This window comes from Danio aesculapii, chromosome 25 (assembly GCF_903798145.1).
Source record: "Danio aesculapii chromosome 25, fDanAes4.1, whole genome shotgun sequence".
Taxonomy (NCBI): Eukaryota; Metazoa; Chordata; class Actinopteri; order Cypriniformes; family Danionidae; genus Danio; species Danio aesculapii.
In genome coordinates, this window is record NC_079459.1 from 23,554,703 (window position 1) to 23,626,791 (window position 72,089).

At 34.8% G+C, this 72,089-nt stretch overlaps 3 protein-coding genes across 4 annotated transcripts in view; 2 read left to right on the forward strand and 1 right to left on the reverse strand.

Moving 5' to 3' along the window:
- Window positions 1-3,789: 3,789 nt before the first annotated feature.
- On the forward strand, window positions 3,790-45,473 carry mapk8ip1a (mitogen-activated protein kinase 8 interacting protein 1a). The gene is made up of 12 exons (XM_056452273.1): window positions 3,790-4,001; window positions 6,543-6,648; window positions 14,545-14,847; window positions 28,951-29,032; window positions 32,774-33,778; window positions 34,353-34,425; window positions 34,605-34,774; window positions 36,434-36,537; window positions 36,661-36,777; window positions 38,769-38,839; window positions 39,771-39,869; window positions 42,313-45,473. The coding sequence occupies exons 1-12, from the start codon at window positions 3,931-3,933 to the stop codon at window positions 42,383-42,385; spliced, it is 2,274 nt and encodes a 757-aa protein (XP_056308248.1). The 5' UTR covers window positions 3,790-3,930; the 3' UTR covers window positions 42,386-45,473.
- A 3,930-nt stretch (window positions 45,474-49,403) lies between these two features.
- On the reverse strand, window positions 49,404-57,871 carry cstpp1 (centriolar satellite-associated tubulin polyglutamylase complex regulator 1). 2 transcript variants are annotated; one of them, XM_056451853.1, is made up of 9 exons: window positions 57,685-57,871; window positions 57,435-57,537; window positions 56,220-56,350; window positions 56,016-56,100; window positions 55,799-55,884; window positions 53,883-54,078; window positions 52,475-52,584; window positions 52,311-52,374; window positions 49,404-49,891 (listed from the first exon to the last, which is right to left on the reverse strand). In XM_056451853.1, the coding sequence occupies exons 1-9, from the start codon at window positions 57,731-57,733 to the stop codon at window positions 49,723-49,725; spliced, it is 993 nt and encodes a 330-aa protein (XP_056307828.1). In that variant the 5' UTR covers window positions 57,734-57,871; the 3' UTR covers window positions 49,404-49,722. The 2 variants fall into 2 exon arrangements, with proteins under 2 accessions (XP_056307828.1, XP_056307829.1); XM_056451854.1 differs by having other exon boundaries at window positions 49,802-49,891; window positions 52,284-52,374.
- A 3,833-nt stretch (window positions 57,872-61,704) lies between these two features.
- Window positions 61,705-72,089, forward strand: part of ckap5 (cytoskeleton associated protein 5) — a 40,462-nt gene continuing 30,077 nt past the window's right edge. The window contains exons 1-9 of the mRNA XM_056451459.1: window positions 61,705-61,805; window positions 64,636-64,722; window positions 65,847-66,037; window positions 68,088-68,294; window positions 68,410-68,581; window positions 68,661-68,793; window positions 70,185-70,288; window positions 70,375-70,488; window positions 70,565-70,669. Of these exons, the coding sequence (XP_056307434.1) occupies window positions 64,666-64,722; window positions 65,847-66,037; window positions 68,088-68,294; window positions 68,410-68,581; window positions 68,661-68,793; window positions 70,185-70,288; window positions 70,375-70,488; window positions 70,565-70,669 (1,083 nt within the window). The 5' untranslated portion in view covers window positions 61,705-61,805; window positions 64,636-64,665. The remainder of the gene's footprint in view (window positions 61,806-64,635; window positions 64,723-65,846; window positions 66,038-68,087; window positions 68,295-68,409; window positions 68,582-68,660; window positions 68,794-70,184; window positions 70,289-70,374; window positions 70,489-70,564; window positions 70,670-72,089) is intronic.

A 72,089-nucleotide genomic window follows, 5' to 3' on the forward strand; every position in this document is an offset into this window, starting at 1 on the left:
AATCTTAAGTTGAATTCAATATTCATGATTTTGTTTTGTTGTTTCAAACCAAGCCATTTACAGGTTTTCAATCATTACATTCCACTAAATGTTCATTAATGATAATTTAACGATTTAAGATATTCTCCCCGGCGACGCGGAACAGTTTTATTTATTTTTCCTCCCTTTATCTTTTAATTTCTCGCTTTCTTTTTTGTATTGTACAAAAGAGTTTATTTTCATTAAAAGGCTGACGGGGTTGTTGAGCTCTTCTTTTTGTAGGCAGTAATTTATTTAAGCCTTTTCACTGCATGCTTCTGTCAGCTGCAAACCATGTTTCTGCGATATATTGCATCTACGATGGTTGACTAGACTACAATATATCAAATAAATTTCTTGAACCTATTGGAAATGCGCTTGAGTTTGTGTTTTCTTCAAACTTCACTCATCCAACTTTTTTTTTTTTCCCAGGTCTGAGTTTATTTTATAGTGCTTTATAGAGTAGACTGTATTAAAGCAGCTTTATGGTATTAAATAGATTTTATTATAACTATATGATGGAATTTCCTGCGTTATAGATTTAGTTTTGAGAATCACCACTAGAGGGAGTCATTATAGACTTATTATTTGAGTTTTCTGTGAATATGGGAAAACGCTGGATTGCATTTCTGTAAAAGCCTGCTCATTTGCATTATGTGATTTACTATTGATTGTGTTTATGATCTTCAGATGTCTCTTATGCCATTAAAAAAATTAGATTGTTAGATTATTGTTAGTTATTTATTTCTGTTTATATATTTTTATTATTTACCTTGTTGACCTATTATAGTATTTCTGGTTTGTTTTGGAATCTTTATTTTTATTTGTTTAATGTATTTTGTAGTCCTGATTTAGTCGTGGTTTTGATTTTTATTAGATTTTTTTTCTCTTTTTATAAGTTGTTTTTGTTTTTCTGTTGTCTTCTTTCAGGTATTTTTCTCATGTGTTTATTTTATTTTATTTTTTATTGTTTCAGATTTTTTGATTGGTGTTTTTGTTGTTGTTTTGCTTTTGTTTTCAAGTCTTTAAGTTGTTTTTTTTTTTGTGACTGCACCAGCCGTAATGATAATATGCAGCTATTATCATGATAATATACCCTTAATATGTCTACAGAAGAGTCCAGCTTTAAATAAGAATATTATAAATTTTATTATTATTATTTTTTTACATTTGATTTAGATGGTAATGGTCTAATCTGATTCAATGATTTATGCTAAGCTAAAAGTGTTCCTGCCAGACCAATTGGTAAAAAACAACGGCTTAACACTAGAATACTTGTAAAACAAGAATATAGTGTTTATATATATATATATATATATATATATATATATATATATATATATATATATATATATATATATATATATATTATTATTATTATTATTATTATTTGAATATAGTTTCTAGCCATATATACCTTGGAAATAACTTAAAATTCCATCTGTCTTAGTCCAGCTTTAAATAAGAATATTATCAAAAAATCTTTTTTTTTTTACATTTGATTTAGATGCTAATGGTCTAATCCGATTCAATGATTTATGCTAAGCTAAAAATGCTCCCACCAGACCACATGGTAAAACACAACTGCATAACACTAGAACACTTGTAAAATAAGAATACAGTGTTGTATATATGTTATTTGAATATAGTTTCTTGCCATATGGACCTAGTAAATAACTTTTAATTTTCCTTCTGTCTTAGATAAATAAGTAAACTCATCTTTAAATAAGAATATTATCAAAAATCTCTTTTTTTTTGACATTTGAGCCAGATGCTAATGGTCTAATCCAATTCAACGATTTATGCTAAGCCAAGCGAAAAGTGCTCCTGCCAGACCAAATGGTAAAACGCAACGACAACATTAGAAAACGTGTACAATTTGTATGTAGTGTTTTTATATATGTATATTATTTGAATATAGTTTCTAGCCATAGACCTAGAAAATAACTTTCAATTTTCCGTCTTTCTTAGATATAACTTGAGTCCAGCTTTAAATAAGAATATTATCAAAAATCTTGTTTTTTTTTTTTTTTTTTTTTTCATTTGAGCCAGATGCTAATGGTCTAATCTGATTCAATGAATTATGCTAAGCTGAGCTAAAAGTGCTCCCACCAGATCAAATGATTAAACACAACTGCATGACACTAGAAGACCTGTAAATCGAGCCTATTTCCAAAAAAATTGAGTGTTCCTTTAATCTATATAATATTTTGTAGTCTCTTAACTAAAATAAATCCACTAGGGACAAATAAGGTAACATTGAATCAGTGACCGATTTCTCACAGTCCTCAAATCTGTCATGCGCCCTCAGTCCACGTGTTGTATAAGCGATCAGAGTCTCTGGATTGTGTTTATCTCAGTCTAGCGCTGTAGTAATGCAATAGAGCTGCTGTATGCAGGGCGTCCTGTGGGATCTGCTCTAATGAAGCAAAAGCTCTCAGCTCCTGTGCAGGTCAGCTAATGTCTGCTCTTATACAGCGTATAATGGCCATACAGAGACTCTTATCTCTGGCTCTTCTTCTGTCGCTCTATCTCTCTCTTCATCCTCCCATCTTCTGCCGAATCCCACAATGAAACAGATCTCCTGCAAGTCAATAACACATGTCCTCTGCAAGACAAAAACAAGATGCCGTATGGCTGATGTTCTTGGCCATACAAATGCGGATGTGATTAATAGGATTTAGTTTTCCGTGACATCAATTGTCCTTTTTATTATTATTATTATGATTTTCTTGTTTACTTCTTTATTTTTTTAAGTTGAATCTAACTTTTCATGTTTGGTTTATTTGTTGTCATTCCTTTTTTTTCTCCTTTTAAAATTTTTTTTATTATTTAATTCTCTTTTGATTATTTGTTTTGATCTTTATTTGTTTTTTTAAGGTTTTGTAGTTGTTTATTTTTTAGCCTTTTTTATCACTTTTTATCTATGTCATTGTTTTTAAAATCATTTTTATTTTCTATGTAAAAATGGGTTCACCCAATTCATTCATGTTGTCCCAACACAAATAGATTAAGTTAACTTTATATTTAAGTCGATTGAACATAAAACAATTAAGTTGTGCCCCCAAAAATCTCAAAAACTGTATTATTTCAGCTCATTTTAAATACACTGAATCAAATGATGTCTTCAAAATAGTTGCAAATCATTTATATGAGTTGAATTAAAACAAACAAATTAAATTTAGTAATGTTCAACTTAATTTGTTTGTTTAAATTCAGCCCAAATAAGCTGTTTACAGCCACTTAACTTAAAAAAAAGAGTAAATCCAAGGAATAGTTGGATTTAGTATTTTGAACAAGCAAAAAAATCATCTTTTTTTTTTGACTATGATAAATTTCTGTCATTTTTTTAAAATTAATTTATTTGTTTTTGTTGATTTTTGTTATTGTTTTTCCCCCTTTGGTCTATCTGCAACCACCCATTTTAAGGTAACTCCCCACATTCTTAGACATTAGCTAAAATGCTTGAACACCTCGATCTAAGTAACACCATTTCTCAGCAGTTCCTGATGAACTTTTAATCAACCAGCGTACATTTCACGCATCAGCCTTCCAAATATTTTCATCCGTTATCAATGCCATCGATTCCCAGCAGGCATCTCTCTCGGCCTGCACTTGTGTGGAGGTGGCAACTTGAGCCGCATTGATCTGGACTATCAATCACGAGGATGGCAGACCCTTTTAGAAGAGACTACGCCTCTCTCGTCTTCTCTCTCTTCCTCTCTCTCCCCTTCAGTGACTTTAATGGCTCCACTGAAGGACACAGAGTAGAGCAGAGCACAACTGTGGACGTCCCGTGGCTGATGAAACTCCTCCGGTAAATTTTGGCGAGCCGGACAGGAGAGGCTGAAGTGGCGAAAATAGATTTAGCCTCCCAGGAAGGGTCTTGTGGCACCCCGCCCTGCCCCGCAGATGGTGCTCAGCCTGGCCATGGACTCCAGAGAGGAATGGGACGGCTGGATGGAGGAGCAGTGGGAGAAATGGTACAGTAGACATGCGGCCTTAAGGCGAGACACTGCAAGCAAAGCACTGTTGTTTTATGTACCTCTTTTAAAAATGTTGGTCTTTATTTCAATGGTTTTTTTTCGGTTTAATGGAAAGAAAATCTTCAATGTGCACTTTAAAGTCTTTCTTTGGTCGCGGTTTATCAAATTGTGGCTGTAGATTTCAATTATGATTGAAGGCTGTTTGATTGAAGGTTTTTGAAGGCTGTTGTCTTAAAATGATATTTTCTTGTGCACAGAGACATGATATTTCCATTTCAGCATCACTTAAACACACCAGACGTCTCAGTTTTATTCATATCTATATTCCGAAGGGTTTTTTTTATTCAGAGGGTTTGTTCATACATGTTTTGATTATTGTTATTGAAGTTATTGTTAATCTGGCTGCTTTTCTGAATGATTTTCCTCAGAATTGACCTTTTACTCGTTTATTTTTAAAGCTATACCTGACCTCATCAGGTTTTTGTGCTCGAGATGTTTACCAATTAGTGCAAATCTAATAAAATAATGTTACATTTGCATATTCAAGCATTTTAGAAAACCTGAAATACAAAATAATTTCAATTACAGCATCACATATATAGTGGTAACTATTAGGTCTTTCTTTTTATTCTATATTCACATGCAGTGTTTTTGCCTTAACTGACCTTGGATCAGCTTCTAAATGAGCTGAGATGTTGGTTTGGTGGAGAGCTGAGTGATATGGAGGTTTTTAATCTAAAATTAGACTTGCTTTGAGTTTTTTTTTTGTGGCACAAATAAAGGTGTTTGTGGTTATGTTCAATCGCTTGACTGATTTTGTTACATGAGATAAACCGTAAAATGTGGACAGCTGGGCTATTTACAGGAAGTACTGTGAATTAAGTGCTTTTAGAGCTGAATTTATCAGAATACGGATTTACAAAAAGTGTTAGGTAGATTGATGTTGCTAGATATGGTAATAATAAATATGGTTTTTCAATGAGCCATTTTTTTTCTCCATACAATAATTGTATATTAATGGTTCTGTTTTATTACACTGTTTTTTTTACTCCATTTAGTTTTACATGTTGTTGTTTTTGTTGTTGTTATAGGGGATAAAAAACCTTCTAGTTCTAGTTCACCTTAAATGTTTATTATTATTATTATAATTAGTATTACTATATTAGAAATTGATTAAAAATGAATGTAAATACTAATCGACAAAACTGTGCAAATGTAACCTCAAATAATAACAAACATATTCATATAATTTACTTTATTTCCTATTTTTTGTTCATGTTTTTATACAATAATTGTATATTAGTGGTTGTTTTATTACACATTTTGTTTCTTTTTGTTTTCACATGTTGTTGATATTATAGTGATTAACAAACTTTCTAGAAGTTCGCCTTAAAATGTTTATTGTTATTATTATAGTTTTGTTAGAAATTAATAAAAATTTATCTAAGTACTAATTGACAAAAATGTGCAAATGTAACAGCAAATAATAAGCGTATTCATTTTATTCATAATCTTAAGTCATGTTTTTATGTATACAATAATTGTTTCTTTTAATAAACTATTTTTAAATGTCAGTTATATTAAAGCCCCTTTGAATTTGTTTTTTCTTTTTTTAAATATTTCCCAAATGTTGTTTAACAGAGCAAGGAACTTTTCACAGTATGTCTGATATTTTGTCTTCTGGAGAAAGTCTTATTTGTTTTGTTTTGGCTGGAATAAAAGCAGTTTTTACTTTTTTTTTTTTTAAATGTTAAGGTCAAAATTATTAGTCCTTTTAAGCTATATATTTTTGATAGTCTACAGAACAAACCATCGCTATACAATAACTTACATAATTACCCTAACCTGCCTAGTTAACCCAATTAACCTAGTTAAGCATTTAAATGTCATTTTAAGCTGTATAGAAATGTTTTTAAAAATATCTAGTAAAATGTTATATGCTGTCATCATGGCAAAGATAAAATAAATCCGTTATTAGAAATGAGTTATTAAAACTATGTTTAGAAATATGTTGAAAAAATCTCTGTTAAACAGGAATTGGGGGAAAAAATAAACGGGCGCTAATAATTCTGATTTCAACTGTATATTAGAATAACATTAGAAATTGAAAGGAAATCAATGCAAAAACTAATGACAAAAATGTTTGCATTTAACTTTTTATCAAATAATTAATATATAAATAGATAGATAGATGATTCCATGCAGGTCTCATGTCTATAAATATAAATATACATTTATTCATTCATACATTAATTTATTAAATTCTTCTCAAGTTTTTATACATTATCGTGTTGTCTGAAAACATTCTCCAAATGACAGTTTGAAAGAAGTGACAGTAATTTACTGGCTAAAACAATGCGTTTTATTCAAACACACATTTAGGAAAAACGAGGGTTTTTGCGTTTACAAAGTAGTCCTGAAGTTATAATCAGTCGTGTGTGTGTGTCTAGTGGTAGTCTGGTGGAAGTGTGTGTAGTGTCTAGTGATAGTCTCGTGGAAGTATGACCGTGACGTAGTGTGTGTGTTGGCGCTCTTTAGGTTGACTCATGACATCAGTCTGGATGAATATGAGGATGATGATCTGTCTGAAGTGACTGAAATCACGGATGAAAACGGAATTACACTCGGCCACCTCGACATTCAAGTAAGTCAAATACAACCAATTCACGAGTCGCATCATTAAGAACAGTGAGGTAAACTTTATACCTCAAAAACGATAGGCCTATTTTTTATTTATCATTTAATTTTAATTAATTTTTTTATTTGGTTACTCATACACTATATTTGCCTTTTAGTGTTAAATAAATTTAATAATATATATTTATAGCTTATATTTTTTCTGTTTACTTTTAATTACTTTTATCCTGGAGTTTATCGGTTGCTGTAGTATTGTAGTATTATTACAAATTAGATGAGTTATGTTTAATGACAAACTTTTCAATATTGACTTGACAAAGCCTGCTTTAAGTTTAAAATAGGCTAACTTTGAAAAGTTTTAATGAAATAAAGTCAGTAATGTTTTATCTTTTTAAAATTTTTCTAGTAGTTAGCACATGGCTAACGTAGGCTAATTGATAAGTTGCTGACATGTTTTGTAACATTAAAAGTTGTAAACATGTTTATCTTTTTGCTAACACGAATTAACATGTTAAAATGGTTTGACGTGTTTAACGTCATATTAAGGTTGTCAGCATAGTTAGCACATTAGCAGCATGGTTGAAAGTTGCTAGTATGTTTTAATGTTAATTTAAGCATGTTTGTAAAGTGACATTTCAAACATGCAGACATTAACATTTTGCTAGCTTGAATTAATATTTGCTATACTGTTAACATGTCATTGCTAATATGTTAACAAATAATAATGCTGCTATAACACTTCAAAACTATGCTAACATTAATAAGGTTAACATTGTAACACATCTAACACGTTTAGCTATTATTAGCATGTTTTCAATGTTATCTACTGTATATTAAATGTCTTTAACACTTTGATACCGTGTTTAGCATGATGTTGGGATGAATTGCGAAGTGGCATTAATTAACATTTTATTCAACATACTTTAAAATGTGTTATATTTAAACATGTTAGCATGGTTTGGCATCATACTAACAACTTGCTAACATGTTTTGGCATTGGCTAACATTAGACTAGCATCGATTTATTTTTCCTATGCTGAAAGACAAGTTATTTGCTAATACCTTGACTAGCATTTTGATATCATTTAAAAACTGTGCTAACATAAAATAATATTGTTAACATTTTAACACATGGCTATTGACTAACATTTTTAGCTATTGTTAGCGTGTTATGACAATGTTTTAAATTAAGTTAACTTGCTAATACGTAATGGCGCAGTGGGTAGCGCTGTCACCTCACAGCAAGAAGGTCGCTGGTTCGAGTCTTGGCTGGGTCAGTTGGCATTTCTGTGTGGAGTTTGCATGTTCTCCCCATGTTCGCGTGGGTTTCCTCCTGGTGCCCTGGTTTCCCCACAAGTCCAAAGGCATTCGGTATAGGTGAATTGAATAAGCTAAATTGTCTGTTGTGTGTGTGTGAATGAGAGTATATGGGTGTTTCCCAGTGATGGGTTGCAGTTGGAAGGGCAACCGCTGTGTAAACATATGCTGAATAAGTTGGCGGTTCATTCCGCGGTGGCGACCCCTGATTAATAATTGGATTAAGCTGAAAAGAAAATGAATGAATGAACATGTTGATACCTTATTTAGCATTAATTACCAAGTTGTATTAGTTAACCTTAATTAACATACTTTAAATTGTTATGTTTTAACACATTTGCATCTATCTAACCTCCTTTAACATGTTTTACTATGTTACAATTTAACATGTTAGGATGTCATAGTCTTTGTTAAGCCAACGTAATTATTTCCATTCTGATTCATATTATAAACAAATGGTCAAATTGGTTTACGTCTGTGTTTTCTATGCAAATTTCAGTTTGAAAGATAATTAGTAATCAGTGTTTTGGTCTCTAGTCTGGTTTGTAGTGTCGGGGTTACCATGATTTCGGGAAGTGTGCCAAAGCACCACCTGTACAAGCCTTTAAGAGTTAATCAACATCTGCTCTGATCCTGTAGCTAATCTCCAGTAGGCTGATGAACTCACGGCTCACTGCTATATCTGACCGAGCGCATCAGGAGTCAGAACTTATTCAGATTTATTGCTACTTTTGATTTATTGTGTTTTGATTTAAGTTGAACGGTACTCTACTTATATCTTAATAACAGTTATACTACAGTAGCATTCAAGCTTATTTCTGGGTCAGGATTAAAAAATAAATTAAATAAATGCAGGGATGCATTACATTGATAAAACGTGACAGTATATCTAAAAATCATACAAAAATCATGAATATATTTAAATATAAAACAAACTATTTATTAAATTTATTAAAATTATTGGAATAATATTTTGCAATATTATAGTTTTTGGCAGTTTTATCTTTAAAATTCAACCTTTCAAAAGAGACTTATTTAAAAAAAAACATTCAAAATGATCTTACTCTTTAAAACATTTTTAATGGAAGTACATAGAAATCTGTAATTTTTAATCATATTTCACAATATTGCCATTTTACAGTATTTTTGATCAAATTCAGGCTTAGTGGACTTATTCAATATCCATAATCATTTAAATCCAATTTATAAATTCAAGATTTTTTCTTATTAAGATGTTAATTACCATGAGCTTTTAACTAATACAAAAGAACAGCTTGAACATTCAGCAAAATATGTTCTTTTGTGTTCTATAAAAAACGAAGTCATACAAGTTTAAAATAACATAACGATGAATCAGTAACCAAGTCACTTTTGCAATGACATCCCTTTTATGACATCTCTAATGTTCCCTGTGAATTAAAGGTAATTAAAATATCAAAGGTTGTCAGTAAACTATGTACTTACTGTTAGACTACATTGATCACAGTTATCTTAATTCAGAAACAGCAGTACATCAGCAGTAAATTGTGGATGTGTGGTTTAGATCTCTCCACCCTAAAATCAAACAGTCACTTATTTTCCATAAGGCACAGTCAGTCATACGCTCTCGGACTGAATGAGGCGAGCTGTTTACCCCACAGCAAAAATAGATTTCTAGGTCAAAGACACATCATTAGCTTCCGTGTACTGCGGTCTGAATATGTGTAGAGATTATTTCCGAATTCATATGAATTTGAATGAGCTTGAGGTCACCGGAGGCTTTCGTGTTCATAGTCAATTAGCATAGCAGTCAATTAGCATGAGACGTTAACAACACTGAGGGGGGATGTCAAGGCTGGCCACATCTGACTGTTTCTCATGTATGTCATTGTATAACCAATTAAATTGAAAGAAAAAGCCATCATTTATGGCTGCGCTACATTTTTATGAAGCAATTAGCATTATAACGTTTATGCTATGATTTAGCATTACTAAGAATAAAGTCATTGTCATCATCTAAAAAAAAGAGGATAAAATATGTACGATTTAACAACCTTTTTATGCTATAATTAGCATAATTACGTTTATGCTAAGATAGGTAGTTTAGCTTAACTGAATATAAATTCTCTATCAAAGCCAATCACATCTAACTGTTTATCATGTATTTCATAATTCAGCCACTTAAATCATTTAAGACTTCACAATCTTTTCATGCAACGATTAGCATTATAACATTTATGCTAATATTTGGCGTTATTAGCCTATACATAAATGTTCTTTGTCAAATACAGTTACATTTAACTTGTATTGGATATTATTGTCTAGCCATCTAAACTCAAACAAAAATCCTTTATAATTTCACAACCTTTTTATGCAATAATTTTCATAATTACGTTAATACTAAGATAGCTAGGTCGTTTAGCTTATGAAATATAAATTCTCTCCATTAAAGCCACTCACATCTGACTGTTTATCTTTCACCATTCAGCCACTTAAACAAAGTACCATGGTTTCCGCTACATTCATTCTTCCATGGCGGGGCGCCACGCCAAAATTGATCCCGCCACGGCTACATTACAGCTTTTCATTCAAAACATTCAGTCGTGTTTTTTAATAGCGGGCGATAATCTCACCAAAGCGTATTAAAAGGTAAGTGAATTATAACAACGCAAACTTTTCTGTAACCATAGTAGTGCTTTGTTTAACCCTATAAGGTTACGTGCTGACTGACTGGCTGACTTGACAGTGCGTGAGGCCAGCAAACACGACGAATAGCCGTTTCACTTTACTTCAGGACGCATTAATACCGCTCTGGAGGTCTATTGGAGATATTCATAAATATTCCTAGCAAATCTTATAAATGTTGGAGATATACTTATGACATAAATGCACTAAATCGCACTTCAGCAGCGTGTATTTGAGAGCCCACAAGATCTGCGCTTGAGCGGCGTATTTTTGAGGGGCGTGCAAGAAGTTTTGTGCACGAGCAGAGGAAATCGGCGCACAAGCAAAGAGATTCGCGTGCTCGTAGGCTATTACATAAATGCGATCTTGAATTGTAATACTGCACTCACGACATTTGTCATTGAAATAACGCCACAGGTAGTTGGTCGATCTGTGTAAAAAAGGCCTGCCGCCACAGCTGGAAAAAATCCTAGAGGAAACACTACTTTATCTAAGAATTCACAATCCTTTCATGCAACAATTAGCATTATAACGTTTATTCTAAAGTTTGGCATTATTAGCCTATACATAAATGTTAAATGTCAAATCTAGTCACATCTGACTTGTCATGGATATTGTTGTATAGCTGTCTGAACTCAAACAAAAATCCTTTATGATTTCCCAAATGTTCTTATGCAACAGCTAACATTATAACATGTTTACTCTTTCGCGCAGTTTAGCTTAAAAGGATTGTTCACCCAAAAAAACTAAATTACTCACTATTTATAAACCCCCAACTGGTTCTAAACCATTTTAAGTTTCTTTCTTCTGTTGAACACAAAAGAAGATATTTTGAAAAACGAAAATGCTAACAACCTGTGACTTCCATAGTAGGAAAAACAAATACTATAGACGTCAATGGTTACAGGTTTATAGATTTCTTCAAAATATTTTCTTTTGTATTCAACACAAGAATGAAAGAAAGTCCAAAGCCGCTTACAAATAAATTTATCATGGATATCATTTTGATTTTGATTAGCATAATTACGTTTATTCTAAGATAGCTAGGTAGCTTAGCTTAATTGAATATAAATTCTCTCAATCAAAGCCAATCACATCTGACAGTGTCTTGTGTATTTCATCATTTAGCCACTTAAACAAAAATACTTTATGTAAGAATTCACTGTCTTATCACGCAAAGATTAGCATTATAACGTTTATGCTAATACGTAGCATAATTAGCCTATACATAAATGTACAAATACTATTGAAGTTAATGGTTACAGGTTTATAGCTTTCTTCAAATGACTTTTTTTGTATGTTGAACAGAAGATTGCAAGACAAACTGGTTTTGAACAAGTAAAGTGTGAATAAATAACTTCAGGATTTTTGTTTTTCAGTAAACTATGCCTTAAACTGAGTATAAATTCTCTATATGTCAGATCCAGCTGCATCTGGCTGTTTATTTACAAATACATTTAGTCATCTAGCAGACGCTTTTGTCCAAAGCGACTTAAAAATTACATTTATCATAGATATTATGGTCTTAATTATACCAAAATCACAGTATTGTAAATTCACAAACATTTTTTATGCAATAATTAGCATTATTACATCCATGCTAAGATATGGTAATTTAGCGTAATTGGCTCTGACACTGAGAAAATGAATAGCACCTCCCTATTAATCATAGACATTATCATTTAGCCACTTAAAAATGATGATACTTTCTTATCATACATATTATAGTCTAACCAAAATGGAGAAAGAAACCCTGCATTTGTCTTTTTGTGCCAAAATTAGCATTAGAACACAAGTGTTTATGCTAAGAAATGCAAATATTTAAGGCAATATGGCAGTTAAACAGAACAATACATTTCCATCTGAATTTTCATCATAGATTTCACTAATAAATCCTGCATTTTAGGGCTGCATGTTATTGAAAAAATCTGACATAGTGATATTTTATTTTTCTGTGATATTTCTATATGAATATTATTTCACAAGATGGCTTGAATAGCTCTATTTAGGGAAAAATGTCATTTATATTGATTGGGGAGATTCTGTAAGGGTGTGGATCATGTATAAAAAATAATAAACAAATTGCAAGCAAGAAAAATGACCATAGAGCAAAGAAAATAAGTGAAGTAAACAGTGCTTCATGGTTTTGCAGAGAGTCAGTCAATATTTAGGAACACAAATGAAATAAAATCAAATAAATCTGTATAGTCTTCATTGTACTAATAATTCAGTACAATTATTCTTCATTGAAGTTATAAATGTTGCGCATTATTGTGCCGAATGCTTTACACAATGCTTTGCCTTAAAAACACATGCAAATCATGTGGTTAAATGACTCCACAAATCTCATGTATTCTCAATTGTTGATCAACTATAATCTCAACTCAACATTGCATATTTTGTGATGTGACTATTGCGGACACACATTGCGATATCGATACTGAGAGGATATATTGTGCAGCCCTACCGCATTCATTCATTTATTTTCCTTCGGCTTAGTCCCTTTATTCATCAGGGGTCACCACAGCGGAATGAACTGCTAATATCCAGCATGTGTTTTACGCAGCGGATGCCCTTTCAGCTGCAACCCAGTACTGGGAAGCATCCATACAGTCTCACATGCACACACATACACATTGGCCAATTTAGTTTATTCAATTCACCTATAGTGCATGTCTTTGAACTTGTGGGGGAACCGGAGCACCCAGAGGAAACCCACGTGAACATGGAGAGAACATGCAAACTCCACACAGAAATTCCAACTGACCCAGCCGGGATTCAAACCAGAGAGCTTCTTGCTGTGAGACGACAGTCCTAGCCACTTAGCCACCGTGCCACCCCTATTTAACATTTTGTTATGCTATAATTAGCATTTTAACATCCGTGTTTATACCAAGCTTTTAAAAATGGAGAGTAATTGGGCATAATTGAACATGCTATAATTCCTAAAATAATCATCAGTCTAACCATTAAGAAATCTCTCTTAAGATGTCAACCGTTTAATCTGATAATGAACATTTTCACATACAGTTATTAGCTCTCCTGAGATTTATTATTACTATTTGTTTTTTCAAAAATTTCCAAATAATGTTTAAAAGATCAAAGAAATTTTTACAGTATTTCCTATAATATTTTTTCTTCTGGAGAAAGTTTTATTTGATTGATTTTAGCTAGAATAGAAGCAGTTTTTCATTTTTTTAACGTCAGTATTATTAGCCCCCTTAAACAATATTTGTTGTGATTGTCTACAGAACAAACCATTTTTAAACACTGACCTGCCTCATTACCCTAACTTGCCTGATTAACCTAATTGCGTCTTTAAATGACACCTTAAGCTGAATACTAGTATCCTGAAAAAATATCTAGTAAAGTATTATGTACTGAAATCATGGCAAAGATTATTATTAATTATTTATTAAAACTATTATGTTTAGAAACGTGTTGGAAAAAAATCTTCTTTCTGTTAAACAGAAATTGGTGGAAAAATTATACAGGGAGACTAATAACTCAGGAGGACTAATAATTCTGACTTCAACTGTAAGTTTTTATGCCAAAATAAAAGTGTGATCAATAGAATGAAGCAGATTATCATAATTGAGCATGTCAAAGTGATTCATCCTCCTCTAACCACTTTTCATTTACAATTCCCTAACATTTTAATCCTGCAATTAGCATCACAACACCAAAACGGTCTGTTATTATATTTGAGCATGCTATAAATCCCCCTGTAAATCCTGCGTGTCATGTCAGGGTGTGTTTATTTGACTCTTGTCGTCTGTGTGTGACACGCCTCATTGTTCTCTGGGATTGAATTAGCTTTTCCTCGCAGCTGAGGGAGAGCCACAGGCTGGTGATGTCACCGCAGCACTCTGATTGGGCGCCCTTGCCTGACTGCAGCTCCTCTGCTTTCTGCTCTCTTCAGGATCACATGACGCGGCCGGCCAATGGCGCGGCGAGGAGCGGCCGGAGGAGGGAGGCGGTGGAGCTGCAGGCTGAGATGCTCCACTTGGACCTGATTGATGCAGAGGGAGGAATTCAGGAAGAAGAGCGGGACGACAGGCGGCCTTTTGATGCCATCGATGACAACCATAAGGAGGAGCGGGGCGCAGGGCCGCCTGTCATTCTGCCACAGCTGAAAACACTCACTCCTGCTGACGATATGGATACTTACCGGCCTAAAAGACCGACCACCCTCAATCTGTTCCCCCAAGTGCCAAGGACCCAGGTGAGGCGGATGCTTTGGCTTGATGTTTTAAGGCGGATGGATGATATTAGTCATTCTTTTTCGAAGGAATCTGGTTATTAGAATAATTCAGAATGCTGAGGAATTGGGTGTGTGTTTGGTGGATATGCAAATTTTTTTATACTCTCGACTGGTGATGCTGATGACGTTTGGGTTTGTGGCCCACCTGCTATGAATCACTGTTGTCCGCCCTCGGTGTGTAATGTAATCTGGCAGGAAAAAGCCCGAGTGGATCATTAATGTTGACCTGTGAGGGTCAAACAGCAGGGGGCGGCATTTTAATGGGCCAGTTTGAGCAAAATATAACGAGGTGGGAGTAAAAACAAACATTTTTGGGGGGAATGTTGGTTGTGTTTTTATAAATGTGTGTGGAATAGACTGAGGTTTTTGGGCTAACTTGTTGATTTTTAGTTTTGTTTATGCCAGAGGTGGATGGTGTTATACTTATAGATCAGTGGGTATTTCTTGGCTGCTTAAAACAGGTTAACATTTGCATTACATTAACATTATTGATCTAAAAAAATACACTGAGCCTTTGTGGCGACGTGTCTAAATAGAAAAATAGAAATGTAATCATCTTGATGAAAAGCATCCATATTTCAGCAAAAATATCATGATGATCAGAATTATAGCAAAAAATATGATGATATTAGAATATTTTTTAGGAATACTAAGAATTTTAGCCAAAATATGATATCAGGATGTTAATAAAAATATTTTTATATCGAAATTAGAGGGTAAATTACTGTATTAAAAATATTTATTTACTATGCTCAGTATATATGAAGACACCCCTTACAAATTTCTAACTTAAATTAATGTTTTCTATAGGATGCTTTAGGGCTGGGCGATATGGCAAAAATGTAATCTTGATAATTATTTTCCATATTGAATGATAACAATATGTATTTCAATATGAGTTAATGCTTCCAGATTTAAAAGAGTATCCCAACAATGACCGAAGCCACAAAAATTTGAGGGTCCATTAAATGGCATAACATATTTTCGGCTGGTAAGTTTTCGGTGATCGAAAATTCGGTACATCTCTAATATCAATATATTTTTATATTCCCATTGTTGCACATTTCTGATGTGTGATTGGATCTTAGATCAATATAGAGTAAAAATATGCAGTGCTTATCATTGTTATTGACATACATTTCATTGCAATTCAATATAATATTGTTTATCGATATTATCATTTATATAAATGAGTGCACCCAAATGTATATGTTAGGGGAAAATAAAAAATAAAAATGTAAAAAGAGCAAAAATCATGAGAAACAAAAAAATAAATAAAATTTAGTTGAAACAATTTTTTTTCTATTTTTTTAGTATTATCTTGCGATTTCTAAAGATGTTTGGTGACTAAAATGTTATTTTATTATATATATATGTATATATCCATTATTAATCTGTTTTGTTCAAATGCAGCTAAATACATTACCTATATTCACTAAGAAATTAATAACAAATTGGGGTGTTTGTACTCATTTATGCTGAGCACTGTACCTTTTTCTGAACTGTATCAAAAATATATTTAAAATAGAGGCAAAATAGAGTTATATAAAATTTTTGCACAAGTATTGCATTGATGATCAAACTTTTGCGAACATATAAGATGATATCAGAATGTTTGTGAGTAAGTGATGATATCCAGGGTTCTAGGATTTAGGCCTAGCTTGTTGATGTATTATTGTATTCAAAGGGGCTTTTTTACTCTAGAGAGTGATTCTTGGCTAAGACATTTGCATTATATTTACATTATTGATCAGGAAAAAAGAAAACATTGAGTTTTTGTGACAAAATGACTAAAATAGACATTTAGAAATGTAACACTGATCTATGCAAAACACCCCATTGTCCAAACCTTTGATGAAAATCGAGTGTGGCTTTATTATTATTATTATTTTATTTATATGTTATTAAAATATGAAATAAAAATATAAAAAGAGCAAAAATCAAGAGAAATAAAAAAAATATATAAAAATTTTGTTGAAATTGTAATGTTTTCTTGCAATATTTTGGATGAATTTAAATGTATTATCTTTCTATTTCTAAAAGTGTTCGTTGACTAAAATATTATTTTATTAAATATATATCCGTTTAATTACTCTGTTTTGTTCAAATGTATCAACATTTTTTACCTGTATTCACTGAGAAATTAATACAAAATGGGGTATAAATATCTCAGAATATGATGTTTTCAGAACTGTATCAATAATATATTTTAAACGTTAAAAAGCAAATTAGAGTGATGACTAGTTTTAGCTCATGGATTGCATTGATGATCAAACTTGTGCAAGAAAATAAGATGTTATCAGAAATTTTGTGAATAGGTGATTATATCCAGGTTAGGTTTTAGGCTTAACTTGTTGATCTGTATTATTATGTTAGAAGAGGCTTTTTTACTCAAGAGAGTGTTTCTTGGCTGCATAAAAGACATTTGCATTACATTTACATTATTGATCAGTAAAAAAGAAGACATTGAGTTTCTGTGACAAAATCACCAAATAGACATTTAGAAATGTAACGCTGATCTATGCAAAACACCCCATTGTCCAAACCTTTGAGTGTGCCTTTATGTTGTTATTTTGGGAAATACATAGTTATATTTTGGGGGTATTTTGTTAAAAAGTCTATGGTCACACTTTATTTTGATGGTCCTTTTATTGAATTTAAGTTACATGTCAACTAATTCTCATTAGATTATAAGTAGGCTGTTAGGTTGCGGTTAGGGTTAGTGTAGGTCGGCATGTACTTGCAAAGTTTCTTATAATCAGTTAAATGTTGAAGGAGCAGTATCAACAGAGAGTAAGCAGACAGTCTACTAATACTCAAATCTACGGAGCTTAAAATATGCCAAAACAACCTGAATTTGAACTTTGTTCATTTAGATTATAATGTAATAAAACCTGAATATTATATGGCATTAAAATAGTTTAGAATTTCTGAACATGAATATTGAACATCTGAAATGTAAGCTGTCTTCATTAGTTTCAAAAACACAGATTTCTTAACCATTTGAATGGAATCTTTGTATATGTTTTCTGCTGGAGATAGTCATCCTAAAAAAAACAAATAAATCTTACAAATACCTTAATGGTATTATAGAAAATTTTGGCGGTTTTAAAACCTTGAAATGGTTATCGTCCCAAGCCTAGTCTTGAACATCTGAAATGTAAGACTTTTTTAGATTTTTATAGACATATTGTCAGACTTCAGATTTTTGGTTTGTTCAGAATTCCTGGACTGCAGATATCCAATTTGTAAAAATACAGTTTCAAGTTTACAAGATGAAAAAATTGGGTACATCAGTAATTCAATATCCTAAAATTCAAGTGCAGAAATTCAGATGTCTTAAGTTTCAGATGTTCAGTATTCAAGTTAAGAAATACAAATAATTTTTTTTTTAATGCAATATAGTAATTTTTTATTAAATTACAATTATCAATAATTCAAATGAACAATTGAAATTCAGATTGTTTTGTCATATTTTAAGCTCCAAACTAATTGACCATCAAAATAAAGTGTTACCTAATATATGCTATAAGAATTGTATTATAAAAATATGATGATAAAATTTTAGCAGAAATATGATGTCCATATTTAGCAACACTGTCTGTGATTATAAAGATTTTTAGCGTAAATGCACTACCCATCAGTTTGGTGATTTTTAAATGATTTAAAATAAGCTTCTCCTGTTATTAGTCTCACAGCAAGAAGATCGCTGGTTCGAGTCCCAGCTGGGTCAGTTGGCATTTCTGTGTGGAATTTGCACGTTCTTCCGTGTTCACGTGGCTTTCCTCTGGGTGCTCCGGTTTTCCCTATGCGCTATAGTTGAATTGAATAAACAAAATTGTCCATATTGTATGTGTGTGAATGAGTGTGTATGGATGTTTCCCAGTACTGGGTTGCAGCTGGAAGGGCTTCCGCTGTGTAAAACATATGCTGAATAAGTTGGAGGTTCATTCTGCTGTGGTGACCCCTGATGAATAAAGGGACTAAGCCGAAGGAAAATGAATGAATGAATGGTGTAATAATTTCATTTGAAGCTACATACAATAAGAAAGCAGCTATTTAATTTTTTAATAAATATAAAAATAAAAATAAAATCTTTAAAAAAAACTTATCCAGCATGTTTTACGCAGAGGATGCCCTTCAAGCTGCAACCCATCTCTGGGAAACTTCCACACACAATCATTCACACTCATACGCTACGGACAATTTAGCTTACCCAATTCACCTATAGCGCATGTCTTTGAACTGTGGGGGAAACCGGAGCACACGCGAACGCAGGGAGAACACAGGGAGAACATGCAAACTCCACACAGAAACGACAACTGACCCAGCCGAGGCTCGAACCAGTGACCTTCTTGCTGTTAAGCGACAGCACTACCTACTGCGCCACTGCGTCGCCTTGCTGTTAATATAATATGCACAAATTATTTTAGATTAAACTTACTTTGCATGTTTTAGGTACTGTTGTTACTGTTACATAAAAAAAAACAGTTTTTAATAATTGAAATAAGATGAATTATAAATAATAAAAGGAAAAGCTTAAATATAGAGAGAAATATATATTTCTAAAGTTACAACATTACTGGAACTGAAAATAAAATAAAGCTAAACAAACAATTTTCAAACGGAATAAATGAATGACACAAAGCGAGTGTATAGTGCATAAATAAAATGATAAAAACTGCTGGAAATAGATTTCAGGTAAATCATCTACATCCATCACTTCTCTTTCAGTTCTGAATTGCATTATGGGTAAAGACCCTGAATGACGTAAATGATGTAATAATGGCCCGGCACTGTTGTCTCCTCAAAAGACTTAAGCTCAAACTGTGCTGAACTCAAACTGACCTTTTTACGTTTCTCCATTGCTCAGAGAAGGTTTTCCTTTGCCTCCTGCTAATTTTTCTTTACTTTTTTTGTTTTTTAAAGTCAATCATTCTATAAATAATGAATTGATGTGCTTCATATTTCATACTCAGTGCACTTTGAACTAACAAATAACTATTTGTCTTTTCATATAACGTAAAGGGGGTATTTAGCTGAATGTTCCAGCTGCTCCGTTACATTGAAACGGCATAAAAAAATACATCAGATCTACAGGGTTTTTTAATGAAATATCTCACTCTTTATTTATTATAGGTCAATAATACAGGTTTTCAACATGGTGAATAAATTATATTTGGGTGAAGTTTGCAGCTAAAACACAAGTACTCAGGAAACACAGTCAGTTTGTTTTGCAGAGTAATTGCGTAACAATGTTTACCATCTTACAGCATTAGTGCTGGATTGCCTGAATATCCAAATCACCGGATATATTAAAACCAATGGTTTTATTTTAATTATTACGATTGGCAACAGCGCACTTGTCTGGTATTTTATGGTGATTGCGAGGTTGATGTGAGTTGCTGGTGTTGCTACACTCTCAGATATTGTATAATGGCTCCAAACAGGTTTTTACTGCAATAAAAGAGATGTGATTACATCAGAATCTTTGCACGTATATGATAATGAACTTCAGCCAAAATATGATTTTCAAATGATTACATTTTTATTAAAACAAAAATGATAATATTATTTTAGAAAATCATGATAATGAACTTTAGCAAAACTATGATGATATCCGAATAGAAAATCATATCACAATTGTACTAAAATATGATGAATGTCAAACATTTTTCTGAAATATCATTTTGGAATTGTATCAAAAACACTGTATCATAATAACAGGTATAACACAAATAGCATACGTGATTTTTAGCTAAATATGATGTTGAACTTTAGCAAAAGTAAAACGATATCAGAATAAAATATATCATATCCAAATTGTACTAAAAATATATATCTCAACATTTTTGTTTCTGAAAAATCATTTTGGAATTGTATTAAATCTCATATATAATAACACAAATGGGATACATGATTTTTAGCAAAACCTGATATTGAACTTTAGCAAAAGTATAAAGACATCAGAGTAGCAGTTGTCACGATCACCAGCGATCATAACTCCCAAGATCGATGGTTCTCACACACAAACACATATGGACTACAATTCCGCCATTTTTGGACTACATGTTCATACATGCACTCCGTTCACACACACACATGCTTCCTCATTTAGACTGATTACACTTGCACCACCTGAGGATTGTCAAAGACTGATTACACACACTACTTAAGGGGCACACACACTCACTTCCTTTGCCAAGTCTTGTTTACCTGTAAAGTGGCAATTCAACGCGTTTTCCTTAGTCTTGGTTCTCCGAGTTTTGACCTTTGCCAAGTTTGTCTGTTTGTCCCTGTCTGCCGCCTGCCTTCAGACCTCTCGCCTGTTATAGTGACTACGATTCTGGATTTGCCTTTATACACCTGTTTGCACCTGTGTTGACTATTGCTTGCCTGACTGCCCAATAAACCTGCACTTGGATCCAAACCTCAGTTGTCTCTGTCACTCCCCGTGTTACAGCAGTAAAGATATATAGTATCATAAATGTGCTAAAAATATGACTGTCAACATTTTAGCTAACAAGTCATTTTAGAATTGTAGCAAAAAATATGTTTAATATAAAAATCTGATTTTAGAGTAAATGTGATTATATAAACTTTTAAGCTAAATTCTAATATTGATAATGTAGTAACATCATGTTAAACTTCAGCTAATAAATCAATACAATAACCGATTAAGAAAAATATGAAATTATTTGTCATTTTTAGCACGTGAAATAAAACTTAATCATATGATGATATTGAAATTCAACTCAAATAATTGTTCTGTTGATGTGGTTAAGCATGAAAATCGTTGTTTAATGACAGTATGAGCTCTAAATAACCATGAGTAAATGTAAACACACCCAAAATAAAGGTTTTTGTGCATCAATGACACATAAGAACATTGTGTGTGTGTGTGTGTGTGTGTGTGTGTGTGTGTGACTGACATTTTTAATAGGGCTGCACAATATATCATTTTAGCATCGATATCGCAATGCGTGCATCCGCAAAAATCACATCGTCATCGAAGATTTTTACCATAATGGAGCAAAAGTTTGTCATTTACATGTGTTTATTTAGCCTGTGACTGTACGAGTGTATCAAGAGAGATTAAAGCATTCAGGCACTAGAAATCGTACAATTTGTAACTGTAAAACAAATTATTTTATTGAATTGTTTATACAGTGAAGGCTATGCAGAGCTATTTTACATTTGATTATTCGATTTATGTACCTGATTTCTTTTCAAATACAGCTATTTAGGTCAAATCGTAATCATATCACAATATATATATCGCAAAAAGATTAAACACCGCACATTGCAGCCGTAATTTTTAATAGGTATTACTAACATTTTTCTCAATAAATGGCTTCTTTATTGCCATTGATGATGTCATGAATTCATTCATTCACGATTTTTTGGTTTCATTTCATGCTACAAAAACTATTCTACAAAATATTTTATTTTTTTGGCACCCAAAATTGTTAAACTCTCTATATTTTTAAGAGCGATTAAATATTCTTAATTAAACCATGAATGACAATAAAGAACCTTTATTTTCAAGTATGCATTGTAAATAAAAGCAGCCTTTTTCTTGAATGTTTTAGCGCACTGAATCATATCCAGGTCAGCAGACTGCTTTATGCCTAGAGAAGATGGTGGATGACTGTAAATGTGCTTCCCTGTCTTTAATCTCATAATCTTGGCTTGTCGAATCTCTGAACGTCTGCAGCATTGGCACAGCCGCTGGGCTCAAAGGGCATTTGAGGAATTAGCAAAAGAGCCTTTCCGTAGTGAATAGAGTCGTTGGGTAATACAAGTAAAACTGTGAGAAAGTCTGCTCTAAAAATACTCACATTTGTGACGGAAATATTTCAGCTCGCAGCCTAGAGGAGCGAGTGTTGGCTGTAAAAAAAACCTTAGATCAATGTGAAGTGCTGTTGACAACCTTGTTTATATTAGGTCTGTGCTGTGACACATTGCTGAGCAAAATGGGATTGTAAAGGGTTCATTAAAAAGATTTGATGTAGATATGAAATAATTGAATTGTGTACAAAATCAAGTCGTACTATTTTTTTTTTTTCCTGTAGCCCAACAATTGTGGTTGTCAATATTTGGCCCGAAGCTCGAAACAACCCAACATTTTTAGAGTTTTAGAGTATAGGTTTGCTATTTATTTATTCATTTATATACACTCACCAGCCACTTTATTAGGTACATCTTACTAGTAGCGGGTTGGACCCCCTTATGCCTTAATCCTTCGTGGCATAGATTCAACAAGATACTGGAAATACTCCTCAGAGGTTTTGGTCCATATTGACATGATAGCATCACACAGTTGCTGCAGATTTGCGAATCTCCCGTTCCACCACATCCTAAATGTGCTCTATTGGATTGAGGTCTGGTGACTGTGGAGGCCATTTGAGTACAGTAAACTCATTTTCATGTACAAGAAACCAGTCTGAGATGATTTACGCTTAATGACATGGTGCGTTATCCTGCTGGAAGTAGCCATCAGAAAATGGGTACACTGTGGTCATAAAGGGATAGACATGGTCAGCAACAACACTGGCTGTGGTGTTGACACAATTGGTACAAATGGGCCCAAAGTGTGCCAAGAAAATATCTCCACAGCATTACACCACCACCAACCTGAATCGTCGATACAAGGCAGGATGGATCCATGCTTTCATGCTGTTGACGCCAGATTCTGACCTTACCATCCGATTGTGGCACAGAAATCGAGACTCATCAGACCATTCTCCTCTGACCTCTGGCATCAACAAGGCATTTGTGCCCACAGATCTGCCGCTCACTGGATATTTTTTCTTTTTCGCACAATTCTCTGTAAACCCTAGAGATGGTTGTGCGGGAAAATCCCAGTGGATCAGCAGTTTCTGAAATACTCAGACCAGCCCGTCTGGCACCAACAACCATGCCACGTTCAAAGTCTCTTAAATCACCTTTCTTCCCCATTCTGATGCTCAGTTTGAACTGCAACAGATCGTCTTGACCATGTCTATGTGCCCAAATGTGTTGTGTTGCTGTCATGTGATTGGCTGATTAGAAATTTGCGTTAACAAGCAGTTGGACAGGTGTACCTAATAAAGTGGCCGGTGAGTGTATATAACTCATACAGGCAAAACAATATTAAGAAGTTACATTACATTAACAAGTGTATTACTACACATTAATAAGTTTAATACATATTAATGAGTGTATTATTATACACTTTTTCTTCAGACAATTTAATTTAAAAGCAGGATGGATTCTGATTGGCTGTTGATGTTTTTATCTATCATCAGCTACAAAAAATATTTTTGAAAGTGATCATAAGGATTTTTTTGGTCTCTTATAACGTCTTTGTCAAAAATAATTAGCGTAACAAAGCAGTTTTTAGGAGAACATTAACATTCAAATACAGGTATCTATGTGAAAATATAAACACAGTAGTACTATAGTAGCGTATAGATTTTTTTGATAGTCATCGTTCTCAGATTTCTCTCACTGTCAGTTAGCGAGCTGACAGTAATAGACTAACAGAGACTCCGATTATTACACCAGATAGTGATGATGAACTAACAGAATCGAATTCCTCCCATCTGCTTCCTTTGCAGATACTGTTTTTAGTCGCTGGATAAGAGCCTCATCTCAGCCATCTGTGTCTTTCTTCCTCCTCCGTCACCAGCACTACTGTGCGCTCCCATCCACCCACTCTCTCTCTCTCTCACACACACACACACACACACACACACACACACACACACACACACACACACACACACACACATACCAGCGCCTGCATCATCGATGGGCGTATTGCAATTAATTTGTTAAAGGGCACCTATTATGCAAAATCCACTTGTACATGGTGTTTGGACAAATGTGTTTGACGAACTACCTTACATTGATAAAATCCACCTACTCCTTACTTTTTATATCCCAATTAAACCAAACCAGTCTCATTTGGCTTACGCTTTTAATTCTCTAAGCAGTGTGACATCACAAAGCTTAGGACCCGTCCCAGAGCTGATGACTGATAGTCCTGCATTCTCATAATCTATGGCTGCGTCCAAAACCGGCTACTACTCAGTAGGTGCTGCATTTGAATTTGAATTTACTACTCGACTGTTAGAAAAGTACGTTCTATATAGTATGAATGTGAGTAGTATGAATGAAATACATCCGCCATTTTGTCATGATAACGTGACCTACCCGCGTCAGTTGTGTTGCTACACTGCCATTCATAAATTCTCTCACGGTGTACCATAGAATAGTGTAGTGTCCATCGGATGCTCACTTCAGAATCTCACCAGTAGTAGTAGGTCATCCAGGTACTTCTCGTGTACTATTTTTCAGATTCTATAAATTCGAACATACTACTCGGTTCGTATACTGTTTTTAGCGTACTAGATAGTATCGAAGTATGCGATTTTGTACGCAGCCTTTGGGTTGTATTTGGTTGTCCATTTTTTCTCTCCGTTTGACGATGTCAACCAGAGCTGTGCAATGAATCGAATTCAATTTCAATTTTGACCTCCAGTGATTATGAAAAAAATACTATAATCAAGATACAATTATTATTGCATCATTTCCCGGCCTTTAAGCAGTCAGCATTCCTCTGCATTCATACATGCAAAAATGTGTCTCTTAGAGATTATTTACATAAAGGTTAGGTTAGGTTACTTTATTTATACCCAAAGGTAGATTTAGTTTGCAGTCAAGAGCCCTCATAAACCCTTTGTTTGTTCTTTAATAAATTAACATGAAGAGTTGAGAACAAAAATACATGTGTATCAGTAATCGGATCCGGGCTGCCTTGTGGACAGAAGTTGTATTCTTGGTGCTAATCATTATTAATCAACAAAGAAAAGAAAAGTCAATCACTGATCCTGACTTTAATTCTTACAGTGAAGATGATGCTTAAAGCTTAGATTTTTCATATTTCTTTATTTAGAATATAAATGATCTGGTGGGTATTTTGAGCTGAAATGTAACAGACACATTCTGAAGTTACCCAATACTACATCTTGTTAAAGGGACATAATTGTTTCCCTATCAGTTTCCCTTTTCAGATAACTAGCCGAATGTTTTCTCTAGTTATTTGAATTGAGAAAAATCTCAATAGCCATTTATGTCATGTTTAGACACACATTAGCACACATTAATTAAAGTGAATCTTTTTAGGGATGCAGCGAAATGGAAATTCTGGGCCAAAACCCAAAATCTGTGTGCACTTGGCTTTTGTAATAATTATTTATTATTTCATTAAATAATATAATTTTGTAAAACTTTTTGAATTTAATTTAATAACTTTGATTTTTTCTGACTTCAAAAAACACAAGCCAATGAATTAACCATGTTTTATTGATAGTGAACAAGTCGAGCAGACTTTGTTTTTCCAGTAATCATGTGCAGTTTATGCATAGATAAGCACGAGTTCATGAATGGAATATTCACAGACCGGAATATCGAGCAATTTTGAACTTTAAACATGGCGTGCATGCTCATTCGTATGGCACAATGACATGAATGGGTTTCATAGAGCAGCACTTCCCGCGTCTGCTGTGAAAGCCATTTCCATGCAAAGTGCTGCAGTGTGGCGCACCATAACCCTTTTTTAGATCATATTTTCAGCCATTTTTCTCTTTCAGCCGAAAATGCCATTTTTATCTGGTCATTTTTGGCAGCCAACAATTTGGTGCATCCACAAATATATAATTATTATTATTTTTTTACAAAGTCCTGATGTAAACTAGGGCTGTGTGATTTGGGGAAAATATCTAATTGCAAATTTTTTATTTTATTTATTTTTTTGACAAATATTGCGATTTCAGTTTGATTTGCGATTTAATTTTGTAGTCAAGCTTTGGCTCAATAATCAGTATTTTAGTTTTTTACTACTAAAATGCAGAGAGTGTTAGTTAAAAGAAACTTAAGAGATATTAACTTTATATTAGCAAACAACTCTGAAATTGTACTTTGCTGTTGCTTGCTACTAGATTGAGTGTCACTGGCAATACTTTTAGTTGACATTTAAGCAAGGGCGTAGGTTTGCACTTGTAAACTACAGACTCTGCATCATAGACACCAATATTTTAAAGATATATAAAAGACTGTGTGACCATTATAGACCTCAATATAAACATTATGATCATGTTTCTTCAGTGTTAGAGCACGCTTAGTACCATTTGTTGTTTGCTTTTGGCATCTGAGTGTTTAGATGCAGAATCTGTGATGTGGGATGTCAGACTGAGCAAGCGGATGATGGTGATGATATTTGAGCATCAGTGTTGAAGGTGGTCAGTGGGTGAGTCAGCAACAGGAAGAGTCTGTCAAATCGCTCTTCCTGTAATGCTTTCGCTTTATGGATTGCAGTCAATACAATTGTTGTTTCTAGGTTCACTATGTGATAGGAAAGCCCTGAAAGTTTGGTGGTTAAAATTGGTTAATGCTGACCTAAATTGCCTCACTTGGATAAGATGGAGGGATGGGCTGCGTGCATGCCTGTAAATTTCAGTTCGATTTTGTATGAATAAACAATGTTATGTTTATTTTAATGCCTGTTATAAATGCCACTTGCTTTAATAAATTTTTAATGACATTTTAGTTTTAAATAACTTGTTTTGTTTAAGATCATTTTGCTATTTGTTATTTTAGGCTCTTTAAAAATAAATGTGGCGTTAGTTAAAATAATGCTGCTTGGTTTGATAATTTGTTTTATAATACAGTGATATTCTTAAGTATTATTGACTTTATGTTAAAACATTAATACTTTAAGTGATACTTTTTTATATTAAAGACATTTGTTATATTATAATAAAAAATACTCTTAGAATAAATAGAAATTTTCATGTAGCTTAATTTTTTTATACATTTTTAATATAATCTCATTGTTTAAAATAGGTGCCACTTGGTTTGTTTTATCCAATAGAATGTCATTCTTATATTATTTTAACTTACATTTTTATTATAACTTTATTATCTCATTATTTAAAGTAAATGTCATATAGTGAATCTGATTTGATTTTGATTTGATTTTGATTTATTTATTTTGAACAGAAAAATCATAAACAAAACAATTCCTTAAACAAAATACATTTCAACATGTTCGAAATGGAGTGGGATAAAGCACAAGCTTATTATCTCATGCACTGATCTGCTTAAATAATTTCTGAATTGCTTGTATTTTTCCATTTAGCTTTTTATTTACTATTTTATAAATTCTAAAATAAAAGGCTTTTAAAATGAATATATTTAAAATAAATGCAATGTTTTGATATTTTGTCATCACATTCAATGGCATTCTTATATATTATTAAAATTAGGTTAATATACCATATATATGTTTTTATAATATTATATTTTATATTAAATTGACCTATTTTTGTTTAAAATATAACTTATTTCTCTGATTTTGATGTTGATACCATTTTATTAAAAATTTCTAGTATACAATCAGGATATACTATGGTGCCTTTTTCATGATGGTGTCGGAAAATATTCCAAAACTGTTATCATATTTCTATTATGAACACTCTCGGGATTTAGCATGCAATGAATATGTATATAGCAGTGTTGATGTATTTGATCTTGGCAGTATAGATCTGTTGCGCTGCTGCTGCTGCTTTGATTATTATGACAGAGCAAGTGCTGAGACCTGCTACTGCCAGTATATACACAGACATGCCGTCCGAGAATATAACACGCTGCTGCTGCAAACAATATATTTGCAACCCCCATTGCATATTTAAACACAGGTGGAGCTGGGGTGGAGGAGGGTCTCCGAAAACACGCTGCATCTTAACAGCGTAGAATGACGCTGAGCATTTAAACTGAGGAGCAAGCTCATCGGCTGCCTATGTGACAGCAACCAATGTCCTGCACCATGTTGTTAATGACGCAGCAGCAGATTAGGTGACCTATCAACCTGCGTGCGCATAGAGTTTCATGGCAGAAATTTCACTTACATCAAGTTGCTTTTTTTAAAATAAGCTTTAAACTCAATTACATTGATCTGACTGTCAACACTTTGTACTTCAACAAATCCCTGATTCTTTGTCTCTACCTCATTCGCAGGACACAATAAATAACAATTCCTTTGGTGAGAAGGAAAGGAGGAAAGAAAAGAAAACTCATTCTTCATCACCACACATTAAGGGTGAGTAATGGCCACACACATAAACACATCGGATAAATCGCTGAGACTTGACTTTTTCAAACAAGTCATTTTTCAAGCACTCTTCCATACATTAGAGCAATTACCATGAGATTAATGAAAGAATCACAAGTTGTTCACCTCACATGCTCTATTATTGTGGTGTGTTTGTAGTAGTCGCTTCCACAGGATTAAAATGTGTTTACGTGCTGTGATTAACTTAATGGGATTTTTGTCAATCTACTTTACCCAGTGAGTTCATCAGATGTCACTTGTGCTTGATTCTTCTCTTAGAAGTAAAATGGGAAAGACTTTAAATTTAATGTATATACTTTTTTTACTATGTGATGAAGTGCAATCTTCTGTCTCGGCTTAATCCATTAGGCAGTGTAATTATTATGGCTATGTTGCAGTTGGCATGCTTGTACTATATAGTACATTTATATGCTTTGCTGATGAGGGGAAATGTTCATTTTGCGCATGTAAGCATTTACTGAAAGAGCTGAAAGCATAAAATGATCTGTCAGTCTGTTTTGTAAATTAGGACGTTTGTAACTTTTAGATGCTGTTTTTGTATTCACACATTTATTTATGTTTTATTTATTTTAATCCGATGAAAATTTGTTTGTTGGATGTTTATTTATTTGAACTAATTAGGGATTGTAATTTAGTTATAATTATTAATATAGTCTTTGTATTGATTGGTGCAATTATTCATTTCATTTAATTCATTCATTTTCCTTCGGCTTAGTCTCTATTTCAGAGGTTGCCACAGCGGAATGAACCGCCAACTATTCCGGCATATGTTTTACGCACGCACTCATACACTACGGCCAATTTAGTTTATTCAATGTCAACTGGCAGGGGCGGATTTAACCAGTAAGCGAAGTAAGCAGCCGCTTAGGGCCCCAGAAAATTTTGGGACCCCCAATAAATACCTAGAAAAATAAATTATATCTATAACATTGTCTTTTTCTACCATTTCCTATCATATTTTGTAGGACGAGGGTATAACAAGTAAAATTGTTATATAATTATTACTTCTATGCAAATTTGTCCTACACCATCAGTCACGGAGCAGTCCAGTAGTCAAATCAAGGAAAGATTTCATTTTAAAAACATTTATTATTTTCAATTTGTTTATTATTTTTAGTTGTGAATTTGTTTTTAAGAAAACATACATTTAAAATTTCGATTTTGCATGAAGAAAAAACAGAAAAGAGATTGAGTGATATAAAAAGCTGTTTTTTTATTATTAAAAGGGTGTATTTTTGAACTTTTGGGCCCCATGACTGGAATCGCTTAGAGCCCCCGAATCATTAAATCCGCCCCTGCCAACTGGTCCAGTCGGGACTCGAACAATCGACCTTCTTGCAGCGAGGTGACAGTGCTAACAACTGAGCCACCAATGCTGCCCATCACTTATTGTAAATTTTGGATAATAACATTTCAATTTTATCTCTTTTTGTACTAATTTGTATTATTTTTCATTTTATTAGTTTCATCATTTTATTATTTTTCCCCTCCATATAGAACATTTTATTATGCATGTCAGGCCAGTTGGTTGTGATTTCACTTTGTAAAGAAACACTATAGGTTCGGTTTGGTTTTGCTCAATAATATCCAGCTGCAGATCTGCAGACCCACACGTTTCAGGTCACACTAGATTCAGGCCACTAGATCTCGGACTTATGCCACAGATAGTTTAGTGTTTAGTGTTACAGCTGTGGCTAATGAGAATGTGCACATACATATAACTTTTTTTGAAGCAGTACAACAATAAACTCTCTTGTGAGGGGTAGGTTTAGGTTTGGGGTGGGTGTAGACGCTAGTAAAACACAACAGGTTACTGTAAGGGCTAGGTTTAGGGTTGGCATGGGTTAAACAAACATGTTATGGTTCATTATACTCGTCAAAATGAATATCAATAAAAAATCTAATTATTTGGAGTATTTTGTGAATTAGTAAAAAGAGTATATATAATTCATGTGGACATTCTTGGGATCCGTCATTACCCATATATGGTTCATCCTGACCTTGGTCAATTGGCCTGAAACGTGTGGGTTTGCAGACCTACAGCTGGATATATATATAGTTTTTCTCGGCTCAATTTGCATTTCACTGCAATTTCAAGTATTTTAATTTCAAGCATTTCAATTTCAAGCATTTCAAGTATCAAAACATTTGTGCTGACCAACAATACAACAGTGGCTGCTGCTGACTTTTAAAATATCATGGGTATGGCGTTTAGCATCGCAAATCCAATGACGCTGGTATTGATGATTCTTTATGACTCATAAGTTATAAGTCAATGATCAGCAATGTGCATATGTCACATTTTGGTAAAGGTAAGTCTCGCTTGGAACCTCATCCGAGGTGGTACTAAAAAGTACTAGGTACTACAAACGGAGCACAGTGGAAAAGCCCCAAAAAGTGAGCCATATCAAATTAAACTGCACCTTATGCGAGTTCCGACTGCATGATTTTTAAAGTAGCTGCGACACAGATGTTTTCACACTGTATGACTATCTTGGGCAGCTGTTGACTATCTTGACTATCTTCCGTTGCTGTTGTGTTTACACTTGCAAGATAGATCGACGACAGGGGGTTTTACACTTTACATTGGGAAGAATCGGCAACAATTTTGTCTCAGTTCGCAAACTGTGTCTCACAACCAAACACGCGAGAAGTGACATGGAAACAACATGAGGTCATGTAGTATATTTTTTGTTATTAACTATAAAATGAGAAAGAAGCCTTTAGTGGGCTAGAAATTTACTTTTTTTTGCTCACCTGGGTTTGGAATTAGCAATTTCTACTTAACTTTTTCCACCCGGTTGTGGTATTGCACAGATGGCACATCAAACAGATACAGGTGCTGCTGCCAAATTTCTAATAGTTTTTCTTGGGTCCAAATAAACTGAAAATGAGGGCTTTTAACTTCTCCCCCAACCTCCTGCTGGCCTGCAGATACCCATACTAGTGGATGCTGCTCTCTCATTGGCTGTAGGTAATCGCCGATGGTATTTTCAATCAGAACTCATTTCACATGGCATGATTTGAATCACTAACAGCTCCAGATATTTAGCATGCCGTGTATCTGACGGGTGTTGGCGTCTCATCAGCGATTCTCTCAGATCACGTCTTTGGTAGTTCACACTGTATGATTGTTAATCAAATGAACGAGCACCAATTTGCCTATGATTTCAAGCATTTGTCTGCGAATTTCTCAAAACCTGTCAGCGAGTCAAAATCGAGGCTAAAATCATGCAGTCTGAACTGTGCATTACCATGCAGTGAGAAAGCATTTTATTTGTTTTTTTCAAGCTAGCATATAGGCTGATCATGTATGTGTATGACAAAATAAAATCTTGGTAGTTTACTCTGTCGATAAGAGTTTGCACTTTCAGGCCTCCAATAGTCAGTGGTTGTTTAATTCAAATCAAATGTTTTAATGGTTGGACTTGGCTTTGTGTGGATTTTCTCCAATCATTTTGTCTGCTTAAACTCGACCCCTTTCATACAGTCGATATTATGCTAAATATAGCTAAGTCTTATATTTAGGACTACTTATGTGTTTTCTATACTGGTTTAAAGTCATCAGTATTCATTACATCCTGTGAGCAAAGCATAGGGTTTTGTTTTTTATGGGGCATTAACTTACATTCTTACATAATCCTTTTAAGATGTTTTTCTCCACTGGTCTTATTGCCTAATGTATAATCTTCTGTGTGTGTGGAACAGGAGATTCGGTGGCCAAACCTGAGCAGGGGAGCCTGACCGATGGGGACAAAGTTCAGGCCAGGGCTGACACCAAACCACGAGGCCCTGCCTCCACAAAGAACAAAGCCTCAGCCTTTCAGAATAAGCAGCAGGACAAGTTATCAGAGTCCTTGAACAATCCCACCGTGGTTGCGCCCCTCACACAGACAGCCATGAGGGACAAATCCACAGAAGTGCCCCTGATTGAGGGTGTCCTTGACATTTCGACAATTTGCAAGGAGAAGGCCCGGTATCACACTGTAAATGGCTATCGGGAACAAGTGCAGTATCCTGCGGAGAATGAAGGTATGTGTGATCAGTTGGTTGACAGAAACAAGGACTATCACATTTCAGAGGGAAATACCACAGAGGAGATCCACCTCACGCCGGTCAACGGTGAACAGGAGCGACCGTTTCTGTCCCAGAGCAGCGATAGCAACCGCATGTCCATTAGTTCAGACACAGAGCTTCCTCCCCTTCACTATTACCCATCAGCAGGCTGTCCAAACCCCTCCATTAGTGAGGAGGATGAGGTGTACCCTCCTACACCTCCATGCCGGACTGTCAGCCTCAGCGAACAACCAGGAGACTCTAGCCAATGGGCTGAAACCCGCAAACCCAAAGTGGCGAAGGACGAAACAGGGAACGTAAAGGCAGTGGCGGTCAGCACGGATGCTTCAGGACTGACCTATGACTCTGTTAAATACACCCTGGTGGTGGATGAACATGCTAAGCTTGAGCTAGTGAGCATTAAGGACTGCTACAAAGGTTATGAAAGTGACAGCGATAACACCGTCTATGAGTCTGCCATCGATGAGGATGACGAGGACCAGGAAGCTGATGAAGAAGATGAAGAGTCGGGGGCAAGGAGCATGAGAAGAGACACCTCCTGTTTGTCTGCAGATTCGACCACAGACACCACCTCAGATGTGCCCCGTTCCCGCAAGTTTATGAACGTTTTTGGGAATGGACGGTCACGATTCTCTGGTGAGTTCAGCCTTGTCTTGAAGGCTTCTGTAGGGAGTTTCTGTGAAATCCTGTTGTTGTCTACAGTTTATTTTTGAGTTCTGAATTGATTCAAAAAATGTAAATTAACAAACGATTAGTATCTAAAACAGTTTTAAGATTTGCAGAAGAATCTCGAAAGAGGTTTAGAGATTAGTTGGTGCGTTTACAGTGTGATAACCTGCCTGTAGTTAAGTTTATCGTGCAACATTCAAATAAATGGCTCATGTTTTTTATATAATGAGCTCTTTGTGTGAAATTTAACATCCAGTAACCTATGTTTAGTAGTTTCTCCATACAAATGCAAGAGGGATGTAAAAAAAGCTTAGAAAGAATGGCAACGGTCCAAGGACTGAGCCTTGTAGCACCCCTTCCATAATTCTCTCCATGTATTTCCCAAGATTAAGAACTGCAGAGATTTTCCTCATTAATGATTGTCTTAATAGCACACTGGGCAGGATCAAGGCGATGAAATTCAGCCAGCTGATCTTATAACAAAATATATTGTACCTTTATTGTCCTAGTTGTGACAATGAATGTTTGTTCTCCCACTCAGGTGCTGAGTTTGGATTCTTCTCCTGCATTATTAATGGAGAGGAAAGAGAACAGAGCCACAGAGCAGTGTTCAGGTAAGCATTTCAAACAAATCCTTAATGCTTTGTTTTGAACAAAAAAGAAAATAAGTAGCCATGTTACATAAGAGGGATATTGAAACATCATGGCCAAGAAAGTTTCAGGATTAACTTAATAAACAACGTTTTTGTAGATCACTCAATAATACGATTATCAATTGTTTTCTTGATTGCAGATTTGTTCCTCGTCATGATGATGAGTTGGAGTTGGAAGCGGACGACCCATTACTAGTGGAGGTGCAGGCTGAGGATTTGTGGTGCGAGGCTTATAACATGCGCACCGGAACCAGAGGCATCTTCCCTGCATTCTACGCCGTCAAGGTGGCAAAGGATGAACTCGTTAAAGGTAAACCTTGCTTTTACTGTAGTATTTACAGTCTTAAAGTCTTAAAATGTCTTAAATTTCAAAAGTCCTAAAGGTGCAGTATGTAAGTTTGATACCCAGTGGTTGAACTGGGTATTGCACTCCTGGTTTAAAGCACACACAAGTGCAGGTTGCCAGATTGACGACACCAACAGGTGTTCTTGACTATCGAGCCAAAAAGCTGATTTAAGGCTGATTTAAACATTGTTCTAAATAAAAGCAACGGCGCACGATATAAAGAATATTTTCCATATTAAAAGGAGTTTTTGTTCTAACCAACAGCTGAAATATATATTTTAGAAACAGCTTTATTTTCTTGCAGCTGAACAACTGAAAACTAACAAAGATCACCTCAGTTACACATCATGTGCTTTATTCAGTGTTAAATGCTAACAATGTGAGTTTGAATGGCATTTTACTTGACATTTATTGCCATACTACTGAAAGCAGCTGCAGATAGTTTACTTCAGATCTTGAAAATAAAATAAACCATTTGAAATTGAACTAGAAGTGTGACTCATTGAAAGCCAACTTGTATCAGTGATTCAGCATGTACATTTAATAATGTTAAAGAGGTTTAAATTGCATTATTAGATTATAAACCTTACAATTTCATTCGAGTGCAGTAAGTGCACTATACTTTGTTTCTGAATGGCTGTATTTAAATTTCTGTTCTGTTTAGTCTGGTGCAAACAGCCAAATTGCTTAATCACTGCAAATCTCGTAATGTGACATGTTGTTAGGACACAGGGTTACAATGTAACGTGCACGCCTAATGTTTACTTTAATAATATTTATATTATTTGCTGATTAATAACCATCTCATATGGAACTCTGAATCTGCATCTCATTTCGAAGTCTTCTACTGTCCACCGGAGGACACATTTCTGTCGCGGACGCACACTTTAAGAGCCTTCCTGAGTGAATGAATGAAATGCGTAGTTTTCCACCAAGGCAACCTGGGGTGCTAAATTATAATTGGCTGAACTGGCAGTGAGCAGGTTAAAAGGATTAAAACAAAGACGTTCCGGTACGTAATGCACATCTTCAAAGCAGAATATCTGACTTTACAATTGTTTTTGAGATAAACAAGTGTTTACTTAACACGTTTCTTAAATATCTGTAAACATATCATGGTATTTTTATGCTTTAGAAGAGTCAAAAACTTACATACAGCACCTTTAAATTCACTGAAATATTGGGTTGTAGATCTTAAATCATTTTAAGCAGGTCTTGGTTTTTCTATGTCCAAGTAAAGATACCTTCACACCCAATCACCAATGATCTATCTCAAAACTTTTTTATATATATTTAAGCTTTTTATTGCAAAAAAAATCCATTCACAGCCGCTTTTAGTCATGTTTACAGCAAATTCTTTAAATTAAATTCTCTATCGGGGAAAGAAAACTAAAGCAACACATCTCTTTACATGATCTCCCAATAATACAAAAAAAATTACAGAAGTAACCAGGCCATAAGAAAAAAATCCTTAGTGTTTAACCAAGTATAAGTCTAAAATTTCATTCAGAACAGTCTTAAAAAGTCTTAAATTTGACTTGAAGGAACCTGCAGAAATCCTGAATTACAAGTATTTTGTGCATTTATGAAATATGACTTCTTTTGTCTGCTGTGATTGATTAGAGGTCAAAGGTGACTGGATGGACAAATTCTGGGTGAAATTTCTTGGTTCTGTTCAAGTGCCGTATCACAAAGGGAACGATGTGCTTTGTGCCGCCATGCACAAGGTACTAATCTAATTCTGTATTATGACTCTGGCTTGGATTTTCATATATTTACATAATGATTGCAGCGGTGCATGTTGTTCATATGTAATCTGATGTTCGCTTGCGATCTGATTATGTCAACAGATAGCATCAAACAGACGAACAACAATGCAGTTCAGTCCTCCTTCGCCTTGCATAGTGGAAATCAACACAAGAGGATTGAAAATCGTTGTTCAGGACGACTGCCGCACTTCTGGAAGGGTTTGTAGATTAATCAAATTCTTTCTGATGTCATAATATTCTATATATAAATGGGTGGCAACATCAACAGCCTGATGTATCAAGACATTTGTGCTGATCATTACATTACAAACCACAGGAGAGGGCAAATTATTCAGCAGGATAGTGCTCCTTCACATACTGTACTTCTCATACTCATAAAGCAAAGAAGGTCAAGGTGCTCCAGGATTGGCCAGCCCAGTCACCAGACATGAACATTGGGTAGTCTGGGGTAAGATGGAGGAAGTATCGAAGATGAATTCAAAGAATCTTAAATCCTATGAGTCCTGCAAGAACGCTTTCTTTGCCATTTCAGATGACTTTCGCATAAGTTATTTGAATCATTGCATAGATGTATGAATGTAGTCATCCAAGCTCTCCTGTGACGCAATATGAAATCTTTTTCCACTGCACCATGACTTTATATTCTATACTGTACATCATTTCTGTTAAGAGACAAGATTTTAGTCTAAGCAAAGTCAGACCTTACTGTCCTAATGAAATAATTAAAAATCAAGACATGATCATATTTTATTTTGGTAAAATAAGCGTAATCTCGAGACCTTTGCCTTTCATATAAGCCATGTCTGATACAAAATGATCAACTAGAAGTCAAGTTATTATTTGTTGGTCCTAAAACTTGCATCGGCGACAAGACTTTTGTCAGGAAGTGTATGTATGTGTGTCTTCAAATATACGTTTCTAAAATTTTAACAAATAAAATGGAATATTTTAAATTGAACAATACATTCTAAACCCTTACAGAATTAATAAAATGTTACAAGTATTTGTGTTAGTTCTGTGTTTTTTCTACCAAATATGCTTTTCAGTATGCAACAGTAAGCATCATGATCAATAAACTTGTTATGAGAAGTTACACATCCTGCAAAAATGACCAATAATAGTCCTTATGAAAAACCGCATTAGAAGCAGGATTATTTGTTTTATTACCATATAAACTATAAAGCTCAAATAGTAACTAAAAACTCACACACACACACTTGCATAAACTATATATGTGTACAACTATACGTAACGTTATTTCAGCTAGTTGTTAGACACTATATATATATATATATATATATATATATATATATATATATATATATATATATATATATGTATGTATATGTATATGTATATATATTTGTGTATATATATTTGTGTATATATATATGTGTGTATATGTATGTATATATATATATATATATATATATATATATATATATATATATATATATATATATATATATATATATATATATAAAATATATATATATATATATAATAATTTTCATTGTCGTTTAGTTTAACTTGAAAATAAAATAAAACCTAAAATTAAATCTGTATAAATATTTCGGGATCCCCCGAAGGAGCTGGAGGAAGTGTCTGGGGAGAGGGAAGTCTGGGGATCCTAAGACTGCTGCCCCCGCAACCCGGCCCTAGAAAAGCAGATGAAAATTAAATGAAACATATTAAATTTACACAAATTTACTAAATATTCAGCTTAATTAAAAAAAAAAACAATAAAAAAGGTAAAACAAAACAGTTTTTCTTAGTTACTGTTGAATGTTTTCTAATAATCATAATAAACACCATGCTGCTGTTCGTAAACTGTTGATTTGGAAACATAAAATAACATTTGACCTTAGAATCAAGTGATTCCTTTATCCTTAAATGAGTTTTAGCACAGTTCGATGTTGCCACCAAAAGGCTATTCTTCTGAACTGCTCTCTGTGACGCAGTATTTACAGCCCCACAGTTACGCAATGGAGAGTCTTAAGACTGAACGTTAATCTGTAGTCATAATACTGTGGGGTCTCACCCTCTAAGCCCCTCTGAGTGAATTTGTGAACGCATTCAGTGATATAAATTACAGTGTTAAGAACATACTGGGTGACCTCACAACACGCTGACATCATGAGCCGGAAGCTTCCACTAATGTCCCTCAATCCCTTCTTTCTGTTTTACAGGGTGAGAAGTGCTTTCACTTTTTCCAGCTGAAAAACATCTCCTTCTGCGGCTGCCATCCCAAGAACAACAAGTGAGTCTGGACAGAAGTTTATTACCAAATGTGCTTATTTCAGTTCAAAACCAAAAAAGTTTTGAGTGAGTTAAAAGTTAAAGAAAACTGATATTCAATAAAAAAATACAGTTCTTTTAAAAGTTTTATTTATTTTTATCATTTATTAATTCCTTGTAAAATTCTAGTAGGGCTATGTTTTATTTTTTATACAGTAAAGTCAAAATTACTAGCCCTCTTGTGATTTTTTTTTTATTTTTTATTTATTTTTTTAAATATTTCCCAAATTATGTTTAACAGAGCAAGGAATATTTCCCAGTATTTCCTATAATATTTATTTCTTCTGGGGAAAGTCTTATTTGTTTTATTTCGGCTAGAATAAATGCAGTTTAGAATTTTTTTAAAACCATTTTAAGGTAAATGATATTAGCCCCATTGAGCAATATTTGAGCTCGATCATCTATAGAACAAACCATCATTATACGACGATTCGCCTAATCACCCTAACTTGTCTAATAAACTCAGTTAAGCCTTTAAATGTCCCTTTAAGCTGAATACTAGTGTCTTGAAAAATATCTAGTAAAATATTATGATGTTAAGCTGAATTCAGCATCTTTACTCTATACTTTAGTGTCACCAGATCCTTCAGAAATCATTTGAATATGGTGATTTGATGTTCAATAAACATGAACAAACACTTTCGTTAATATGAAACTGTTCAAAACAGTTGAAAATGTAGTACTGTTGTGAAATAAACATGTTTCAAGATAAATAGACAGCACTTGCTTGTGACCAATGTGTCATAAATTCAAACAAAATCTGAAGAAAATATCACATAAATCTTTAAATGAAACAAATATTGTCTACCCATATTGCCCCCTACTGGAGAATAGAAAATATACGTCAATAACAAAGTCACATTTGACACAAATGCTTCATGTGCTTCTTTCAGGTATTTTGGACTAATAACGAAACATCCAGCAAACCAGCGATTCGCCTGTCATGTGTTCTTCTCAGATGATACAACCACAAAACTGGCCGAATCTGTAGGGTGAGTACTTAAGTCACTTAATAATCACATTAATTCCTCATTCATTACCCCAAAAACAAATATTTTCTTGCCATCCAAGATATAGATGACCTTTATTGTTAGGCAGAACATTAAAGAAGATTTTTAGCTAAAACTGTGTCCTTAGTGATTCAAAAAAAGCGACTTTTTTGATAAAAAAAATGAATTAAAAAAAAAAAAAACCCTATACAGACAAAATAAAAATACCACCCATAGCTCCTGATGATATTTTAAGGTGTTATGCTGGGTTCACATGAAATCAAAACTAACTTAGCTTAAGTTGTTAGTTTAGCTGTGAAAAATTGCCCCATTAATCTTTCATTGAAATCTAAAAATGCGTTTCCTGTTTGTTTTCAGTCAAATTCTCAGATTACGTCTGTCTGAGGTATTGGGTGTGGTTGACATACGTAAATACGCCCCTCCAACGGTCAGTTTTGACAGCGCTATGACAACAAACAGAAATGGCGAAGAGGAAGTGTCTGCTAGGCTGCAATAATTTTCGCAAAACTCTTCTCCCGATCTTTCGAATGAAATCCCTACTTTACCACATCATATCAGCAAACTACTACAAGCCACGCCCACTTTTTTCGCATTTAATATTTCGCGCTCTATTTTAACGTGCAGACTCTAAAGCGCATGGTGCAAAAGCATTAAAGGCATGTCCAAATCCACTTTTGCTATTTTAAGGATGGAAAAATACAGTTTGTTCCCCGGCGCATGGTCTAACAGGGTTGTGCTTATTATCTAAATAAGTTATGGGTGTGTTTTGAGCATGTGCATTGAACCAATCAGAGTCTCACCTCCCATTCCCTTTAAGAGTCAGGTGCGTCACGCCATGGAGTACCTGCTATTTACATGGCGGACTTTGTAAGTGAAAAAACTGAACCCTTCACTAGAGAAAAAACAGTTAAACAGACCATCTGCAGCCCAAGGATAAAGAATGAGCCTCCTCTATTCATCTTTTTCTTTACTTTCTCTTTACTTTACTTTTACTCTTTACTTGACTCCTTTACATTGGATGAGGAAATGGTGTTGTACCCTCTCCACTGAAGAGTTTAATTTTGTTTAAGCGCAAAGATTTGTTTTAAAACTATTTCTAAATTCAGTTCTAATTTCCAGCAAACGAATAAATGAACAATAATAACGAAGTGCGGTAAAAAACTGAGTTATATGCAAACACACGTCCTTTTCCTATTCTATACCATATGTAAAGATATTTGTGTATTGCTGTACATCCTGTGTGTATTAAGCAATGTGTAAGCGTTTGGACCTGTATAGGTGCATAACTAACATGCTCTGCGCTGGACTTTAGACCATCTAAAAGTTGGTCAATGGTGCGGTCTATTTCAGTTCCTCAAAAAAGCAACGCTCCAACAATGTGCCTTAACAAACCTCCTTTTTAGACCGGCACACCCATGAGTCCACAAAGTGGCGCAAATTGATTTGCTATTTAAACAACGTGATGCAAAACGTGAAAATTACTGTTGCGCTGGCCTGAAAATAGCAACAAATCGCACCATACACATCTTGCGCCTTATTGCACTGGGTGTATGATAGGGTATGGAATCAAATTCCCGCCTAAAGTATCGTGATTGCAGATAGAAAAATAATGTGTGTAAATCTAAATATTGACATCGCATGTAAGATTATAACATGCAAAAGCGAGAACTAAACGCAGAATAAGAAACAACAAGGTCATGTACCAAAAGATAATGAACGTTTAAAGGAAACTCACATTGCATGTTTTGGAAATACAAGCGCAGAATGTGGGGATTTACGCTCATTATCTTTTTGTACACAACCTCGTTGTTTCTTATTCTGCGTTTAGTTCTCATTTTACGCGTTATAATTTTACACACGATGTCAATATTTTGAATTACGCACATTTTTTTCTATCCACGACAGCAATACTTTAGGCGGAAAATTCACGCAAGGCGATAAACATCCCAGGGGTAATCTAGAGCAAGTGACATGATGCTTTGCATTATTTAGCAACACAATCTGTGCAAGAACCTGAAACTATTGCAACTATTGACAAATATGACCATGTTTCTACTTCTGAGGCATTTTTCTAAATGCATAAATAACAACAAATCTCATTCAGTTCAAATGTGATCCCAGACCATGAAATATAAATATGTTTATTAATACCAAAGTCTCTTTAAGATGAACACCTTTCAGGCATTCTGTTTGAATGGAAAACATCTGAATTTTAACCAAATTAAACTGCCGTAAATAACACACATCTGGACCAAACCCCTCCCCCAGAGAAACTATAGCGATCAATGTTTTGCTTCTGTACTAGTAGGCGGTGCTTCATTCGCCATATTAACCAATACACTTTTCCCTTTCATAACTATACGAGTGACATGTCTCGTGTAATCTTTGGTCTTGGTTAATACTTAACTTCTGCTTGTATTCACAGGAAAGCTTTTCAGCAATTCTACAAAGAACATATGGAATATTCCTGTCCGACAGAAGACATCTTCCTTGAATGACCTTCAGTCTACTCGTATTTTTGCATTATCACACAATATATGAGGCATCGCATGATGGTGGTTTTGAGCCTCTTCGTAATGTGTCATGTTGATGATATAATGTTGATGTCTATTTTAGACAAATGTTCAAATCGGCTACAGTGCAACTACTTTCACCTCGTACAAATTGAGTATTACTGACTGGTGTAAAGCCTTACGAAGTTTAATAACTGAAAAAAAAATGTTCGATGTGACTTGTAAAAATCATTTCTGTGCCGAATTTGGTTGGGAATTCATTTGAAGCACAATGTTTAACGTGTTAACGATAGAAGAAAGAACGTAAGCGGGATCTAAAATCAACGTTTATCAGAAACCAAAGCTATCTTGGCGAACGCTGTTCTTCACTCAGAACGGATGCAAACCGTATAATTTAATTGAGGCTAATCTGTTCATCCCAGGTTAAGGGAAGTCGAACAATTTGCAAATCATAATTAGCATTACTTTGAACACAGTTATAAAACTCTGATCCAGTCACATTTACCAATTTTTAACACATTTTTGAAGATAAAATCCAGTAATTTCAACACAAATACACATAATTGTGGAAAAGTTATATTCATCAAATTTGCCACATTGACCAACAGTTAACTACTTGGCTCAAATGTGACTTCTATGTGCGCTGTGCTTTATTCATCACTGCACTATTGATAATGGATAATATTCCCGTTTCCCGCCAAATTTCATGACTGCACCTTTGCAGTGTCACAGTTGCTGAAGTGCTGAATGTTAAAATGCCCCCGTTATGCTTTTTTAAGGTCCCTGATTGTGTTTTTTGGTTGTAAATGCTTTTATTTTTCCTAATTTAAAGCATATGCCTTTTCTCTTCAAGTGAAAAAACTGTACTTTCGAAAATCTAAATTGAGCTTTGCCTAAACTTCTACTTCTGAGAGTCTTTACTCTGCTCTGACTGGTCCAAACCCATCACAAGGGAAACTATTTCAACAACTTCATAAAACATTGGCTATCTTGTATGAATTTCTACAATCTTCTTCAAAATATGAAGCATAAACCGTTTTTCTCCAAGTGTAAAAAACAGTAGTTTCAAAAATCTAAATTTAACTTTGCCTAAACTTCTACTTCTGAGAGTCTTTACTCTGCTCTGACTGGTCCAAACCCATCACAAAGGAAACTATTTGACAATTTTATAAAATAGTGGCTATCCTGTATGAATTTCTGCAATCTTCTTCAAAATATGAAGCATAAACCTTTTCTCTTCAAGTAAAAAAATGATATTTTCGAAAATCTAAATTGAACTTTGCCTAAACTTCTACTTGACATCCTTTCTCTGCTCTGATTGGTCCAAACCCTTCACAAGGGAAACTATTTGACAATTTTATAAAATAGTGGCTATCTTGTATGAATTTCTTCAATCTTATTCAAAATATGATGCATAAACTTTTTCTTGCCAAGTGAAAAAAATGGTACTTTCGAAAATCTAAACTAAACCTTGCCTAAACTCCCTCTTGACAGTCTACTCTCTGCTCTGATTGGTCCAAATCCATCACAAGGGAAACTATTTCAACAATTTCATAAAATAGTGGCTATTTTGAATGAATTTCTACAATCTTATTCAAAATATGAAGCATAAACTTTTTCTCACCAAGTGAAAAAAATGGTATTTCATTCAATTTATTTGGCTTAGTCCCTTATTTATCAGGGGTTGCCACAGCAGAATGAACTGCCAACTATTCCAGCATATGTTTTACCCTTCTAGCCGCAACCTAATACTGGGAAACAATGGTACTTTCGAAAATCTAAATTGAACTTTGCCTGTACTCCTACTCCTGAGAGCCTACTGTCTGCTCTGATTGGTTCAAACCAATCACAAGGGAAACTATTTTACAATTTCATTAAATATTGGCGATTTTGCATGAATTTATAATTTTTTTAGAGAGGAAAACAATTACGAAATCATACAAATTATCTAAAAATTTGACAAAATTAAATTGATACCATTTGCACTGAAATCGCATTGGATTTATCACATGGTCAACTGGTAATGTAAGGGTGGACCTTCATGTTTTGATTTGATATTTTGATGAATTCAATTTCGTGTATAAATGAATGATCTGCTCAAACCCCAGTAATGTTCTGTTTACTGCTGGAATCATGGGCAAGTCATTGTGTATCGTAGCTGTTTTATGTTTAGGCAAATTGGCACAAAATCCTACAAATTATATGAATATGATTCATCCACAAATAATTACTGATGACAGTTTTCTACAATATTTTTTTTTAGTTATTACATTGATAAAAGGTCAGAAAAGCATGATAGGGGCATTTTAAATCAGGTTTGTCTTTGGTGTGATGTGTACTACAAAGTATCGCAAATACAATGCTTACGTCTGTGAATGGTTTTTGTTTTCGATTCTCGTATGTTTACGTGTGCTTATATTCCCATATGTTGCTCTGTTAAACAGAGTGTAATCTGGGCCTGCTGACATTCTGGGTCTGTATCCATGACATATGTAGCTGTGCAAACCAAATAATTTTATTTTCTTTTTACATATTATATTAGAAATCTTATTTATAATTATTACGAAATGAAAAGATCTTAAAGTATATATTATTCTGGCACCTGAAACATGTATAAGCAAAGGATGCAACGTTGAACAATCTGTATAAATGGTGCTGAGGAACACGGCTGTCTGGTAATGAAAGGTTTGCGCTTTATCTTTTATTATTTTCCTAATACAGGATGAAAGGTTTTAAAAGAAAAGCCTAAAATGGATCCATCTTTAACAGTCCTTTCAAAATGGCACATCCGCACAGCATGCGATTTCCCGGTATGCAATATTCACTAAATGAGCAAAGTTTTAAACTGAATAATCAACTCACCACATGGCACTGTGTGTGTCTAACTCTGTTTGTGAAGGTGTTTTGCTCAGTACGGCCATTTTGAAAGGTGGTTTTCAGTTATTAGATCCATCTGCAAACTGATCCTGCAAAATTCACGAGTTGTGCCTATTTCATTTGATATCACTGTACTTTTTTTGTTTTTGTTTTTGTTCTGTGGAAACCATGAAATTAAATTCTATTTGTAAATGCATTGTCTGGGTGTGTAATTGCTAATAATGAAATTATATACAATCAAAGTCCGAACATCAGGCTGCCATTTTGTTTTCAGCAAAAGAAATGTTTGTTTTCAATCTCCTATGTGTCTGTATAGAGCAGAAATCACCAAACTTGTTCCTGGAGGTCCGGTGTCCTGCAGATTTTAGCTCCAACCCTAATCAAACACAATCAAGATCTTAATAGGTATATTTAAAACATCCAGGCAGGTGTGTTGAGGCAAGTTTGAGCTAAACCCTGCAGGGCACCGGACCTGAGGACGAGATTGGTGATCCCTGGTATAGAGGCTCGACTCCAGAGGCTCATTTCAGAAAGGAGTTAAAGATTGTTTAGTATATTATAATGCTGAAATGAGGGAATCTCTGGGTTTTCCCATTTGTCATACCAGAGTAAGTCAAACCTGTTTTTAAAAAGGAGGCATCTTACCAAAGTCCCTTTAAGGCAAGTCATTTAACTCGGTGGCCGTCTTTGAAACACCTCTCGGGCATTCTGTCTGAATGGGGAAACATCGAAATTCTCTAAAACTGTTTGCCAATATTACGATTACATTACATATTTGGAATCACCAATCAAATTAAACAACAACTGTCTCATAAGTTTAGTTTCTGAACAAAACAAAATTGGCATTTTTCCAGGGTGCCCGAGCAAATGCACATGCACACTAGTAAGGTACGAGATCACGACACCAAGCTCATTTATGGCCGATCTACGCATTATCATCCTCTGAATATTGATCGTCAGATAGTGCTGGTCTTCTGAAGTAATTCACTAGTTGGTCTTGATGGTGAGTCTCCTCCAGAAATGACAGCAACTCTTTGTTTACAAGTTTGTGTGCGTTGTATAAGTAGTTGCTGTCATGTGATGTGCGTTTGATAGGACGGACTGTACTTGTTTCATACAAAACCAAAAAACTTTTGTTTTCAAGTGTAGTTGGTTCCTTGAAAAGATTTCAAGCTATATGTGGATATATTTCTTATGTTTGTGAAGCAAGTATTCGCTGAGATTCCAGTTCATTTGCTGACCACAAAAAACTTGTAAAAGCATACGTCTGGTCCGAACTTCTCCACCAGGGAAACGTCAGTCTATAGCACAGGTGTCAAATCCAGTGCCTGGAGGGCCACAGCTCTGTTTGAAACCTATAGACGAATTACCTATAGAGCGCTAGCATTTACAGCGAGGGAATGACATCCGATGCGGTACAGAGTTTGTTGTTGTATTAGAGATAAGTTATATTGATTATATATATATATATATATGCATATTATATATATTATATACACTATTACATAATGCTTTTAGCGTATTATAACAGCTTGTCATCCAGTGATAAGCACAGTGATTCGGCAAAAGTAACGTTAAAGTGAGCGGCGTTCATCTGACAGGTCCATTTGCGATAGCACCCTCCCAATGGATATTGGATAAGACAAAATGGCCAAGCATCCAGCCGGAAATATACAACTATCTCATTGAAACTCCAAGTGATTTTACAAGAGAGAATTTAAAGGCCTACAAGTCTTTAGATGCCAACAATTTTGTTCTGTGTGGTCATGTGCAAGAAATAATGTTCCATGATTACCAGTTTCAAAACTTTGTAGTGCTAAAAACTGAGTTTCTGCCTAGCCAAAGACAAGGAAAGAAGACGGAGCTATACAAGGCCTGGGTAATCATCAACAAGCAAAACAACTGCATTCTGACAGTGAACTGCACCTGTACGGCAGAGTATGTGAATTTACATTTTTACATTTCATTCCAAGCATTCAGTGTCCGCAGTTTAATTCACCATATTTAACTGTTTTTGGTGAAATCATTGCTGCAATCAAAAACGATTAATGAGTATGATTCAGCATAGCGTGAACTTACCTGATATGAAATGAGAACTGCTCCATTCAGCTCTTATGATGGCTGTTGGCCAAAGATGCCTGCGGTTGTAGTGTACCGTAAAATGTAAGTTTTATATTTTCAGACTCGAATTTGGCATCCTACCGCACAACACGACATGTTTACTATTACAACTGGTCTTTTTTTGCAACCGGTATTGCGGTTGAAGCTGTGTAACATCATGTGTGACGTAGGTTGATAATTCCCCTATAGGTAAGTGTGTTGAAACAGAGTTGGAACTAAACTGCAGAGCTGTGGCCCTCCAGGAACTGAGTTTGTCACCTGTGGTCTATATCGATCAATGGTCTCCAACACTAGTAGGTGGGGCTTCATTTGCCATAATGACTGCTGCACTTTTCCCTATTCAAAACTATACGAGTGACATGTCTTGTGTATTCTATAGTCTGTTATCTTACTCAAGCGTTAGTTACCATGGTAACCGAACCTATCATATTTGTGGGGTGCTGTAAGCACTGTGAATTGTAATATTGATCCTCCATTGATCATGGATTTTTCGAGTTTTGATAGCTGTGTGTACACATTTAATTCAGTCAATCTACTGTTTTTCCTGTCTCAGTAAGTCAAGTTGGTTGAACCTCACTGAAACAGACCATTGCTGTAGAAATCATCCACCATAAATAATTTCTGCAATCTGCTCACATTTTAGGTTGAGCCTTTCCCCGGTTTGATGCGAGCTTTGAACCTTGTGGTTCCATTAACATTGACACCCCATTAAAAGTTAGTTCATTACCCTTTGTTTCCAAATCTGATGCTCAGTTTGATCTTCACCAGATCTTCTTGACTTTGTCTATTTGCCTACACACATTGAGCTCTATTTTGACAATCCATGTGCAAAGTGCAAATCGCAGGGTGCAAACACATTAAGGGTGTGTCAGAATCCACTTTTGCTAATTTAAGGACGGAAAAATCCGCTTTGCGCCATGGCGCATGGTCTAAAAGGGTTGAGCTTATTTTCTTAATGAGTTACAGGTGTGTTTTGAGAATAAACCAATCAGAGTCTCATCTCCCATTCCCTTTAAGAGTCAGTTGCGTCGCGCCGTAGCGCATTTGCTATTTACATGGCGGACTTTGTAAGTGGAAAAACTGAACCCTTCACTGAGAGAAAACAGTTAAACAGAGCCTCTACAGCTTGAGAATTAGAGATGAGCCTCGCTTTCACTCTCGTGGATAGGGTAACCTTGTAGCACAGACATCCATTAGCCTATAAATAATTAATTTCGTTTGTTAAGTGCAAAGATTTGTTTCAAAACTATTTCTAAAGCAAACGAAACAAAACGTCAAAACGACTCTTGCGCCAAGCTGAAACTAGCAAACAACAATTGCATCGCGCCTTGCTCTACATTGCGCCGGGAGTTTGATAGGGCCCATTGTGTCACTGTCATGGAATTGGCTGATTAGATATTGGTTAACAAGCAGTGAAACAGGGTTCTAGTGCAGCCTCAAAATACAGATTTATTTGATGTGGACACCAAAACGGGACATTTCATGTTTGGCCCAACAACGGGCTATATGCAATAATATATATATTTATATATATATATATATATATACATATATATACATTTTCAATTTTAGAAGTTTCTTTTTACACCATCGATGTTGTAATGCAAATAAAATATAATCAGTTAAAGCAGTGCTCTCAAACTGGATTCCTGAGGGGCCGCAGCTCTGCACAGTTTGGCTCCAACTCTAATCAAACACAGCTGATCCAACTAATCAAGGTGATCTAGACTACTAGAGAATATTAAGCAGGTGTGAGTTGGTTGTGGTTGAAGCTAAACTATGCAGAGCTGTGGCCCTCCAGAGACTCAGTTTGAGACCATTGAGTTAAATAGACATACGCAGTTGTTCAGTTGGTCAAGCTTAAAACAAGATGAAAGACCGTTTAAATGCAAGCGCCGTCAGTAGCAGCAGGCTAGCGCAGAAACTCCATTGAAAATCCTGCGGTAAAATAAATGTTCATTTTTTTAAAGGCATGGCGGGGGAAAAACAGAATTTAATTCAGTGCTTCTTGTTCGGTCTGAGACCCACTTTATATCTTATATCCATCAGGCAGTAAAGATCACACATTTTTCAAGAAATCAGATCTTAAACATGGCGATTTGGTAATGGAAAGACTGTAATAAAGTCTGCGTGCATATACCATATAAAGTAAATGACGTTTCAGAACTATGACAGGCTATTCAGTTTTCTGAATCAGTATTTGTTTTTTTTTTGGTTACAGTGTAGCTGGACAACATCTATGTAGTGAATATGCAGAGAGACCAACACTTTAGAAATGCCATTAATTATCGTCTAAAAAAATCTATTAAGCAGGTCTGTGCATGTTAATTCTCTGAGGAGTCTGTCTCCTCTGTGGATCCGTCGCTCTCCATTTCGATCCTCTTGCGCTGGTGCAGGGACTTGCGTGGCGAGGCTTTCTTGGACATTTCCTTCTGTCCCAAAGCGCTGCTGCTGCTGTTGTTGGACGTCGGGCTGATGGCGACTTGAGCTATTCTGGAACGTTCAAAGAAACACAGCGTCAAATGCAATACATCTCAGATCTCCTTTCTGGCATGTGTAAAATATAAAACGATAGACCGCAAGTTCTCTTTTAAAGTGCGCCTATTATGCTTTCTTAAGGATCCCTGTCTATAAATGTATACTTCAAATTTCTCTAATATACATCACAGTACTACCTGTCTTTCACAATGTCTTAAATGGTTTGTTCCAGGATACGTTCGCTCTAAACCCCTCCCTTTTCCGAAAGCCTACTCTGCTCTGATTGGTCAGATGGTACAGTCTGTTATGATTGGTTAACTGCTTACAGCGCATGTTGAATACTAACAGCCATTGCAGTATGTGGATTTCAGATTCCGAGACTTCGTCAGCTCTTGTAAGCCCTGATATAAACAGTAACAATGACGATAACTGAGGCTGCATTTACACTAGTGTGTTTTTATTTTTAAAATGGCATTTGCTCCACATATAGACTGCCGTTATTACTGAATTTCAGAAGAACGATCTCCATCATCCACACTAGACAGCCTAAAAATGATACCTGACTATTCAAGCTAACTGGGCATGCGCATATTTTGCCAGTGGCCCAGAGCGATGGTGGATATCCACGCCTACATTTTCGAAAGTTTGTGTTTAAGTCTGTCTAGACCAGTGTTTCCATACTAAAACAGGGTCTTTAGAATTTTCACGGGTCAAAGAACCCAGAATAGTGTGGATGCCAGACAAAACCATAACAAAGCCAATACATTTAAAGACTGCACTATTATAAACGACACCTCAATCGCATGGCAATTCGCAACTATTTTTTTTCCTATTATCAAAACAGTAGCTAATTGATCTAAATTTCGCATGTTCGTATGTTTGGATATGCTTACACACAAGTGGTGTTATGTTTTGGGGTGGAGTTAGAGTATATTTTGCCAGCATATTGGTGGATAGCCACACCCCCATTTTCAAAAGTTTGTTTTGAAGTCCATCTAGGTTGTTGCTAGATCAGATACAGTTGCGACCGGAAGTTAACAAGAATTATTTATATCATTTATTAAATTTCCCATTTATTGTATTTTATTATGTCTATCCCCACCCCAAGCCTAAACCCAACCGTCACAGTAACGTAAAAACAGTAGTTGTACCGAGTATTATTTATGCTATTAATTAAATTACCCAATAAATTGTATTTTTAAGGCCCCAACCCTAAACCCAACCGTCACAGTACTGTAAAAAATTTCATTATTGTTATACAGTGTCATAAAAAATGCTGCTATAATGATGTGCATATCGTACTTCAGGTCGGCCGTGTATCCGATCTAGACTTTATCGTCCATCTAGGCTGAAAAATACTAAAACGGGGTCTTTTGCGTTTTGCGTGGATGCCAGACGTAACCATAACAAAACCAATTTGTTTTAAAACAAAATTGGACTATTGTAAATGGCACCTCAGTCGCATGGCAATCCGCAACTATTTTTGTCCTATTAGCAAAACAGTAGCTAATTGATATAAATTCTGAATGTTCATAGGTTTGGATAAACTTATGCTTACACACAAGTGATGTTATGTTTTGGGGTGGAGTTAGAGTATATTTTGCCAGCATATTGGTGGATAGCCATGCCTCTATTTTTGAAAGTTTTTGCTTAAGTCCGTCTAGACCAGTGTTTCCATACTAAAATGGGGTCTTTCGCGTTTTCACGGATCGAAGAACCCAGAGTAGTGTGGGTTTCAAAACCAATACGCAAAATTGCACTATTGTAAATGGCACCTCAAGCTCATGGCAATTAGCAACTGTTTTCTCCCCAAGTAGCAAACAGTAGCTAATTAATATAATTTTCGCATGGTCGTATGTTTGGACACGCTTACGCTTAAGTGATATTATGTTTTGGGGTGGAGTTAGGGGTGGGCTTTTACATATTGCAAATTAGTAGGTTATTCGCATTAATTTTAATGATCGAATTTTTATGTCTTTGTACTTTCTGCTCGGATATCAGTGACGTTATGTTTAGGGTCGGGGTAATAGGCGGGCCACCATTCTTCGTAACTAGTTTTTGGCAATTTTATAATTTCTATAAATTTGTACAATCTCTATTATTTAAATCGAAACTGCTTTCAACATATTAGCAACAAAAACAATACTCTTTGACACAGTTTGCTTATAGCCAATAAAAACCATAATCTGCCGTTACTCACAAACATTCGTGGGCTCGTGAAGCAAGGCTGAAATTACTAGCAACTCATTTCTGGGGTTCAGAATTGGTTTGTTTGTTTTATAGACAAATTTTGGTTCATTACATTTACAAAACAGCTACATTTCACTCTAAATGAAACGTAGAAGGTAAAAAAGGGCATTTTAATAATGGACGGTTTAGAGTTAACCAGCAAGTGACTGTAATATACTCTTTGAAGCTAGTCCGTCTCTCTCACAGTCTCTCCAGCTCCTGGTCCATTTCTGGGTCAATCAGCAGGTCCGGTTTATTGGGAAGAGCACCTGATGACAGAAGCATTCATTTTAGACTTCTAACCAACACACCTTACATGCATTCAAATGGAATTTTAAACTTAACAAAGGTATTTATATTAATGCTCACCGATGTCTTGGTTTATTCCCTCATGTTTGGCCAAGGCCATCAGAAAGCCGTAGAAAGACACTCGCTGGGTATTGTCTAATATCTCCTTAATGGCAACAGTTGAGGGATATCTAGGGAAAATTTGATCAATAACATTGGTAACCCTTTACCAGGAGGTGTTCATAGTACTGTCATGACACCTTTATAAGCATGACACTAGTTTTACAATCTTTATTATCATTACCTTTTTTTAGTTTTATGCATGCTTATGAGAATTGTCGTTAAGTGTCACTCATTCAGTTATGTCATTTCAAATGCACCAATGACGTTGTTTGAGTCTTAGTTATGATAACATAAACAAATACAACATGAGCTCTCAGTGTCTTTGTCGATGGTAAGCCAATCGCTTATAAATGATAAGTGATGATACAGTTAATCACAGTCAAATGCAATATGATTATTGATGTTGACAATATACAATTGATTATATTTCTCTAAAACAGTTCTCTTTCTTGTAAGGGTGTGTGTTTACTACAGGCAGTACTACTACATATTATTAAAATATATTAAAGTCAGCAGAGCAGCATGCAAGCGTTCCATTGCCTGTAGTAAACGTGCACCCAAAAATGACTGGAAGATTTAGGTGAACAAAGTTGTTTTTAGGTGTAGAAAACTGTTCTTGGAGCTTCGTATGATTATAGTTGAACCACTGAAGACACTTGGAACGTTTTGACAATGTTTGTGGTTTCTTTCTAAACTTTGAACGACTGTTGCTGTCTATGGAGGATGAAGGAGCTCTCGGATTTCATCTAAAACATTTTCATTTGTGGTCTGAAGATGAATGCAAGTCTCAGTGGAACAGACCGATATAAGGGTAAGTGATTAAAAACTATTTTTATATATTTTTTGGGTGAACTAACCCTTTAATGAGTTATATGACTAAATAGTGGTCATAAACTGCAATTAAGATTGTTGTTTTTTTTTTATTTAAATGAATCAGTATTCTCTCACAACATCACAAATAGATTAGATTACATTATTCATTCATTCATTTTCTTTTCAGCTTAGTCCCTTTGTTAATCTAGGGTCGCCACAGCAGAATGAACCCCCAACATATCCAACATATGTTTTACGCAGTGCTTCCAGCTGCAACCCATCACTAGGAAACATCCATACACACTTATTTACACACACACACTATGGACAATTTAGCTTACCCAATTCACCTATACCACATGTTTTTGGAGCACCCAGAGGAAACCCACACGAAGACGGGGAGACCATGCAAACTCCACACAGAAATGCCTACTGATCCAGCCGACCTTCTTGCTGTGGGACGATTGTGCTACTCATTGTGCCACCGTGATTCCCTAGATTGCATTATATTAAGTGATAAAATACTAAATAAGCCTATTTTTTATCATCTTACTTGTGTTTGAACCTTTCACAAAGTCCCTCTATACATTCGCAAAAGATGGTTGCATCTACACCCTCCTGAACGTCTGGTTCGTCATTGGCTGAGCTGGATAACTGCTCCACTGAGGTGGAAGTCGGCACGATGACCGTGTTCGGGTTTTTGCCTGACAGCAGGTCCTGGTAAATGGCAGAGATGCTCTCCACAAACTCTGAAAACGCATGAGGATTAGATCATTCTGGAGGAAGGCGGAGCCTTGAGTAACCGAAAAAACATGGTGAGGTTGTCACTTGTGTTACTCCCAAGGTCAGAATGGCATTTGTGTAAGCAAGACCTTTAAATATCTCAGCTTTCAACATTATATTTAATGTTCATTTTAAATTAATGTATTACTTATTTATTTATTTATTTATTTTTAAGCAGTTTTTATTTTATTTTTAAGTATTTAACTTGAATACACTTAAACTGTCTTACATTTCTGTTGTAAAGGAGGTTCTGTCACTGAAAGACATTTTAAGAACATTTAAATGTATTTCAATGTTAATAACAAGCAAAGTATATTACGTTATTATATTCTATTATTATTTATTATCGTTATTATATATCAGGATGTATAAGAAACAATATATATTCAGTTGAAGTCAGAATTATTAACCCTGTTGTTTCTTTTTTTCCCCAATTTCTGTTTAATAGAGAGAAGATTTTTTTCAGCACATTTCTAAACATAACAGTTTTAATAACACATTTTTAATAACTGATTTATTTTGTCTTTGCCATGATGACAGTAAATACTATTTGACTACATATTTGTCAAGACACTTCTATACAGCTTAAAGTGACATTTAAAGGCTTAACTAGGTTAATTAGGTTAACTATAGTCAGGTTAGGGTAATAAGGCAAGTTATTGTATAACGATGGTTGGTTCTGTAGACAATCGAAAAAAATTTGCTTAAAGGGGCTAATAATTTAGACCTTAAAATGGATTTTAAAAAATTAAAAACTGCTTTTATTCTAGCCAAATTAAAACAAATAAGACTTTCCTCTAGAAGAAAAAATATTATCAGACATACTGTGAAAATTTCCTTGCTCTGTTAAACATCATTTGGGAAAGATTTTAAAAAGAAAAAAAAATTCTAATAATTCTGACTTCAACTGTATATATAAGTGGTTACAATCTATTTTTTAAAAAGTTTAATAACTTTTTGATAATTAATTTGAATTACCTGACAAAAATCAAAGTACAGCTTTATTATATTATTTTATATTATTAAATATATTATGTAATATACAATTGTATTATTTTACATTGTATTGTATTCATTTATTAGCTTCTTCCCACCATTTCTTTTTACTTTCTAATCATTTTAAGTAAATATTCCATTTAATTTTATTAAGTGGTGTCAAAGTAAAATGTAACATTACAGTGTATTGTTATATTATATTATATTATATTATATTATATTATATTATATTATATTATATTATATAGTTTAGAATAATTATATACAGTACATAAATAGTATAGTTAAATATAATTAGAGTTCATTCATTCATTTTCTTTTCGGCTTTGTCCCTTTATTAATCAGGGGTTGCCACAGCGGAATGAACTGCCAACTTATCCAGCATATGTTTTACGCAGCGGATGCCATTGCAGCCGCAACCCAACACTGGGAAACACTCATATACACTAGCCAATTTAGCTTATTCAGTTCACCTATAGCGCATGTCTTTGGACTGTGGGTAAAACCAGAGCACCCGGAGGAAACCCAGGCGAACATGGGAGGAACATGCATCTCCACACAGAAATGCCAACTGACCCTGCCAGGGATTGAACCAGCGGCCTTCTTGCTGTGAGGCGAACGTGCTACCCACTGAGCCACCGTGATGCCCATAATTACAGTTAAATTATAACAAATGGTATAGTTTATTACCTTCATAAAAGAACTGGATTTGGAATGAATAAATAAAATCTGAGAATGACATTAGACAGTCAGCGGCATCGTCAATCAGGACAATCCTACGATATAAAGAAAATATAGAAGTTAATCAATTAAATATAATACACTATTTCATTTAAGTTAATCGATTACATTTTAAAGTGAAATATTGGAAAAAAATAAAATCATCAAACAGAAAATACAAAACTACCTGGCAGTGTTTTGTACCATCTCAGTAGGAAAGTCAGGACACAACAGCTGTAAAAGTGAGCTGTATTCTGACATTGCCAACAGATCTGCAATAAAAAAAACTGCTGTATTTATCGACTATAAATGCACTGATGCAAGCAACTACACTAATCATTTATGGAATATCTTTATAATAAAGAAAAATGGCACATTTGCCAATCCTCACCTCCATTCTTTCCTATCTGTCTGAAGCATTTCCAGAAGATGTGGATGAAGGACTCTCTGTTATGAGGTGTTGCCTTGATGTAACTGAATTCTCTGAAGAGCACATGATTCCCATTCTTCACACTGGTAAAACTGCAAATGATAAAATATTTTAATATCATTAGTATCATGAAAATTGGCGGTTCATTCCGCTGTGGTGACCCATGATAAATAAGGGAGTAAGCCGAAAATAAAATAAATGAATGAATAGCATCATGGATGAAAGTGTCAGAGGACAAAATAATGAATCCATCATATACTTTTACCATGACTTAAAGAAGACAATCCAATAATCGCTAAAATGTTATTCAATAAGTATTTGTCAGTTAAATGTGAAAACAATCTTGTCAGGCATACTTAAACTGAAAGAAAAAGGTCAGATTGACTTAATCTTTCAGCTTTTTTATGTTGATCTAACCTGAATTAACTTTTTGTTTAGAGTAAAATTATTTGAGATTTGATCAAAAAAGTTAGCGCATTTATGACCATTTATGTCAAGTCACACAGATATATTTTGGCAATATCTGAAAATACAATGTATGGGTCAAACATATTGATCTTTTTATTATTTATCAAGCGTCTTCCATAAATATTTTTTGTAAACTTCCTAGCATAAATATATCAAAACACATTTTTGATTAGTACTTAGCATTAATTTTTAATTAATTCATTAATTAATATATATATATTTTGCCCTCAGATTCCAGATTGTCATATACCTGTATCCTGGTCATATAGTAATCTATCCTAACAAATCATACAACAATGGGATATTACATATTCAGCTTTCAGATAATGCGTAAATCTCAATTCCTAAAAATGTACATGTACGACTGGTTTATAAAATAATACAAATATTCCCGATTTATGACATTTCCCCATATATATTATTTAATCACTCCATATGTCTAAAAAAACAACAACAACAAATGATGCTGCATTTATGAAGCTTGCATCACACAGGTGAGTGGGCTTGACAAACCACCTGAAGAAACAACTCTCCTCTCTATAAAAAAAACCCTCACTGAAGGACTTAATTCTCAAAGCACTAACAGTTTCTTTGCATATTTAGCACTTCTTGTGTGTATTGCCTCTTCTTGTTGAATCGCTGAATGCCTCCTCTAGTAATAATAGTGTCTGCTAAATGATTAAATGTAATATAAATGAAACAACTTACTATTCCGCAAAATATCGGACCACACCAAATTGAGTGTATTCCTCCTTATGTTCAAGCAGCTGTGTGACGGCATCGTTCAGATAGAAGAGGACATTCGTTTCAGCTGCAAAATAAAACGGAAAGACAATGACATGACGCTAGTGTTTTAATACCTGAAATGCAACTGTCCATCATTCTGTAAGCAGGCATTTTAGAGAATCCATGAATCATCAAAACAGCGACTTACGCCGTAATAATAAACATAACCTACCTAAATATTCGTCAACAGTGAGGTTGAATCTCTCCGTATTCATTTTCATGTTGTTTTATGGCTTTAAATGATTCGTCTGCTCGTGGATACAGATGCTGTGCATGACTCTGTTGGTAACCCGGTCAGAATGAAGCTGCTTTAGTGCTCAGTTTGCCCACTCTGCTATGACGACACTCCTGAGCCACGTTAAAAGGCAGGTATTGTTGTTACATCAGTTCCATTTGAATATATATTTATTCTTCTGTTTTAAAAATACAAGCTCACTCGATGTCGATATTAGCGTATTTTTATTCTAAGTGTGTGGACTTACCTCAAGGTCTTGGCTTAAATTGATACAGGGAAATAAAGCAACCAATGGACGACGCGGATTCGCAGCACATGACACAACACGGAAGTGAGCTCTGGGTGGAGGCTCGTCATCGTTTTTGAAAAATGCTGGCCTGTGTTTCGTCAGTTTTTTTGTTGATGCAGCCGCGGCTATGGAAACACGCGCATGCGCAGCGCAGATGTTTTACTGCGCCCATATGGCTGTCCTTTTAAACCTTTTAAACCCTAATCCGCGAGTAATTATTATTTTTGTGCTGACACGGTTCGTGTACATATCAATTTCAATCGCAAAAATGTGAGTATCTATATTAGTATCTTAACAGACTTGCAGTAGACTAGAAACAGTGAAAAACTTGAATTTATAAAATATGTGGATTTAATATAGACATTATTCATTTATATGCCAAACATCTGTGACTTTAATATCTGCCAATATTATTCTGATGAATTGTTAATATTATTAAATTGTTTTTGTATTAAATATGTGTGTGTGTATATATGTGTGAACATACTAAAACACACACACACACACACACACACACACACACACACATATATATACATATACATATATGTATATGTATATGTATGTATGTACATATATATATATATATATATATATATATATATATATATATATATATATATATATATATATATATATATATATATATACAGTGGGTATAGAAAAGAATCACCCCCCTTTAAAATAATTACATTTTGTTGCATTGTAGCCTGAAATGAAGACAGACACAGTTTTGTTTTATCTAGGTGTAATTATTCAGTACAACGTATAACATCTATGTAAAAGATATAACACCAACATGTCTGAAAACAATTAACAAGCATAAAAACAGAATCACTCAGTTGTAAAAAGGATCACCCCCCTCCTAAAAATTACTGGTAAACTCAATCAAGTGTAGCTAATCACCTTCTTAACGACACACAATGCCATTCCACTTTCATTGGTGGTCAATTTGATTAGCTCAGCATGAAAATAGATTTATTGTAGCATTTCAACCTTAGGTAGTGCAACTGAAGCAAACCATCAACTATGGGTGGCAAGGCATTGTCAAAAGATCTCAGGGATAAAATAGTGGCCTGGCCAAGGGAAAGGGAAAGTCAAGGGATGGATACAAAAAAATTAAAATGCTTTATCAATGCCTAGAAGCACAGTGTAGTCCATTTTAAAAAGTGGCTGGTATTTGGTACAACACAGACCCTTCCTGGATCAGGACGTCGCTCCAAACTGGATGAAAGAGCCAGGAGAAAACTGGCCAGAGAGGCAACCAAGAGGCCTACAACAACTCTGAAGCAGTTGCAGGAATTTATGTCAAAGAGTGGTCATTGTGTGCATGTGACAACATCAAAAATTCTCCACAAATGTGGCTTGTATGGGAGGGTTGCACGAAAAAAGCCTCTTCTCAAGAAAAACAACAAAGTCATGACTGAGCTTTGCCAAAACGCACCTAGAAGATTCCGAGGCCACATGGAAAAAAGTGTTATATGGTCAGATGAGACTAAATTTGAATTATTTGGCCTCAACACCAAACGATATGTCTGGCGGAAATCCAATACAGCTCACCATCCAAATAACACCATTATTACCATAAAACATGGCGGTGGAAATATCTTGTTATGGGGTTGTTGCTCTGCAGCAGGAGCTGGAACACTTGTCAGGATAGAAGGAAAGATGGATGGAGCAAAATACAGACAAATTCTTAAGGAAAATCTGCTGCCCTCTGCCAGAAAGTTATCATTGGGACGAAGGTTTACCTTCCAACATGACAACGACCCGAAGCACACAGCAAAACTGACCACACAGTGGTTAAAGGAGAAAAAGGTGAATGTCCTGGCATGGCCAAGTCAGAGTCCAGACTTAAACCCCATTGAATATCTGTGGAATGACTTGAAGATTGCAGTCCACAAATGGACACCATCAAATTTAACTGAACTTGCATAGTTCTGCAAAGAGGAGTGGGCTAATATTGCAAAGTCTAGATGTGCAAAGTTAGTAGAAACGTATCCCAACAGATTAAAGGCTGTAATTGAAGCAAAAGGTTATTCAACCAAATACTGAAACAAGGGGGTGATTCTTTTTCCAACCCATTGATTTTGTTTTCTTATGTTCATTTTTTTTCAGACATGTTGGTGTTATATCTTTTGGTTGGGTGTTAAAAGTTGCACCAAGTAAATACAGTTAGATAAAACAAAACTGTGTCTGTCTTCTTTTCAGGCTACAATGCAACAAAATGTCTTTATTTTGAAGGGGGGTGATTCTTTTCGATAGCCACTGTATATATATGTGTGTGCGTGTATATATATATACATACATATACATATGTGTGTGTGTGTATATATATATATATATATATATATATATATATATATATATATCTATATATATATATATATATATATATATACGCATATGTGTTTTAGTATGTTCCTTTTTATTAACAATAAAAATATGAAAGTACAAAAATGTTAAGCGTTGAGTAATTTGCAAATTGTATAAACTGTAATGCTTTATTATATAATAATAATAGTATTATATATTTACCAATTATACATAAACTTATATGGAGGATGAAACCTGCAAAAACAATAAATAAATAAATATGCAAATATATAAATAAATTCGTAAATAAATCCATAAAAGTCTGCATAAATAAAATAATAAATACATTTTTAAAAATGTATATACAAATCCACAAATTCCTATATAAATAAATATATAAATAATTAATAGTGCAGGTAGGTAAATAATTAAATAAATCACTTGAATGCTGGAGGAATACAAAAATGCTAAACCCCTTTCAAAGGTTTATTCATTCATTCTCATTAGCATGTTGACCTGAGGAAAAGTAAATATTTATTATTTTATTTATGCATGAATTTATAGATTTATTGGCTCTTTTATTTATGTATTTGCTTATTTATTTATTTATTTATTATTTATGGATTTATTTACTCATTTATGTATATTTTTGCATATTTATTTATTGTTTATGGATTTATTTACTCATTTATTTATATATTTGCGTATTTATTTATTGTTTATGGATTTATTTACTCATTTACTTATATATTGCGTATTTATTTATTTATTGTTTTTGCAGGTTACATCCTTCATACGCTTACACACATTTTGTGATATTATTAAATATATAATTTTACTAATTGGTAATAAAATAAAGGAGTGCAAAGAAAGATATTGATTATTCACCATGCGTAGAGTATATGTGATTAATTACAACTCTACCACAATTTTAAATAAAACAATATTAAGTGTGTAATAATTATATAATTATGTGCTTTATATTAAAGTTGAATACTTTGTTGTGATTATTGTGTATTAATAAATATTTAATGAATATAAAAATATATTAATGTATGTATTAATTGCTTTATTAAGATGTTTGTTTGTTAGAATATATAAATGCATGTATTAATTGCTTTATAAGATGTTTGTTAAAATATATAAATGCATGAATTATTTGCTTTATTATGATGTTTGTTTGTTGACAAATCATGATAGAACAATAAAATATTAAACCCGATCAATGTTTTCGTTCCTGCTAACTTTAATAATCCACACAAACACACTCCAACAACACCCATCCAATAAAAAATGTTCAGCCTATAACAAACGCAGTGTTGGTTTGAATGAAGGCTAGGCGTCTCCTCCCTCTCTCTCCCCGCCCTCGGAGGCGTTTCAAAGCCTGGAGAGTAATGACCAAATATCGGTCCCAGCTGATGAAGATCGCCCTGTCTTCCCTCTCTAAAAGCAGGTAACCAAAATTGATCTATTTGCTCGTTCCCGGAGAAGATCGGAGATTATCACACGATAGCCATTTTAAGCGTTTTTCTGCTTCGTTGTACGTTGCTGCGTTTTATTTGAGGGCCTCGGTTTTAGTGACGGAGACTGAATAATATCAAGCCGCTTTTATATCTGTGACAAACAATAGTGTGAGTCAGAGTTTTCACTTCACCGTCACGTATCAGGTTAAATTATGTGAAATTAGGCCTGTCAGGCGATGTGTTTATTGTGAAAATGGCGATATATGTTTGAATCTCGTGATGGGTTAAGCTGTTGCAGGACTAACAGACAGTCAGTCAGGGCCGCGTATGTGCTAACGGCTAACCGGTATATTTAAAATTACGCATATTCAAACCTCGAAATTGAATACACTATACACAGAAATGGGTTTAGATGGGTTTGGGGATTACAAAAGCAGTGTCCTTTTAAATTTGACTCTCATTTAAACGTGTTATGCTGTAAAAAGTGACGGCCATATCGACAGCAGCTTCGGGTCACTAACGGCTCTGCTGAACCCCTATAGTGTTTTCACATGTGATGCAGCTCAGTCCACAATAACGATTTCGTAACCCGCAAACTGCTTTATTTGTCGCTATTTACACGAACAAATGCTTAATATTGCGTGTAACACCCATTGTTTGCTTTTTATGTTTGTTATTGGGCGGGCGGAATTGGCGGCACTTTCTGCAAGCATTATCTTTCTATTAGTGCTTGTATGCTTTTAAATGGTGTTTTCCCTCACTGAAAGCTTTAGCTTTGGTGTTTAAGGATTTACTTTTAGGCTCGGGTCGATGTGTAACATGAAACTAGGCTCTCTACGGAGATGCATTAGTCAGTGGATGTTGCTCTGCCTCTAGATTTGGATGATGTGTGCATTTACTGTGAAGTGAATCGAGGCATTTCTTCTTTCTGGCTGGAGATTGTTGTTGAAATGCGTGCGGATGATGTTGCAGAAGTTCATGGTGTCTAGTTTACAGTGTCTAGGTTCCCCATTCCATCACCGTTTTAATTGTTCTTGATGTTTTAGATGGTTGAGATGTTTTTTGCATGCATCATATGTCTGCTCACACATGTCTAACTCCAGAATGCATGTATTTGGGGGGATTTAAAATGTATTTTTTGCATATTTATAACGTTTCAGAAAAAAATTTTCAACATCTTCTGCAAAATTATGAACGTTGAAGTCTGGTTCAAAATACTTTTTTTTTTTTTTTTAAATATAATTTTCAAAATATTTTTTTAGTCAGAGGTTTTAGAGACAAGGCATGGGCCGGTATGAGATTCTGACTGTATAATAACCTTGAATAAAAATATCACAGTTTCACAGTATTGTGATTGCTGCGCTGAAATATTTTAAGTGTCTGGGTAAAAAAGGAAAAAAAATTCCCATTTTGAACACAATATATTTTATTTTGGGAGACATTTTAAAATATTTCGGAACAGTAAACATGTCAGGCTAAATGAATCGCGGACTTCAAAAACAGATTATTTTTCAATTTAAAATGTCATCTTGGAAATCTTTTCTGCTGGAGAAACATAAATTTAAAAAATATCTTGCGTGCAGTAAGAACGGTATTGCAGAAAATTTCGACTGTTTTAAAATCTTGACCTTTCCAAACTGCAGTGTACCTTGAAAACGGTTATTGTCCCATGCCTGGCATGTTATCGTCTGTAATTATAAAATCATACATTTTCACTTTTTTTGTACAATAAATTGTCTGACTATAAGTGTCTAAGGCAAATTATCAACACATTTCTCTGTAAAAACATTAAGAACATAGATCAGGGGTGTCTGAACTTTTTCGTGTGAATGGCCAAAAACCAAATTTCCTTAATAGCCGTGGGCCGAAGAGAAATATACCAAACTATTTTACATTAAAGTCACCATGGGTTATTTCCTAATGTTTAAAAATGAAGAGAAAACATTGAATCGTATTAACTAATGCAGTATAACTTTTTTTTTGTAATAATTGTTATTATTTATAACACATTTCAGTGCTGAATACAATAGTCAAGTGGAACCTGCCTTGAATTGCTCACCAAAGTCCTTTATCTGTTGGGTGACAGTATGTACATTTTAAACTAAATCTGATTAATTAATACCATTTAAATGAAAACGTTTAATTTCAGTTAGCCTTCTTTGAACATTATAATTAAACAATAAACAGATAAAAGGTCATATTAAATTAGAAATGACAGACTCTAAACCATCCATAAACCAACCAACCATTCTCCCTATTTCTCAGATGGAGGGCCAAATCAAAATTTACCATTGGCCAATTTTGGGCATCTCTAATATAGATAATGATAAAATCATCAACTGTGCTGTTTGTTTGCTACTCAAGTGGAGCTTTGTGACAAAATTAATCATTTGACATTCCTTTACAAATATATATTTCAATTGAAATTTACAGACTAAAATTCTTAATAGTGCATTTTGAAAGTTTCCTTTACACTCAAAATAACTTGATGTACATGAAACAAATGGGACCTTAAAGGAATAGTTCACCCAAAAATGTCAAATTTCTCCCCATTTACTCATCCTCAGGTCGTTTCAAACCTTTGACTTTTTCTTCTGTTGAACAATGAAGAATATATTTTGAAGATGCTTTCTTCAAATTATGGTCTTTTTCTGTTAATAAAAACAATAAAAGTCATAAATATTTAGGAACAAGTGAGTAAATGGTGACTATTCTTGGGTGAGCTATCCCTTAAAGTCTAAAAGTTTTTTCATAGCTGTAGATTCTTGTTCTGCTTTGTATTCCATGCAAGCAACCAAAGTTTCCCTTTCTTTTGTTTAGTTGAAAAGATCAGACAGACAGAAAACAGCCATGGGGGATGACAGTGAATGGATGAAGTTACCCATCGACCAGAAATGTGAACACAAGGTGAGTGATCCGGGCTGCTTTTATATTTTGGCCCATCCAAAATCCCCTGACGGTGTAAGAGGAACAGCTTGTGGTCGAAGAACCATACTGTCAGCGGTTCCCTCAACCTCTTTAGACATTAATGCATGCAGAACGCTGGTATAAACACAAACTTTATGGAAATCGAACACGCCTAATGTAATTAATCTCAGTTATTTTCACACGAACAACCAGTTTGGTATGTGGTAGTTGATGGTTGCAAGTGGGCAACTCGTACCCAGTAGCCCTGTCACAATTATTAAAGGGATAATCCCCCCCCCAAAAATGAAAACTCTGCCATTTAATTGCCCTTCTTGTTTAAAACGTTTAACTTATAGTAGTTTCTTCTGTTGCACACAAAATATGATTTTTATGCTGGTTGATGAAACTCAAAGGTTTAAACCACATAGAGAATTATGTGAATTTTATCTTTGGGTGAATTATCTCTTTAATTTAATATCTGACCATGGTTATTTGATCTTTTTGCAGTTGTTTGAAAGAACTCTAGCCCAACTCTAAGATATTAAAGTCAAGTTTGATTAATTAAATTCATCCTTGCAAAATAATTTTATTTTTATTGTACATGTTAAGTTGAAATACTCTTTAGTAGGTCATTTTATTTGTGAGATTTTTCTCTGCAGGTAATTTTCGACTGTTTCCTGAAGTAGTGTAATTTTAGGTGGCGTGTTGTTTACATATGACATCATCTCAAAGTTTAAACTGATTGGATGATCGTGTGAGAGCTTGAGTTACAGCCAGTTGCATTCCATCCTTCAACATACCTTAAGTTCATTCTTTTTTTTTTTCTTGCTTGAGCTTGTAAAGATGGTCAGTGTGTGTTGATGAGTAGATCACACTACATTTAAATGTAATTCTAACGACTTTAGCTTATTTTGTTACATGAATTGGTTTTAATAAGCTGTGCTTGATTTTATCCGCCTAAGATTTGTGCATGGAGCACGTTAAGAATGATGAAGCAGAGTCCTCAGTTTGTGTTTTGTATTATAAATAATGACAAATGTTTGTTGGCCTCTAAAAAATCTGGGTCGTTTTCGTTAAGCCATGAACTCATTTATTTGGTCAATTGATCTTCTGCTTTCTTGTAGGTTTGGAAAGCCAGATTAAGTGGATACGAGGAAGCATTGAAGCTTTTCCAAAAGCTAGACGAGAAGAGCCCAGAATGGAGCAAATACCTTGGACTTATCAAGAAATTTGTAACAGAATCAAATGCCGTAGCCCAACTCAAAGGGCTTGAGGCAGCACTTGCATTTATTGAGAATGCACACGTGGCTGGCAAGTAAGTATCTGTCCAGAAACCATCTTAAAAGTAGTTTATACGACTGTACTCTTTAAATGGATTGCTGTTTGCTAAGTTTTAAGATTTGTTCGTGAAGGATTAAGTTCAGTGTTTGCTTTTCCGTCAATCCCTGAGTAGGTTTTATTTGGGATGACGAATTTTGTTTACAACTGTTATTGGAACAAAGCAGAAATGTGATACCTGGTGGAAGTCTATTTCTAGATCAAGCAAGAGTCATCAGGCAAAGTAGCTGTCTTGTTTATATGTACACCGTAGGTGTTGTCTTTTCTGGCCATTCTGGAAAATCTAGATGATTTTTAGCAATTGCTTTATATCTAGTCCAATGTGTGGCCTTTTGTTACGTGACCATCTGTCTAAATAGTCTAATTTAATCCTGTTAGTTGTTGCAAATGGTTCGACTTTTAAGAATATTGTCTACATTTAGTTTTGGTTATTTATAGTTCTGGAAATAGTGTTTATTGGTGTTTTTCAGCTTGGTAGAGGTATTTTGATTAAAACAAATGCTTGTGTGATTGCTCTATTAGAACAGTTTATTTGAATCCATGTGAACACTGCTGTGAGATACTGAAGAATGTCTATAGCTGCGTCCAAAACCGCATACTTCCATACACTAAAATCAGTATGTGAGCCAAGTAGTATGTCCGAATTCATAGAATTTAAAAATCAGTACGCGAGAAGCACCTGCATGACCTATTACTTCCTGCAAGATTCTGAAGTGCACATACCATGCACGCTGCGCTATCCCATGATGCCACGCGAGAGAATTCATGAATGGGAGTGAAGTGACGCAACTGACGCAGGTAGGTCACGTGACCATGACAAAATGGCGGATGTAATATGTCCGAATTTCCTTCATACTGCTCACATTAATACTGTATAGAACGTTTAAATTTAAATGCAGTACCTACTGAGCTGTAGGCGGTTTCGGACCGAGCTAAATGGCATGCTAAATAATGCGATTATTTGAAATGTGATCCATTATTTTAAAAATGTTATGACTATTTTTTTTCTCTAAAGCAATATAAAACAAAACACCTTTGCAAAGTGAACAGCAATGTTTTAATGTTGCATAAAGCAAATCAGATTTTAAAAATGTAAACAAATTGATCCATGTCACCACAACTTTGCTCCAGTCGTGTGGATTTATCAACCTGAAAACAAAAATGCTAGAAATGGAGTCAAGTTCTTGTTACACATTTGGATGCAATCAAAATCATGACCACTTGGTTTCAGAGAAGCGTTGACACATGACCACTTTTCCTGATGTGCTGAAACGTCTTTCAGAGGCTGTGCTAGTGGCAGGCACACAGATACTTTTACATACTGCTTTATTGCAAACCATTGCGATTTAAGCACATTTGTGATATTTTGGTAATTCTGATCAATTGCACCACCCTTGTTCGCACTAAACAAGCGAATCGTAATCTTTAAAAAGATGGGTCTCTGTCTACTTTCACAAACTCTGCAGCAAGTCCACAGCACACTATTATTTTTAGTGCTCAATAACTTTCATTGCATTCATTCATTCATTTCCTTTCGGCTTAGTAGCTTTATTCATCAGGGGTCGCCACAATGGAATGAACGAATGCCCTTCCAGCTGCAACCTAGTACTGGGAAACATCCATGTGAACGTGAACACTGGGAGAACATGCAAACTCCACACACAAATGCCAACTGACCCAGCTGGGACTCGTACCAGCGACCTTCTAGCTGTGAAGCAACAGTTCTAACCACTGAGGCACAGAGTCACCCTCAGCTTCGTGGCAAATACACATAATATCAATTTGTTGTGCCTTTTGGGTTTCTCTTAAAATGACAGTGTGAACACCAAGCAAACCTGGACTAAATGCATCACTTTCTTTTTCTTTCCAAGGAATCGAAAAACCCAAACACAAGTGTGAATGCATCCTGATTTGGGACACTAAATAAGGAACAAACTGTACAATAGGAAATGATAATTTGTGGGAAGTGGAGATTGGTGTACATAATGGCTTAATGGGATCTAATGGAGAGGAGTCTTGCCTTTCAGGACAGCTGGCGAAGTGGTTTCTGGAGTGGTCAACAAAGTCTTCAACCAGCCCAAAGCTCGAGCCAAGGAGCTGGGGACTGATATCTGCCTCATGTACATAGAGATAGAGAAAGCAGAAGTGGTGCAGGATGAGCTGATCAAAGGACTGGATAACAAGAACCCCAAGATTGTCGTCGCTTGCATTGAAGCACTAAGGAAAGCACTTTGGTGAGTTTGCAAGTTTTGGAAACCTGTTAACCAGATGTGGCGGTCATTGTCACTTACTTGCTGCCACTTATTCAGCATTAAATGTGTTCTTTCTATCTTTTTCTTTTTTTTAAAGTGAATTTGGATCAAAGATCATAACACTTAAGCCTGTCGTGAAAGTGTTGCCAAAACTCTTTGAGTCTCGAGAAAAGGCAGTTCGAGATGAAGCCAAATTGCTGGCGGTGGAGATCTATAGGTGGATCCGTGATGCTTTGCGAGCGCCCCTCCAGAATATCAACTCTGTACAGGTGAGACTCCTATTCCCATATGAAGATTACTAATGAATGTTTTCGCATGTTGTAACATTGTTTGATTGCTTGCTTTCAGTTGAAAGAGTTGGAGGAAGAATGGGTGAAAGTGCCAGCTACAGCACCTAAACAGATTAGGTTCTTGCGCTCTCAGCAGGACCTGAAGGCCAAGTTTGAGCAGCAACAGGCTGCAGGAGGAGATGAAGCAGACGGTGAGAATATAATTGCACTGTCAGTGAAAATGTGGTGAAATGGTTGTCAATTCTGCTTTAAAGGAATTGTTCACCCAATGATTTAAAACATTCAAGTATTCACTCGTCCTCCACTTCCAAACCTCTGAGCTTTTCTTCCGTTAGTTTAGAAGAATTTTGACTATTTTGAAGTATGCTGGAAACTGGTAGCCATAGGGTTCCATAGTATATTTTCATACTATAGTTGTCAATGGCTAACAGTTTCTGACAATTTACAAAATATACAGTAGTCAACATTTAAAGTGGGTCATCACCTTTCATTAAAATTGTTGTCTTAAAACAGGAGTGCCCAAATATTTTCTTATGAAGGGCCAAAAACCAAACTTGAGGCTTGTGGGCCGAAGGTAAATATAGTTGCCATGGTTAATTTTACTAATTTATTTAATGTTTAAAAATAGCTAGAAAACATTGCTTTATATTAACTTATTCAGCATATATTTTTTTACATTTTATAATGAACTTAAGTTACAGTAAAAACAAAAGCAATCGCTTTTATGACAGAATGGACTAATGATAGTTTTTGCCTTGATTTGCTCACCAATGTCTTCTGCCTAGTCTTCTGTCGAGTGACAGTACTTGCATTTTAAAAAAATCTGATTCGTTTACAACATTTTGTTGAAACATTAAATTTTTTTTTTTTTGTAGCTCAACAATAAAACAAACAAGCCAAAAACCTTACATTTAAATCAAATTATAAATGGCGATCTCTTTTAAAGGCATTCGCCCAACCCTCTCCATCCTTCTCTCTCCTCTTAGATGGGATGGTGGGCCAAATCAAAGGTTACATGGGCCAACTTTGGTCATCTCTGTCCTTAAACAATTGAACAGCTCCTATTCTTGTCCTATGCCAATTGAAATGAAAAACATTTGATTCACTTCGAATGTTGACTACTGTAGTTAGTTCAACTGAAGAGAACTAAAAATCAGTTTGGAATCACTTGTGTATAAATTTGACATTTGCTTGAACTAGAATTGTACATTTGAAGACAAATGGTCTATAAACTAGCCTTTATAATTAACTTATATGCACAAATTTTTCATATGATGAAAATCACGTCTATTATGTCAATCCTTGTGGTCATATCTGATAAATCTACATCAGTTGCCATAGTAATGAACTGGTTGCCAGCACAAAGCCAATAGACTATTTAGATAAAGGAGTGGCTGTTGATGAAAAGAGAGGTGTTATTTTGACTGAATCAGGTTTTAGGAAGCTATTAAATTGTGGCAGCTTATTTTTATATATAATTTAATAAAGATTTTTAGCTATTATACATTTATTTTAGTAGTCATTTTAGTTCAGTTTTAACTGCTTTGTTTCATTAATTGAATGCATTAATTTCTTCCTGTAGGAGATGATGAAGAGGTGGCTGAAGCTGCTCAGGTGGATGCTTATGAACTCCTGGAAGCTGTCGAGATTCTTTCAAAACTTCCTAAGGATTTCTATGAAAAAATCGTAAGTCAGAAATGACATCCGTTTACAGGATTCATAGATGCTGCTTGAACTACTTGAATTTGATTTTGTGACCAACTTGACCACAGGAAGCGAAGAAATGGCAGGAGAGGAAGGAAGCGCTGGAAGCAGTGGAGGCTTTGACTAAAAACCCAAAATTAGAGAGTGGAGACTACGGGGACCTGGTCCGAGCATTAAAAAAGGTAGGAGTCTTAGTGGGATTCTGGTTCATAGGGTATCCTCTGTAAGACCACTGAGTAAAAAGCTCTTTTGTTGTAGGTTATTGGGAAAGATGCCAATGTGATGCTAGTGTCCATGGCAGCCAAATGCTTGGCTGCATTGGCAACAGGACTGAGGAAGAAGTTTGGGACATATGCAGGTCATGTAAGTGCTTTCATGGCTTAAATTGGCACAGACAATTTCCCCTTTCCCCCTTTGTTTTTGTTGTTTTTAATTAAAGTGCAGGTGATGTGTGTTTTCAAAAAATATCTATTTTGCAGTTTGTAACGTAGCTGTTGTTCAGTGTAAACAATCTGCAAAATTGTCAGTCAAAAAGTGCATAAAAAATATAGAAATTGTCTCAAAAGAAAGAATCAGCTCATAATCGCTTTGTCATCACGTTATCAAATCTTTTACCTGTTATTGAGCTACGCCAACATGATCAAAATAACACATCTGCATAACCAGGTACGAACAGACTGTTTATACTAATGCCGAATTCGTCACTCTAGGTTTACCCATTTGTATTTATTCAATAATGATGAACCACAAACATGTAATTTCTGTCAAGCTGCTCTCACCATAAAACATATTTTGTTAGATTTTGAAAGTTTAAGTAATATTAGAGACAGTTTTTATAATAAACACTTTGGATGTTTTTAAAAAGTAACACCAGGACAAATTAAGTTATCAAATATTGAATTCAAAAATCATTATAAACTTTAATATACAGTAGGGTTGGGTCGATAGATGATGCCATCATCCATCGCGATGGCCGATAGACATCACGATGCTGAGCTGGCATCGCAATCCTCTGCCCCTGTCGCAACAGCAACCTGCTCGTGAAAAATACACACGGCCTTATTTACACTAATACGACTTAGGTTTAAAATGGCATTTTAGAATGAAAGTGATCCACGTCCACACTGGCATTTCTTAAGAAAAATGCTCCTCCCACACTATACCACTGAAAACGCACATCATGCGCTGCAGCGTATGCACACGTCTGAGCTCCAGCAGTCAGAGGGTGCTTTCAGAACAAAACCCCAGAGAGCGGTGCACGTCGGACATTTTATCAAGGATGTACCGCTGGATCGCGTCTCACTATAGTTGTTAAACGTGATCTTAATCTTGTCTCTATCTAATGTCTCTTCGGTCTTTTAAATCTATCAGGTAACACGTCACTGTGTCAGTACACTGCTTTAATCTTTCACTTTCACACTTGTACTCAGTAATTTTAGCGTAAACCTCAGATACTGTTGCTTGTGCACCTTTTTTACTGGCCAAGTTTGTCGACGCCATTGTAACGACACAGATCACTCGGCCTATTCATGCCAGAGTCCCGTGGAAAAAGTGACTGACAGGTGGTAATTTGTGTGTAACTTATCTTTTATTTATTTATTTATGATTTGGTTATGGGTAAAACAAAGACTATGAGGGTCAGGTAGTGGAAACGGCACGCTACATATAATTAATTCATTATAAATACATTAATTATTCATAAATAATTAATACACTGCCACCTACGACAACGATGCCAAATTGGTCGACATTGCCCAACACTAATATACAGTTTTTGTGAATT

Excerpts from the sequence above, each read along its gene's own strand:
- mapk8ip1a (XM_056452273.1), top strand. The coding sequence starts at position 3,931 with ATGGTGCTCAGCCTGGCCATGGACTCCAGAGAGGAATGGGACGGCTGG. Across the intron at positions 36,778-38,768 it reads ACTGCCGCACTTCTGGAAGG|GGTGAGAAGTGCTTTCACTT; the intron begins GTTTGTAGATTA and ends TCTGTTTTACAG. Across the intron at positions 39,870-42,312 it reads AAACTGGCCGAATCTGTAGG|GAAAGCTTTTCAGCAATTCT; the intron begins GTGAGTACTTAA and ends TTGTATTCACAG.
- cstpp1 (XM_056451853.1), bottom strand. The coding sequence starts at position 57,733 with ATGAAAATGAATACGGAGAGATTCAACCTCACTGTTGACGAATATTTA. Across the intron at positions 55,885-56,015 it reads ATGGTACAAAACACTGCCAG|GATTGTCCTGATTGACGATG; the intron begins GTAGTTTTGTAT and ends TTTATATCGTAG. Across the intron at positions 54,079-55,798 it reads AATCCAGTTCTTTTATGAAG|AGTTTGTGGAGAGCATCTCT; the intron begins GTAATAAACTAT and ends ATGCGTTTTCAG.